The sequence below is a fragment of the Sinohyriopsis cumingii genome, unplaced genomic scaffold, assembly GCF_028554795.1.
Source record: "Sinohyriopsis cumingii isolate HCF-2022 unplaced genomic scaffold, ASM2855479v2 utg002626l, whole genome shotgun sequence".
Classification (NCBI taxonomy): Eukaryota; Metazoa; Mollusca; class Bivalvia; order Unionida; family Unionidae; genus Sinohyriopsis; species Sinohyriopsis cumingii.
The window spans coordinates 177,340-244,769 of NW_028316261.1; the positions used below are offsets into that span (position 1 = coordinate 177,340).

General features: G+C 35.6%; 2 protein-coding genes across 3 annotated transcripts; one reads left to right on the forward strand and one right to left on the reverse strand.

Annotated features, from left to right (window-relative positions):
- Positions 1-11,665: 11,665 nt before the first annotated feature.
- On the reverse strand, positions 11,666-38,746 carry LOC149770140 (uncharacterized). Of its 2 annotated transcripts, none has more exons than XM_089949332.1 (14): positions 38,636-38,742; positions 36,106-36,129; positions 35,414-35,486; positions 34,689-34,810; positions 32,194-32,266; positions 25,867-25,991; positions 22,125-22,318; positions 21,078-21,239; positions 20,554-20,713; positions 16,298-16,417; positions 15,619-15,700; positions 14,577-14,698; positions 13,129-13,173; positions 11,666-12,111 (listed from the first exon to the last, which is right to left on the reverse strand). In XM_089949332.1, the coding sequence occupies exons 1-14, from the start codon at positions 38,676-38,678 to the stop codon at positions 11,900-11,902; spliced, it is 1,557 nt and encodes a 518-aa protein (XP_089805458.1). In that variant the 5' UTR covers positions 38,679-38,742; the 3' UTR covers positions 11,666-11,899. The 2 variants fall into 2 exon arrangements, 1 of the variants encoding a protein (XP_089805458.1); XR_016418937.1 differs by having other exon boundaries at positions 12,032-12,111; positions 14,494-14,698; positions 38,636-38,746.
- A 2,359-nt stretch (positions 38,747-41,105) lies between these two features.
- On the forward strand, positions 41,106-60,370 carry LOC149770141 (uncharacterized). Its single transcript, XM_089949335.1, has 9 exons — positions 41,106-41,120; positions 44,457-45,035; positions 47,991-48,078; positions 48,899-49,113; positions 51,578-51,742; positions 56,868-57,024; positions 58,115-58,219; positions 58,913-58,975; positions 59,511-60,370. The coding sequence occupies exons 1-9, from the start codon at positions 41,106-41,108 to the stop codon at positions 59,693-59,695; spliced, it is 1,572 nt and encodes a 523-aa protein (XP_089805461.1). The 3' UTR covers positions 59,696-60,370.
- The last annotated feature ends 7,060 nt before the right edge of the window (positions 60,371-67,430 follow it).

Sequence of the window (67,430 nt, forward strand, 5' to 3'; positions counted from 1 at the left end):
TCAGTTTGTTTCCTATACGATATAATCGCTTCACTTACCGTCAACGATATTAACATCGACGAATCCAACATATATCTCAACAATACCGTAGGGACCCATCTTCGCTGAGATAAATGCCGACCAAACCAAATATAGCAAATCTTATGTAAATTCTCAGCAAGTTCGAATGAAGTAACATGAGCGAATCCGGTCATAACAAAATCGGGTAATGGTCCGTTGATTGCAACTCTCGTCATCTCGTTGGTAGGATGGCCGAATTTAGCAAAGTAATCTGCACAATCACCATACCCAAGAAAACTTCCAGGATAGCAAGCGCTCATATCAACAGAAATCATATCTTCGAAATAATATTTGGTATTCCACAATCCTCCATGGCCATATTCGATACAACTAAGTTGAATATCATTGAGAAATTCATTCCTTGTAGGTTTCCACGAATTTCTCTCTCTGGCAGCGTGAGCGGCAACAGACGGAACAGTAAAGCAATTTGTCAGTAATCGATCTGGATTTGACGAATACTTCTCCGCGATATTTTTCATCGATTCATGTAATATTTCATCTCGGTAAATATCTCCGCGTGGTAAGATAAATTGATCGTATCTTTCTTCGCTAGAAAATAACCAAATCGATATTGGATCGGACTTGGCTAATAGTTTGATAAACCTAAACATTGCATCGGAACTATCTTTGGATTCCACGGGATAAAATTTAACAACACGATCTCGTGGAAATATCATCACTGACTGAGTCCACGCATGTGAATTATGATCAACAATTTCGATTGGTGTTCCTCGAGAATTATACGGCGACGAATATAATATTTCACCCGATAACGTTTTTACTGTGATAGGAAATTTAAGTTTCTTGCTCAGCGCAGCAACATCGTCAATTGATGCGCCATCAGTAACCGTCCTTGCCCATAAATTAATTTTATCCAGTCTTAATTGAGTCAGACCAGATCCACGACGAGCGTTTTTCATATGCTCGATAACGCGTTCAGCCACGCAATTTATCATCGGAGATTCTTTCATCGCAGGTAAATTTTTCGCATCAGGATTATTATTCAGCCGATAAATTCCATACACTACAGCACTAGAAGGATAAGCTCTAACGTAATAAGGACCATCAATCCCCAGTAACAATCCCGGATTCGAATTTTTATCAAGAACAACATTTTTCTTACCGCCGCGTACTGGATCTCTTTTATCGCGAATAATCCAAGTGTCATCGGGCATTTGTGCGATAAATTTTATTCCAAAGATAAATCGCTCCTCTTTGTGTTCAGATTTTATATGTTCGATTATCTTCTTTGCTCGCTCCAGATTCATCGTAGCATCAACAAAATTAGTTTTCCATGTCGACCAGGTATGAATCGCTCCATCGTCGAAAAATTCCTTCTTTGCACGATCTACTTCAGGAATGATATATTCTGCCTCATCAAGATCAAATAAATCCATTATTATATTTTAGACAAATGTTTAAATTATAATATGCAATGCAAATGGATAATAGTCGGATCAACAAAGTCATGTGACAAATCCTGCAGAGGTGAATATTGTGGCGCTCATATATACGAAGTTCGACGAGGTAACAAAGGACCACAACGATGCTTAATTTGCCAAGTTGGCATTCGAGGAAAGACTCGATTGTGTTTTTCTTGTGGTGGAAAGAAATATCGTGAGTTACGAAGATATTATGAAAAGAAATCTTTATCAGTAATTTCTTGTGAAGAAGATTATATTAATCGTTTCAAAGCAAATTATGATTTAGACTTATAAAATATTATATATGGAAATGAAATCAACGATTCCCATGAGTGAATATAAATCACATCCCATCATTGATGGTTACGAAGCATCCAAGGATGGAAATGTCAGACACATCAGAACAAAGAATCTTGTTGGTTTTGTTGATATGAATGGATATCTCAGATTTACAATCAATAAAAATAATATACGAAGAAGCACACATTACTTCGTTCATCGATTTACATTCGAATGTTTTCATGGACTCATCAATGATAATTTGGTTATAGATCATATCGATGGAAATAAACTCAACAACAAACTTTCCAATCTTCGAGCTGTGACTCAAAGTGAAAATTGTTCCTCAGGTAATTCTGGAAGGCATCCGAAATATGCCAAATCAGTTGAGTCGATAAATCTAGAAACAAATGAAAAAATTATATTTGAGTCGATAAATACTGCTGCAAAGTATTATGAAATTAATGTAATATCGGTGTGGCGAGCAGCGGAGGGAATAATTCACAGAACATTTTCCTACAATCTCGGCGAGTGGATCAGATTCTCTTATGTACCAATAATATTCAATGATGACGAAGATCATGATGATGACGACGACGAAGAATAATTAAATACTACAAAATTAATATAATGGACGAAGAAATAATAAACGACATCATTGCAGCGATTGATGATCTGAAGAAAAAGATAAATCTTCCATCGGAGTTAGACACAAATAAAATTCGATCTGAATTTGAAATGATTGTTCAAGGAAAACTTGAATATAAATATACGCTGCCGTCGGAATATAAATTAATAAAGAAAATCCAAATCGCGATATATCAATCACTTGCGACAGTCAGCGATGATCGTATCGAGGATTTTGTTAAATTATCGATGCTAGTAGAAAATGCTAGATTGATTTTATCAGACGCTTATGAATCACGAAAAATTACAAGTTCGCGTGTCAGGCAACTGAAAAAACTTGTCGATGAAAGTAAAATTAGGGAATCATCTATATCCTGAATAATTTCTGCAAAACAAAAAAAAAGATTAATTTTGAAAATTTCCCTGGATTTTATTTATTTTTTTCGCCCATTTTTCCCACGGAGACAGATTTGGAAAATCTCACTTGCGATTTAAAAATCAAGAATCAGAGATTCTCACGATTTCACCAAAAGATTGATACTTACAGTTTCTCCTCGTATATCAAGTAAATTTCCTTTCTGATCCGTTAGTTTGAAATTTATTCTTGTCAACAATCGATTATGACATCGCAGGTAAAACGGATTCATTGGTTCCTTAATTATCAAATAACCGGGGGATGCACTAGGTGAAAATGAATACAATACAAATCCCTGATTCGCTTGATTCGACACTGACGAATCAACATTATAGCTACCCTCGACAACATCCGCGTGAAGATAAATCGCGATAACTTCCGTTATATTAACGATACCCGGCGATATATGTCGTCCACCTTTGTCAGGATCGTTATTGTGTTTAAGAATCAATTCTGAATGTATTTTTTTGGTCCATGCGGCATGTAATTTCGGAAATAAATCATCAATGGTATCAGTGACGGATTTTCTCATCGCATCAAAATCAGAATTGGGAAATTTGAAATTTGGCAGTGTTTCCTCGGTTAATTCAAATACTCTCATGAATTTTTGTTTCTCACCCGAGTTCTTGATCAACTCGAATTTGCTGATAGGAAGAACATACTCGGCAATTGATATATCGTCGACTATCGCCCGAATAAACATATCATGATAATATTCAATATCATTCGCGAGTTGATTTAAAATTTTCACGTGTTTTATAATTTCGCTACATGAACCAGATTTATTTAGGATGCATTCATGAAATGATCCGCGCAATAAATTTAATTGTAATTCGTGTTCTTGAATAAACTCGTCGAGGGTTCTTCTTACCAAGATACCGTCTATGGGGGCTATTATCCTGTTAATGTGGGTAGCGTCGAAGATTTTCACATCTGGGGGGATTTTAGGAAGAGGTAACCACGAGAGAATTCTTTCGTTAATAAAAGTGAAAGCGAATATTACTAGGTTAATTTTGTGGTTATTCATGAGATTGATGGCGCTGTGGATCAAAGGTTTGTGTTTGATATCTCCATACCATCCTTCGTTGGTTGTAAAATCTTCCTTTTTTGGTTCCGGTAGTTCTGGAAGGGTTTCATCATACCAACCTGGAATAATAACATCCGATTTCTTTGGTTTTATCAGAGGTGCGACCTCGGGCCAACCTAATATATTCCTGATCGATGATTGGTAAATATCTACCACGTACGGTGATTTCACTTCTATCATTGACGATAGTGTTGGATCATGTGAAGATATCTTTATTCCCGGAGTAGCATCGCCGGTTAAATTTGATATTCTGGTAGTAAACTCATTATTCAGCTGATCAATTTCGTAACTACCGGTTGGTATACCAACGACGATCCAATCGGGTGTTCCATCGGGTTTATTTTTATTTGCAAAAACAAGTGAATTATTTGGCATCAAATTACCGAATGATTTCGATCTAACATTAGGCCAGCTATTGTAGACGCGCAATTGTGTTAATGCAATTTCGTTAACGTTAATTGGTGTTGAGAAATTAATACTAAACTCGGGTTTCGTTGAACTTAGCGATATTAACGTTGTTGTTGGCGGTGTCGTGTTTGTCACGATCTTGGCTAACTCGGACATTATTAATATTCATTTGTTCAATCTCCGAGTAAATACTAATCATTGAAGAAAATTCTAGATCGGATATAATACCGTCATTAAGACTTTCAGAAAGTAACAATGATAACTTCGAGTACGCGTCACTAACTTTAGTTAGTTTATTTTTATATGATGATAATTTTTCACTTGTGCACGAGGATATTTTTTTCGCGATGATATTAAGAACACCCGCGATTGCTGTTGTTGACGAGATTATTATTGTTGCTACAATTGGCGCTATCATTGTTACCGCGGATAGAATTATTCCTGCACCAGCGACCACAGCAGATACCGCGTACACTGCAACATCAATGATAACTAATTTGCGCTGGTATTTATTTATTTTTATCTGATAATCGTCAAGTTGTTTTCGCAACGAATCCTGCCATGATCGCGCCTGATTGTAACGGTAATCAGATGCTGTCATTTATTAGTATCCTACGATAACAATTGCATAATCATTATTTATCCAAATACTTCCAATCCCGACAAAAATTCGAAAATTACAAAATAATCCACCGGTCCTGTGGTAGTTCTATCTGGTGGTTCCAGATTGCATACTGTATCCTCATCTTTTTTTAGTGAAATAATAAAAGATGAGGGATAAAATTCGTGGATTTTATGCCACGATCGGATTCTAAATTTCGTATCAGAGATAATATGTATTCGATATATACCGGTAATTGGCACGGTGAGACTAAAATCGGTTGTGGCATTTTTAATACTCCAAATATAGGATTTTGTCCTTAACACGAATGGCACACTGCAGGTAAGATTTTTTGTTTCTACTTCCTCTGGTATCGAAATTCGCGATAATCTTCCAAATTTCATTGATGATAATTTTGTGCTGATTTCGTTGATGTTTGTTGTTAAAGTAAGAAATTTCTCATTGATAGCTTTTATTTCTCCGTGATACACTGATGGATCGAGTTTCTTATGTGTTAGTTCAAACATTTTATTGATATTGTCGTTAACTTCCTTAATGGTTTTTTTTGTTTCTTCATGTGATTTTATATCGACTTTATGTTGCAATAACATATGAATTACTTCGAGATTATCTTTTATTATTCTAATCGCTTCGGAATTTGCATCATTTCCTTGAGATGCGTTTATTTTCTCGATATCTTCGTTGATTTTTTTTATTTTCTCGCTAAGATCGTCATGTGATGCTTGATCGGCTTTCTTATTTGATGCGGAGGAAGAATCGCTGGATGTTTTTATATCCTCGTCAAATTTTTTGCTAAATTTAGCTAAAGCATCCTCAAGTTTTTTAAGGTCGTTATTTAGCCTATTAAGTCTTTTTGTCATTCTATCCTGAAGATCGTCGTGTAATGCTTTATCGGCCTTCAGGGGTAACTTTGCTATAATATCGGCGATATCAGCAATAGATTTTAATACCATCTCCGATTGGCGAGTAAATTGACTAATGTGATCGCGGTATTCGTCTCGCTTGATTATATCAGTTATTTTGACGTTGCTAGTTTGTAATCGCCCTTCGGTATTTTGAAAAACAGCAACTTCACCAGGATCAACTTCTGACAGCGATAAAAGATTGTTAATATCGCTCTTGGTTGCGAATTTTGATGTATCGATGTCGACTACGTCTTTTTTTTCTTTCCTAAAGAGAGATCTACCGTAAATGTCAACCATGATATTTATCTACGGTATATTCAAATAAAATTTTGCGATAAGGTTTGGATGATTTTGAAATTTCATCAAGGACATTAATTGTCTCCCGGCCGCATATTGGTGGATCTACTAGTGTTTGTGTTGGAAGTGTTGAATACCAAACTGGAAGTTTTAATTTTGACACATATTTGATAAATTCATTCGGCGGTGCTAATCCGTATGAATCGAAATAGATGATTTCGCGAGGATTAATCGCATACGCAACCCAGTGAGTGCCAGGACCGGAATTTTTATCGAGATTTATTATTCCTGTCTCGGTTGAATTTGGTTTGTCCGGTAGTTGATCTCGCATAAATACGCCTCTAAAAAATTTTATTTTCTTTTTTTTTACTTCACTGATTAAATCTAAATTTGAGGTTGGTAGGCTCGATTTAACCCGGATCCGTACGGGGGTCGTCTTAGGTAAAGGCCGGATCCTTGTCGTTGTTGCTGCATCATCATTTTTGTGAGAATAAGAGGGAGGAGAAGTCCGCCCTTTTTTTTACGATATCCCTTTCCCATAATTTTTCCAACAACTTTTCCTGCTATTGCAGAACCTGCCCCACCAAGTGCACCTAATCCTACTGCCTTCGCACCTGCTATTAACGCTGGTATAAGCGCGGCCAATGGAAAAAAACCGCCTACTTTGATCATATCTCTGATTGCACCTATTGAGATATTCAGACGAATACCAGTATTTGCCGATCTGGCTCTGGTGAAATGTCCGTGTTGATTTTTAGTTAACGATAGTTTGTTAGGTCCACCGTGAAGTTGATTACTTTTCAAAGTTAAACTTAAACCTCGTCGCGCTGCTGTTGCTGATTGAAGTTTTTTCACCTGACCGGGGGTCAGAGTTACGCTGACGTGATCGTATGGCATATTAATAATCACTTAATCTAAATTTAGAATTTGTTACATGTTCTCTACGGGTGCATCGATGACTCTCATTCTACCACTGATGCCTTCCAGGATCATTGTTCTATCGCTGAGAATAACTGCAATTGCTCTTGCGTTTCCTCCTGTGTTAATTCTGGCTTTGAAATGAATATCGACAACCGACTGCTTTACCAAATCAAGATGTTCCAGGGAAAAATAATAGATAGGATAAAGATTATTAAAATCTAATTGTGATATTTGCAATCCGGTATCAATATTTTGATCACGGCCCATAAAACTCAGTAATCGATGATACGCGCGTGCCGTGGAATTGGTGGCATAATCGATGGCTATTTCCTCGGTTGGCTCCTGTTGGCCATTTATTCTTAATGATATGTTTGTTGCCCCAAATCGATCAAATATCATGTGACTATGTAATTGATCGTATCTATTTATGTTTTGGAGAGCAACAAAGATATGTCTAGGTGCGGAAGAGCCCTGCTGTGAAGCAATTCGCCAGGTAAATATTCCGTTAATATCAACATCGTAGGAGTCGGTCATAGTTGTCAACCAGGACATGATGGACTTTCCACCTTGATTCATAAACGACAATAATTTTTCTTCTATAATCATCGACGGTGTTATTGCTGGCATCCATAAGGTAATTCTTTCAAGGACAACTTTGCCGATATCAAGGGGATCTACACTTGCATCTCGCCAGATGGCTCTATCATCATTGGAATCTCGAACAAAAACTATCGTATGCTTCGCTCCGTAAATAACTTTTCTGAAATGTCTGCAAAATCCAAAAATATGAGATAACGGAATTGCACAGGAAAATCTTCGTTCGGCGTCTTTTAACATTTTATTTCGTGTGGCAAATCCAAGGTTGTAATTGGGATCAAGGTCAATTATCATATCTTCAACATCATTATTGAGAACAGCTGGATTTTGGCGATCAGTTGGTTGTCTCTTGATAAATTGTTTATTACCAGGATGATCATAGTTATCCTTCGCAAACATCATGCTAGGACCGGCCGATCTGGTAAAATCATCAGAGTATCTTGCTAATCCTATAATCGTCGTTGCTATATCAACGTTATTTGTGATTGATTCGATCTCCTTTCCGTCGATCATGTAAGTGAAGCTCTTGAATAGTGCCATAATTCCATTATTAACAAACCCAACTTCAAAATCTGCTCCAAAATTGGTATCGTTTGTCCTAACAAGCCTTCCAACAAATTCGATATACGCCTCAGATGGAAGAAAATATCTTGTTGTATCGTGGACTTGAATTTCCTTTCGATTTCTTGAATCTGGCTCAACTACCTCGTACGAGAAATACTGGAAATCTCGCACTGATGTATCCCTACCTACTGGCTCGTCCATGTCAAATACTTCATCTGACACTTGTGCGAACATTTATTATTAATAATATCGTCTAAAACGAAGACCATCACCTGAAACAAAACTTGTATTTGCTAGATTTGTCCTAGCAACATTCTGCGCTAGATTTGTATTAGCAACTTCCTGCGCTAGATTTGTTATAGCAGCTTCCTGTGCTAGATCATTTATTTTTTTATTTGCCGCATCATTTATGGCCTTACTGACTTCAGGTGGCATTTCGCTGGTAATGGGTAATTTGACGGGTTGTTTTTTACGTACTAAACTTAATATTTTATCTTTGATAGCGTTGAAGCCTTTACTGGCCAAATTACCGATACCAGAAATGGCAGTCTCGCCGATCTTTCCTATCGCTTTCAACCCAAATTGCTTAATCACGGGTCCAATTTTAGGTATTACTCGCGTGACAAGACTTCCAACGATATCGCCGAATCCATTACCGTGAATATATTTGTATACTGGCAATCGAGAGTTTACTATGCGAACCTGATTAGGTCTGCGTTGATGTTTATGAATAATCATATTATTTCAATTGTGTTGATTTAATCGATGAGTTCATCGACAAACTCCTTGTAAATGTTAGAATCGATGATACCACCACGGAATAATCGCTGACAAATATCTGATGCTTCGTTGACTATCTCACGGGAGTTATTTCCGGCTCGCTTTCCTCCGATTAATACTTCGAGGCGAGATACATCGTTGACAACACTATCGGGACAAACTGAATATCCGCTTCCTGTTGGTGATTTTTTTGTTTCTGGAGATTCCAATGGCGTTACGTAGAATAAATCGTCTGACGGCGATGAAGATTTCTTCTCCTCTGTTGATCCTGGTGATGTCCCTGACGACGTCGGTGGTGAATATTGTTCTAGTGGAGATGGGGGAGTCCCAGCCGGGTGTCTTTCTAGTTTTTTACCCTCAGGATCGTATAATAAATATTTCTCAGTGGGACCCCTGTAGTTTGACGCTGTTGGTTCCACAGGTGGGGGTCTCCAAGAGGGGAATGCAGAAGGTTCCCTTGGATATAATGTAGGAGAGAAAAGAGGAGAGTGGTGAGGATCAAAAGAAAATGATTCAGGACTATCACTTTTAGGTGGTGAACCTTTATCTTTAGGTGACGAACTTTTACTTTTAGGTGATGAACTTTTACTTTTGGGTGGCGAAATTGTCTTTTTTGCACCCGCAAGTCTGTATTTAATAACATCTGATGAAAATTTTCTAAAATTTTCATCATCATATTTTACTGGTTTTTCTATACTACCAAAATACATCATTGCTAGCCAATCAATTTCCTCAATTTTATCAGCATCAATATCTTTTCGCAAAAGTAATCTTTTATTTTCCGGAGAATTATCCGCAGCCATTTGAACTGTTGAATCATAGTTGCGAGTTAAATGCAACATGTTTTCATCCAAATAATTTTCAGCAGATATTCTAGGACTAAGAACAAACGAACTACTAACCGGTGATGGTACATATTCGGGAACAATTATTGGTTTATCACTCTGATCTTTTTTCTTTCTTGATTTTCTTTCTTTTTTCTGTGGTGGAATATCTTCCTTTGGTCTAGCTCCTAATTCCTCTGGTTGAAATATTGGCTCCTGTAGTTGAATATCTTCCTGTGGTGTTTCTTTTCTTCCTCGTTTTTTAGTTTTTTCCTTCTTCTCCAGTTGTTTTCTTTCTTTCTCCAGTTGTTTTCTTTCTTCTTTTTCCTGTTGTTTTCTTTCTTTCTCTAGTTGTTTTCTTTCTTCCGCCATTTGCTTATTATATCTTTGTGTATCTCTTGCCGTTTCTAAAAACCTTCTGTAACGCGGATCTGCTGTCTTACTTATTGATGTTGTTTGTGTGTAAATTTTATATACCATATCATACCAACTATCGCGAGTTGCATATCTTTTTTTTCCCACTGCAGTCAAAAATTCAGTTCGACTACTAAAATATTCCTCCGCAAATTGGCCAATCTCATCTATATTATACAATGTAGAGAGGGGCTGCGATATTATTTCCCATCCCTCATCGGTGAAATTTTCTCTTAAATTATCGATATTAAACTTCCCTTTTATCATTGAGATTTTTCTTCCTCCCGGTTTTCCATCTCCAGGTTTTCCTCCATCAGTAATTGCAAGTTGTTGCGCCGCTGCTGCTATTGCTAATCGCTCGGGTAATGTTCGTGATTGATCCTCAATACCTTTCAACATAGGAAAGATTCCACGTTTTCTGGTATCTGGATCTTTTTCGTCACCATATACAACCTGCTCAATTGTTCCGGTTACTGGCTTCAACCATTTTGCCGAAGTTTCTGAAATTCCATGTTGCATATCTTCGTAACCACGAACATTTCTCTTAAATAATCGTTTTGTCGGAATGAACTTCTTTAATGCCGCTAATTGCTCTCGCGCTAATCTGGCCGAATGAGGCTCTCCAACTGTGCTAACTTTTCGACTCATCTTATTTTCAACTATATTGTTTTATTGTGAAATAAAATTAGTATCCGCAGTCCGAATTTGCAATAACAAACAAATTTTACAATACCCCCCCCAAAAAAAGCTGCCTTTTTTTTATGCCTAAAAATGCACTTTGGGTTGAAATTTTGCGAATTAATTTGCGCAGGAGGCTTTATTTCTGCTTTCTGAGGCTTCTACGGAGAAATGTTTGGTGGGAGGGTTAAATTTATCTGAGCCACCTGGTCTGTACGACTTCCCTGCTGCTTATATATTATAATTTTAGTAACAGACTTTCTAATTATAATAAATTTTACCTAATCACTCACAAAGTAAATGAAGTTCTTGTATGTATCGATGTGTAAATTTTACCTAATCACTCACAAAGTTTACATAAAGTCCTTCGAACTTTATTTAATTTGTGAGTGATTAGTTAAAATTTACACATCGATAAATACAAGGACTTTATGGTGCATCCATGTTTAGTCGTGTAATTCAAAGCAGTACCAGATGACAATAGCTCAGTTAATTTAGAGTTTGTTTGCATGGGGTTAGAGGTTGCTAGAAAGAACTTGGACATAGGGGTCGACTCAAAACAGTTGGTAATGGAGTCTCGAAATACCAATTTTTCGCTGCTGCGCGTGCGAGTGTTTTATGTGTGTGCGTGCATGCGTGTGTGTATGGAGAAAAAGAAGAAAAATATAGTTAGGACTAACTCTTGTACAAGAAGCTTCAGTATAGTTTGAAACGTTGCAGCGACACTCAAAACTGACGTAAATGCAACATGTAAACAGAGAAGCAGGGGCGTCTGAAGATTTATTTTCGAAATCAGAAGTACAAGTATAATGCGATTTTTTAGAAACATACATCTGCATTTTATCTGGTTTGTCTGACAGGTGATGTGTTCAAATCGTTCTCGTACTGATGGTCCATTATCCGAAATGTTGTCCTCCCAATTATTGGCACAATATCATTGCTATGTGTGACTTCTGCATCTGGTGTTAATCTTGTACTCAAGTTCATTGTATTAAACCTAGCGATTTCCCGCGTGTACATTATACTTGCTGCACGTTGAAGACGTGTATAGACACTGACCCCTTGCGACATCAAAAATGAGATTCTCTGGACATGCACGGATATATAAGTAGCCTTCGGAACATGTGGCATAGAAATGGCAACTAGCGCATGCGTGGTAGTCCCCGTTGCCCACCCCACTGCATGCAATATCAGTATTAAGGCATTCAACTGTGGAAACAAAATCAACATAATTTATACAATGTAGAACCCTTCAATGCAACGCCGTGAATAAATCCGGTATGTATGTATGTATGTATGTATGTATGTATGTATGTATGTATGTGTGTGTGTGTGTGTGTGTTTGTATGCGTGCGTATGTATGTATGTATCCATGCAATCATGTAAGTATAAATGTGTTCATGTATGTATGTATGAATCTATGTGTGTGTATTTGTGTGTATTTGTTGCAGGAATGGACGGAAGAGTAGATGGATAGATCTATCAATGGAAGTATGTGTGATTATTCTGATTACAGATCAAGGCATCAAGTAGCCATTTTGACGTTCTACCGCGCTGAAGAGCCTTAGTGCAATGGATATTTCAGACATAAGTCGCTTAATATTCGACAAAAGGACGTTTTCAGTCCTATGGTAAAGCCTCATATTTGCTGTGATTTCGAAAATTGGAAAACCAAAATAATGTTAAGACCAGCAGTTTTTCGAATTATCGAAGTTCTAGAATAGTTTCCATCGAAAGCGGCCAGACTTCATCAATAGCGAATGTAGACATATTATGGTTTCAGAAATCACATAAAATTGAATATATATATATATATATATATATATATATATATATATATATATATATATATATATATATATATATATATATATATATATATATATATAGTGTGTGTGTGTGTGTGTGTGTGTGTGTGTGTGTGTGTGTGTGTGTGTTTGTGTGAGTTATTGATTTATTTATGAGAGAGTGAGAGAGAGGGGGAGAGAAAAGCAAACAGCTATATCCATCACCCATTGATTAATGAATCGTTAAGTGAGGAAAATTAAATGTTTCTATATTTATATAAACATAAATGTAACTAACGTGAAAAGGGGCAAATTTGGTATTGGTCTCCCCTTTAAAAACCCAAATTTTACCGCATTTCATAAATACCAGAATACATTTTTTGTCGTATTCATGCATACAAGAATATAATTATTTCGTGTTTTCAACGAAGCATATTACCTGTATAATTATGAGTAGACGGCGTTGAAGTTGGGTTTGTTCTCGCTGATATGAAATAAAACAAAATATAACAAATATGAAAATAGATCTGGCACATCAGTACAATTTAAGTGACAAAATATATATCTAAACATATCGTCTGAAAATTGTTATTTGGATTTTACGTGAAAAATGAGTCATGATACGGCTCTTTTGTCTGAAACTAAATAACAGAAAGAGCTAATTCCAAGAAGTGGTGCAAAATTCAACAAATAATTCACTTCTCCAGAATAAAACGTGAATATTCAGAAAGAACTTACAGTATTGAGAAATAAATCCCAAATTGTTCTCAAAGTGCAATCAAAAGTCTAAAGGTATGAAGTGTCAATTGAATTCCCTTGATGGTCCAAATAAATTCCAATATTTAACGTGTTAATAAGCTTGCAGTCTTGAATGTGCTAATGTGCCGATGGCATTAAAAGTATCGATGAGCTAAAAGTCTTTTGATGTATCACAATAACATAATCCAAAATGTTCTTGACTCAATTCATTATAATTCCAAATTAATGTTTTAGTCCAAGAATAAAATTGAGCATTTTGTAATTACAGTGAATTATAATTTTAATGAATAAATCCACCCAAATTAAGAACCGAAAACAACATTAAGACTGGTTCCGCTCTGCAGATTAAGGCAGGAATGGGTAAGTATTCAAGTAAACAACGTTGACACAAGCTAACACACAATAACAGAGCCACAGTGTATGCCAGTTTCCTCTCTGAAACATTCAAAGTTGTCAACAAGCTTAGAAAATTCTAAGTTAAAACTAATATCCTAAATTCAGATTGAAGAAAAAATGTTTACCTCCATTAATAACGCTCTGAATACTTAAACGTTAATAAAAGAGAAATATGAGCTATGTATGATGTTGTTTATAAAATAACACTGGTCATGTAACTTGATTAACTTGATTCTGGACCAAGGTCAGTTACATAACATTTACATATACGAAGATATAATCATCAAGAAAAGCCAACAGACTGTACAAATTAAATATAGAAAACAAAATCCATGCTTTTCTATCTTAATTTTAATTTTTCTAAGTTGCTGTAAAAAATATAATCGATACTGAAGCTACACGCATTTATTTTACAGCACGTTGCCATGACAACTAAAGTATCAACATCAATTGAAATTGTTATTTTAGACTCCTTCGACTCTTTTTAAACAATGTTATGCTATATTTGAATTTATAACAAACATATAGGGTATTGTTTCTATGTCAATTCATATTACGGAGGCCGTGCTGCTTCCCTAAATTCAATTCGAAGAATGGGAACGACTCGATTCAAAGTCAAAGCTGGCTCGACCGGACGATTTGGACAAACCTGCTTTGCTTAAGAGCTTTATAGCAGTTTTGGAACGTCCATTGCAGAAATCGATATTATCCAAAAATCACGTAGTAGATTACCTGTGCAGTTTGGAAATACTCCTCCTTCTGTCCACCGCCCGCTGGTTCCTGAGCAATCTCTCTTCAGGAGAACCTCGCCAGTCTCAAAAATATATCCCGGTTTACAGTGACTTAAACATACACTGTGATACAAAAGAGAATTGTATAATAACATTACGTCCGCGTAGTGTGGTGTAGGGCAGTGCAGTTTGGTGCATTGTAACTTGTTGTAATGTAGTGTGCTCTTGTTTAATGTGTTGAATCGTAATGTAGTATTGTGCAACGGGAAGTGGTGTAGTGCCGTGTTATCGTGTAGCGTGGCGTTGAGCAGTGTAGTATAATGTTTTGTTTTGAATGTGGTGCGATCTACAATCCGTTGTGATCTTGTGAAGTAAAGTACAGTGAAACATAGTGAACATTAGCACAATCAAGTTCAGTATAGTGAACTGAGATGATGTAAAGAATGATGTCACAAAAAGCAGAATAGATTAGCTTGGTATGATTTGGTCTTTAATGTAATAATACAATTGTAAGTAATGAAGTACCCCATTAAATAAAAACATAAAAATTAGTCAATTAGCCAACCACTTCTGAAGCAGTATCAAATTGTTTATTGTTGGTTTTTCAGTTATATAAACTCAAGGCATCTCAGATGCATTATACATTTGCTTAAATTTTGGAATTTATATTGCATTGTTCTCTTACGCTTTATAAATTAAACACATTTGCATACAGGGGTTTACATTATGCATGCAATGTGAATGTCACTACGCACACATTTGTGCTCAAAAATTTTGCACGGAAGCCTAAGCGAAGCCAGTAAAAGTATCGCTGACAGAAATGGAGGAAAAAGAAGATAAAGAAACAAAGAAAATAATATTCTCGATCCCATCTCCTCCGTCCTCCATCCTCAAGATTAGTACGGAAACCGAGACTAAAATCGAATTTGATTCTGGTGGTGACGGTCATAGTGATGGTTCCACTGCGGAGGTTTCAAGCGCTACGATCATGACGCCGATTATAATCGTTTTAGGTATAAAGAACAAAACAATTTAATACTCACAGACGACCTCCCTGTTCTTCACAGCTTACAATGCCATTCTTTGGAGGGGGTAGGGGGTAACATCTATGAGAGGGTGGATTCGCTGAAATTTATTTGTTTTGTTTTTTTATAAAGGAGAAACATTGAATCATAAAAAGATGGACTCCTACAAACATACAAACCGCTGCTCTGTCGTATAGTATCGTCCCACATTTCAGATTACAAATAGAACAACCCATAATTGAGCATTCACTTGTTTTGATCATTTGTAGTTGTGAGGAAATTAATAAACACTGATATGAATATCTAGTTGTTATGTTACAATAAAGGACTGCTGTTTGACAAGTGCGGGAAACTTTTGTCATACCTATAGCATATTATTATTATTATTATTATTATTATTATTATTATTGTTATAGATATTATTATTACTATTATTATTATTATTATTATTATTATTATTGATGCAAGTACATCAGTCTTTTACTAACAAGCTTATATCACTTTAATAAACATCTCAACTTTTATTTAATTCCATAAAATGGTTATCAAGTTACCCCCCCACACACACACACACCACCCAACCCACATATGCACATCACGAAGAAAAGAGGGACAAATCGAGAAACGAGCACACAATACTGTAAACTTTAGCTCTGTCACTTCCAGATCTTGCAGCAAAAATATGACCTTGACCTACTTGTGGTGGACGGATATGTTGGCCTGGTTGTGGGAGATTCGGTGCTGGTTGTCACCTCTGGTAAGCTCGCCTTCGTCCTTGTTGTGATCGTTGTAGTGGCTGTAGTATTCGGTTCTTTACCTGCACAGACATAATAATTTTTCAACCACGATATGTTGTAAGACTTTATTGTGTACGTCAAGGGGATGGAGTTAAAGGTATTGTAATCACAGCGTTCAGTAAAACCGGGCATCAGTTTCACAAACATGACCTAAGATTTAAGTCTGGACTTAAGAGATTTAGCTGGTGAATTTTAAGTCAAACTGAAATTTCCGACCATCAGATTACTGGATTCAAATCTTAATTTTAAACTCAGTCATAATGTTTGCTGTTAAATTCAGACAAAGTCTTATATTTTCCAACAAACAAAATAATAATAATAACTGAAACTTAAATCAATTAAACTTAATCTTACGTATGACTTATCTAATCGGATAATACTTTTGTGACTTTAAATGGACCAATAAAATGATTTAAGCCAAGATTGAAGTGTCAAACTTATGTTGGTGAAATTAGTTAATTCGTATTGACTTATTTTGTAAGACCTCGAGCTGGTGTTATTGTTAAAATAACACTACAGAAAGGCACAAACAGCATCACTTTCCAACTTGTAAATACTGTATTATCTGTTTATTTTTAATATTTGTTTTAAAAATTGCATCTTTACATTGTCTATACGTCATATTATGGCGAGATATTTCCACTGATCCTGTTTCTTTCCCAAGGCACAAGTCTTGTGAATTTATCTATTTTATGTAAAGTCAATACTAAATGTTTTCGCGGTCTCAGATTTAGCGCCTACACTATTTTGGACAGTGCATGCACATCTATGCACCTCGATGTTTGTGTCAACATCATAAGGAAAATAATGATAGTAATAATGCGATGCCATACGTAAAATGCATTTTTGTGGTGGGTGGGTGAGAGGGTGTTAAGTCAGGAACTGCGGCCAATAAGTATTAAATGTATTTCAGAGAATGCACAAATTAGATCTACGATGATACTCGCAAAAGTAAAGAAATTTTTCTTCTAAATTAACCAATAAATTATAGTGTAAAAGATCAATGCTGACATTTAAAGCACATAACAATTTTCCATCCTTTTTAACTATTTCTGTGCGGGCGAGTTTATAATAAGAACCTTTATCACCAGAATGCAAGCTTAAACAGTGGAAGGCGTCATTGCTGTATTTTTAGAACGAATTCCAAACGGATTACATGAAGCAGGAACCAGCAGCACAGTTTAAATTGCTAATCATGAGAAATGTAAAAAAAGCATGCACATAAATCAGTAAATGACAACCATTTATCTTTGCATATGCCATAAACAGGGTTTTATCTTTAGTACACTGAGGTTCAAAACTCTATAATGATGTTAATATCCAGGCCCCTTAAGTAAAGACACTAAACTCATTGCTGTTGTTAATATTCAGGCCTTTTAAGTAAGGAAACTAAACTGCAGTTGTTACCGTCAATGCCCATTATGGACAACAAACAATGCAGTTGTTAATATCCACGCTCCTTAAGTAAGGAAACATAACTCTTTCATTGCAGAACGAGATCTAAAAACACACTAGTTCTTTTGAATAAAAAAATTAGCAGTATAATTTCACAGTATTGAAAATGCTTTGATAAAAAGACAAAACCAGCACACAAAATTATCCTTAATAAAGACAAAAGTGGCGCGATGTTTACGAGTGAGCTCATCTTGTATTTTTGTTTTTGTATTTTTTGGCTGAGTACGTAACTATGTTTGCCAGATATACACTTCTGTGTTTTTTTCTTCTTCAAAGCATTCTGTGTTCCAGTGTAATCTTCTATTGAGGAGCCCGCATCATGCTGTATCCTTGCTCATTTTATTCTATTCTCTGATCCAATTCGATCCCATCCCATTCCGGTGTGCCATGATAACGCGCTTAGTAAAGCGTCGGATTCGTAATCTAAGGGTCGCGGCTATGATACCCAAAAGGACCAGGCTGGGTCGGCTGTTTCGGTGTGTCCTTTTGAAAGTTACTTTGCTCCCGTTTCATATGCATTAAATAACCTTAAAAGAATTTTAGCGTTGCTAAAACTCAGGCAACCATCTCATCCTATTCTATTACAATCCACTACGGCGATGAAGCTCTATTTTTTGGTGCCTTTCAGCTCTGTAACATTCCATGGCATTCTGATATTCCCCTTTTTTTCTTAACATTCTCGAGTCAAGCGAATACATGTATAAAGAAGAAAGGAATCTTTGCGCCATGGATTTACCAGCTTGTCAAAAATTTGAAATCAAGACCAAATACATGTAACTGGTCAAATCATTTTAAGTCGGGCTTTGGTATTATCCAGTTAGACAGCTGGATTAAAATCTTAAATTTCAGTCAAGACTTAATTTATATTAATTGAATCCTTGTCAGGTTTGTTTAGGCTTCCCAAAAGCTGCATGCCCCTTAAAAATCAGGTTTGTTTATGCTTTCATAAAGCTGCATGCCCCTTAACATCCAGTACTGGTACGATGGCAGTGTTCAACGTCGTTTGTAAGCAAATATGTTGGCAGTTTATATCTAAAATCTACTCAGATTGCTCAGTATCGTCCATTGTTTCGTCAACGTAAACTCCAGACACTGTTGATCGATAGACTTTCGAATTAGTACTATTTCCCACTAATATGGCACATTCATTCGTATAAAATAATTTTGGATTAACCGTACCACTCGTATCTACCGCGCCAAGTCAAACTTCAGCTTTCAATAGGAGCTACAGTTCGCTCATATTCTGTTGTTTTTTTTTTCTTCTTCCGAAACTAGCTAAAACAAATACACTTGATATGTAGATATAATAGAGTCATTACGTATAATTATGCATTATTAATAGTACCACCAGTCTTGAAAGTTATTCAATTAGAGGAATTCATGTATTTAATTTAAATCATTCATAGGAATTACAGTGCCCGAAATATTCCAGATTAATTGAATTTATAGCTGTCACGGAAATACTGTGAATTCATTTAATGGCATTTGAATTTATAGTTATATCGAAAATAGTGTGAATTCATTTAGAGACATTTTATGATTATATCATAGTGATTTTTCTGTACTGTTGATGCACGAATGACATCATTCGGAATACGTTTGGAACTTACTCGGATTACTCGAAACTCTTTAGAACTATCAGAACATATATGAGCGTTGAATTTCATTCATTATACTGTAAGATATTTTGAATTCGTTCAGGCAATAAATATTACAAAATATTTTGGTTTTCGCTCTTTCTTGTTACTTATTTTAAGACCACACAGTCGCAATAAACTGCATCTGGAAATTACTGCAAGCGAAACCAGTGTACTGTTCCTGTCTAAATCGCATATTTAGGCGGAGAATATCTGTAGTGTTTGTAAAGCACGACGTCTGACAGATGCATGCACCAACCTCGGTTATTATTAACATAAGCACGTTTCACTAGTTGTGATGGCATTAAGAATCAAGCTCTTTCTGAAACGCCCCAAGCTCAACAGATGCGAGGTAAGGATCGCCCGGTTATGTCAAATGAAGGTAGGACATACACAGCCGCTGCTGCCCCTTTTCAAATTGAATGTACGAGTCTTAGTGTCTTTGATATGTCACTGTCTATATTTAGCATATTCTCATATCTGTATCTCAGAAAAACTTTCACAAAGAATACATTGATACAGCATAATCAATTATGAAGGACGTACGCCTGAAGCGATTGTCAGAAACGTAAGGTGCTACCCTTTGTTTATAAGTGTCATCCTTTCAAATGGAATAGCCTCTGTGGATGATATCTGGTGCAGGATGGCATTAGCATTAGCATTTAAAAATGTTCAATCAGATCACAATGAATACCTTGATACAGTATATTAATATTGCATAACGACATCGATACCAAAAATAACCTGCACGACATTTCACTCAAGTTTTCGTCAATTTGTTTTCGAGGAATTTAATTTTAGGTAAATATTTACCGCAATAGTGCCGGTTTCAATTTTTATTCATAAAAGACACTAAAAACAACAAGCTCCACCCATCCTCGTAATAACTTCACAAACTTGCGAAAACTAATTGATAAATCGTAAATCGACGAACCTACTAAGTTCTTTATTTATATAAGCACACGTCGCCATCTCGAAAACGCCACAAACAAACCCACGTGTCAATACTCAACGATCTATAGTTGTGTGCAGAATTGACATTGTTCATGAATCTCAAGACTTACAAGGTCCTGCATGACTAGTGTATTGACATCCTAACAGATCAAAACGCAAACCGATGTTGTCTTTCCATGCCACTGGGTTAATCTGGACGTAACGGGCAGCAAACGGGCAGGTGAACCTGTTGACGACGGGTGTATCGTTGTCCGTGTTTCCGTGCAAAAACTGAAAAAAAGATACGACCCATTAGGCCATTAATTTTCACATGTTTAGAGTTGTAGTTGTTGTTGATTTTAATTCACTCAGCTGGGACAATGTGCTTAGTATTTTTAACACAGAAAGAATGCTAATGGTATTTTTACAATTATTGTTTTCATTTGATGTAAGACCTTAGAATAAAACAGCATTTTTGCTCTTGGCTCTTGACAAGCTATTTGTGTACAACTTATCGTTTATTTCTCTTATCGCTCCAACCCCAAACCATAATTAAGATTACTGAATAAAAGCTGCGGGCACTTTTTTGTACAAAACATAAAACATTAAAACTATGTTTAATGTGCTTACCACTTGTCTAAGACCACAACGTTACCTTATCTCCGATGGTCTGATCGCCATACGATTGCCAGGTTTTGCCGTCTAAGCTGTAGAGCACACGGAAGAACAAGACGTAATCTTTAGCGCTGTCACCATTGACGACATTGCGCCCCTTGGTTACAATGGCGTCTACACGACTGACGTTATTCAGTTCGACCTGAATCGTAGGCAATTAAAAAGTATTCAGATGATCGATTACCATTTCAAAAATTATATAAGTTTCAACAAATGTATATGTATATAGACAAATATTGTATCGTACCACATGACCCAGTCGATTCTGCGTGATATGGTCTTTCATTTTGTAATACAGCAATGTGATATTAGGTCTGATAAATAGTTCAAGAATGTTTTGCAACAAACACAGGATTTACATCCCTTCAACATTCTAGTAGAAATAAGATTTTCACATGTGCTGGAATATATAGTATTTTTAAAAGTTCGTAACAGTTTCTAGTACAGTTATGTTTTTGATAGGGACTATAAATGCAAATACCACTTTCTGTAAAGGTGACTGGTGCAAGGAACTAAATGAGGAAACAACTTTTTAAACAAATATCTGACGGGTACATATTGTAGGCTTGGTGCGCGTGTGTGTATGTCTTCATATCGATAGAATACAAATTATATGGCGAAAAACAGCAATTACAAGTGCTCTCTCTCTCTCTCTCTCTCTCTCTCTCTCTCTATATATATATATATATATATGGCTTGGTGCACATGTGTGTATGTCTTCATATCGATAGAATACAAATTATATGGCGAAAAACAGCAATTACAAGTGCTCTCTCTCTCTCTCTCTCTCTCTCTCTCTCTATATATATACATATATATATATATATATATATATATATATATATATATATATATATATATATATATATATATATATATATATATATATATATATATATATATATTGATGGAAATATAAGCAGACGAACAGATGACCAGATAGAAATAAAAAACACAGCATAGATATACCAATAAAAAAGAATAAAAAAGAAACTCTGAGGGCAGACAAAAAACATGAGGCACATACTTGTATGAGCTGATCTACTGAACTGCTCATAGGTCTCCATCCTCCGCTGAGGAACGTTCCATCACCTTGAATCGCCGTTGAGTTTATTCGTGCCCTTTCAGGTCCAAAATAGTAGCCCCGAACTCCAGTCCACACAGAAGTAGCATTGATCTGTGTGTCTGGTATGTCTATCATTAGAGACTCCTCACATTTCTCTGAAATAGAATATATGGATATATGGCTAGAGAAATTTCAGAGATAGGAAAAGGTACTATTAATATAAATATCTTAGTTTATACAACACTGTATACGTGCAAAAAAAGTTGATTGTTTTAAATGCGCCCAAATCTTATCAAGCTCTTAAAATTTATTACATATTTATGGTATGTAGATTGAGTCTAAATAATAAATGTTTAGCTGCTATTCCTGTCCTTAAATTGACAAGAAAATAATAGACCGTGGGTCAGGCACCTACTTTGTACCTTTGCATTGTCGATTTAATTCATCGATCTGATATGTGCAGTAATTCGCCCAAATAAATTCGAAGGTTTATTTCAGTTTTCTCTGACTCGAAAGACGATCAAGACCATACCATCGGAAGCTTCAAGAGTACCTGACATCGGTTGCTAGAACATATACAAGCAATGTAAAATATATTAACTTTGATTGCACTTTAGGAACTGATATCGATGGACAGAAAGGTTCCGACGGACTAATTATTCTGCCATAATGGATCATAAAATATACCAGAATGACTGCAAGCCAATAAGTATCAGGAAGAGAGATTACTTGCCTTTTGGCGATCTGACCCAGCGTATCTGGTCTGACAAATATTTGTGAAAAGATGCGTCCGCAATTCGAGGAGCAAGACCTTTCATTTCATTAATGACGGTCACTTGATAGCGTGAAAACCTTTGTCCTTTGTATCATCATCTTGTGTATATGAAATTGTTATTAAATTATTATCAGTGTTTGTAACACTTACTGTCTTTTTACCAGCATCTTTCCCATATGCCCTACTCTCAGAAATATTGATATGCATCAAAAGGGGGCAATACTACTTGAATATGCTTTGTTGCTGTTTTCAAGCGCGATCGTAATGGTGTGTGTGTGTGTGTGTGTGTATGTGTGTGTGTGTGTGTGTGTGTGTGTGTGTGTGTGTGTTAACGGCACACTAATACACGGAAAGGCTGTAATGTCCCGATATATGTAGCGCTGAGTATCACGAAAGATTTTGTACTGAGGTATACAAGAATGCTTCTGTACTTACCGCAATACGTTCCACTATCTACCGTGGTTATATTAGGGACCAATAATTTAAATTTCTGGGGTAACCGTTAGTTTTGTTTAAATATTTTTTCCCGCTCTCAAATACCTTCTTCTGATTTATAGCAACAACAAAAAACCCACCGTAATATATCTATTATATTGTTTGAAAAAATATTTATCTTGAGATAAAAGAAATCAGAATACCTCGGGTCTCAAGAAAAGCATAGCCTCTCCACCCCACCCCCAAACTTTATAGTAGATGAATTTATTATGTGTTTGATATTTGTTGCACAGGTTGTCATCTGTAAACTGACGTTGGATGATTAGACTTACACTACAGATGACATCCAGTAAAAGTCAATGTTTGAGAAAGTTTCTTGATACAAATAGAAAGTGATAATACTGATGACTACAATTTACTAGCTACACTACAGCCAGTGGCGTACTAAGAGGGGTGCGGGGGGGGGGGGGCTCCGCCCCAGTGACAGCCAGAAGGGGAACGGTACCATTGGGAGAGTTGAAATACCAGTAAGTTTTCAAACCAAAAGAAAAATTCGCCAAAGTAAAAGTTAATTCCAATTTGCTTATGACAGCCCTGTACTGTTTAAAGATCTATCTGCAAACATACAATAGTTTTCTCTGTGTTTACATCTTGAAATTATTTGTGGCGGTGCCAAAGGAAGGATTTGCCCCGGGTGTCAAACACTTTAGCTACGCCCCTGACTATAGCTATAATATGCAAGGAAATTTGGGGGGGGGGGGGTAGCACCTCTTTTTTTACTTTCAAGCTAAGGTCGTTTGTGCTACATAATTTATATAGGTTAATAAATTGTACATTATTAAAGTACTTTCAATTGTAATCGTAAATAAAGCGACTTAAACAGTGTCGTATTTTGCAAGGGTTAGAATTTTAAAGAAAAGGAATTTCTCCGGGTATCGTCACTGGCTATACTGGCTATTTAAAAAATGGCCTTGGCTGTATTAGGTATTGTTCAAAGAACCTTTAAAATCCTTTTTATTTTGGTGTATGATTTTATGGGTGTAATATGGATTATAGAGAACGCAACTTGGCCTTACTCCAAAAGTGCACTTTTGAAAAAACTGCTAGCTCCTCTTGGTCATTTTCACTTCCTGGAATTCAGAGGTAAATTATAAAAAGAGCCGATAGCTTGTTTTTACATTTTATGTATTTGGTAATTCATTCATTGCACTTTCCAAAGCTGGTATTGTCTGATTGGGCAAAATTCATTTCCCTATTTTCATAGCTCTTAAAGATAGCGTACTTTATACAAATTCAGGCTGATTTTTTAGCACAAGGGAGCAGTCATTTTAGTTAGGAATGTGCTAGGATCATGTACAACTTCCGTAAGTACAATATACAATGAAATGTCAGCCACATAACATCAAAGTAGCATAGAGAGCCAACATTCTCTCCACTGTGCATATTTTAAATGCAGCACCTTCATCTTACATACGTCACGCTCTCAAAAGCACATAATAACTGGTGAGCGTACCCAATGAGAGAACAAATCAAGATTTATTTAACCATTTATGTCAACATTTTACAGAGTTATGGTCCTTTCATCATGAGTTGTGTTTCCGCTGAACAACTTCTGAAGGAAGTCGTGAATTGAAACTAACATTTAGTAAAACAGTTTATAGTTTTGAAAAAAAAATATTAAAATTTTTTTTAAATTAAAAAATATCTTAGTAAGTTTTGATCTTCATTCGTTTATGTTTCAATTTTAAATAATGCCCGAATTATAACCTCGGATTGATTTAGAAATTTGTATTTGCATCATAAATTACACCTATAAGCTACATGAACTTAAAAGATCGAAGCCAGATATAGCGTGCATCAATGTATATGGTAAATTCATGGCAAAGTTTGGTTTTCCCATAATGTAGGAAGCAATTGACAGATTTGTCTCTCTGTAGTCTTAAAATATATACTTTTACACCATGACCTGGGATGTGTTGATAAAAACATTCTGGCATGGGACATACATACTTTTCCTCAAAACATATTTCTTGTTTTTTCTATTACATTTCATAATGCCATAGTTTTCACTTTACATCGTACATTTTGTTAAAATTTCTCAATCAAGATGAAAAGTTGATTAAGTTCAAAAACATGGTTATTAAATATATAATTGACAATGTTTTGCTTTAATTTCATGCAGTTCTCTATATGTGATTTGAATATACAATTAAACAAGTCTCTATTTCATTTTATGCAATACCGCATATGTGATTACAATATATAATTAATCACGTATCTATTTAATTTCAGGCAATACCGTACTTGTGATTAAAAGCTGAGAATCTTGGGTTGAGACACATGAGTGATTTAACTGAGTGATATTATTTTCCACCTAGACACTAGAAGAAAAAAATATTGGCCACTTATGTGCCTAGCAATTTCGACAGAGAATCGGAAATCATGAATGTATGGGTCTAACCGGTTAGTTTAAAAACTCTGTCCTTAGCATACCTGGAATGCAGGCTGGGATAAGTGACCCTCTTTGCCACGTATCAGTGGCTCTATCGCATTGTAACTGGACAACTCGTTCTCCATTTTCAAATATGTAACCCTCATTGCATGTGGCTGAACATGCTCTGGAATAGAGACCAAAGTATCATATTTACATGATTTTGTAAACTGCTAAAACAATTTCGTTCTTTATTTCATTCTTTTTCTTCCATTCTGCGAGAGACAGTGTTAAGTTCTCCGATAACTTTTCTCAGCTAGTATAAATTAATAACACTGAAAATAAATTCACCATGGCGTTACTACAAGAATCTTCACATATTTTTGGTTCGTTGGGGGGTCGGGGTTGTGTGGGTGTTAAAGTAGGCTTCTTAATACACAAAACAAGTTTCGAAACAGAGAACATGTTTGATAGAAAATTTCAAAAGCCTGTACGGCAAGATGGTACCTGGTCTTCGTCAAAAGTCAGTATAGCAAAAGATTGCCTTGTCTCGGTCAATAACCTGTACCGCTTGACAAAACCGTGCATCGGTCAACAGCTTCCAACGCTTGACAGCACCTTGCAGAGTCAACATCATGAACTACACGGCAGTACCTTGCCTAGGTTAATAGACCGTATAACAGGGTGCACAACCCGTGGCCCGCGGGTCGGATCCAGCACGTGAACGTGTTCTGTCCTGCTCTCAGGGCAAATTAAAACAACACAGAAATCTGGCCCGTGAACAGTAATCATATTAAAGAAATTAGAAATCAATTGGGCTACTATTAAATTTCCGACCTATACCAACCTGACAGAGCTTAAGTCTAACTCAAGGAAGGCGGTAATGTCGTCCTCACCTAATAAGTTGAAAAAAGCTGCATCTGTTTGAATGCCAGCCCAAAACGGCTGCATAAACTTGGCTAAGCTCAGGCGGCAATTTTTGGAGCGTCGGCCCGGTCAACTCTATTATTAAGATTTTTCATTGGCAGCTCTTTGCGCAATCTTAATCAAGTTCTCTGTGTGTGTGAGTCTAGAATATTTTTTCTTAATTGCCTCAACAGCGTCAGCTATAATAAAGACAAAACATGATTTTCTAAAATATAAATTTACAGTGCCGTAAGCGAAGATGTCTAAACCTGAAGCTTTTGATGGGGAAAAACTCAGTTCAGTGATGAATGGACATGTCAGTATTTTATGGTTACATTTAACGGCAAATCATCGTGTTTGATTTGCCCCGAATCACTTAGCGTTATGAAAGAGTATAACTGCAGACGACACTACGAAACGAAACATGCCGTTGCTTATAACAAATTGCAAGGTGACTTGAGAAGGCAGAAAATCGAACAGTTAAAGAAGACTGTTGGCTGAGTAAAGATTTTTTTCAGAAGAAGTCGCAAGAAACAAGATGTTTGACACGTGTCAGCTGCAAAGTGGCACGGGTAATTGCAAAGTCATCACGACCTTTCACAGATGGCGATTGTATTAGAGAATGTCTCCAAAATATCGGCACAGAAATATGTCAAAACAACGCCAGTATTTTAAGCAAAGTCCCGTTATCCCGTTATTCCGCGCCCAGTCGAGGACCTTGCAAAAGAGGTTACTGAGCAGTTGCATGACAGATTAGCTAGCTGCACATATTTTTCAGTAGCTTTGGATGAGGGCACTGATAATACTGATACCGCACATCTCTTAGTATATGTTCGAACATTGAATGGTAAGTATTAGGTAACTCAGGCATTGGCAGCGCTAGTTTCGTTGCATGGACCTACAACAGGTCCAGATATATTCAAGGGAATGAAGTCAGTTCTTGATGGATGTAATGTACAGTGGTCGAAGATGTGTAGTGCGACAACAGATGGAGCTCCAGCAATGGTAGGAAAAGAAACAGGATTTGCTGCTCAAGTGAAATTACATATTGAACGAAATTGGTCTTCGAGGTGATGCTGTCAATATATATCACTGTACTTTTCACCAGGAAGCACTTTGTAGTCGCGTAATGAAATTTGACAACGTAATGAAGTATGTTTTCACTGCTATAAACTTCATCCGTTCCAGAGGCTTTAGTCATCGGCAATTTAAATCCTTTCTAGAAGAGATTCAATCTGTTTGCTAAGATGTTCCTTATCATAGAGATGTCCGATGGTTGAGCAGGCAAAACGTTTTGAAAAGATTTGTTGAACTTCCTTCAGAAATTTGGAAGTTTTTAACTGCGATGGGCAAAGAAACAGCTGTGTTTGAGAATAAGACATGGCTGTTTGACTTGGTCTTTCTTACACAGATCACATGTCATATAACTACTGTGAATCAATGCCTTCAAGGTAAATATCACTTTCTCTTTGACATGTTTCGAGAATTGCAAGCTTTTCAATTAAACTACAACTCTTTTAGTCACATCTACAGTCTGAGAATCTTATTCATTTTGAGGCGTGCTTACTTTTCCAAGTGGAGTATCCGTGTGATTTTTCGGGATTTTTCCAAGTGGAGTACCAGTGTGATTTTTCGGGATTTTTCCAAGTGGAGTACTAGTGTGATTTTTCGGGGATATCATGAATCTTGTGAAACCTCAAATAAGGAGTTTAATTATCGGTTTCAAGACTTCAAAGAAAAGAAAGATTCGTTTCATTTCACGCCTGGTCCATTTTCTTATACAATGAAAGCTATTTATGCTGAAGATCAGATGCAGGTCATCGACCTTCAATGTTCAGCTGAACTAAAAGTGGCCTTTAAGGAAAATAACATTTTAATATTTTTCAGGAATCTTTGTCCAGACAAATTTGGCAAAATTAAGGACTTGACTTTAAAGTTGTTTTCACTTTTTCGAAGTACATATTTATGTGAACAAACATTCTCAATCATAACCTCAATAACAATTAACTGATATCAAACGTGACTGATGACAGACTCAGTTCCATTTTGAAGATTGCAACAACTCAAACTTAATAATTAAAAACAGGTGTTCAGTTCATCTTGACTCTTGAGTCTTCACTTTTACATGCAAAAATAAAATTATATAAAACCTTCATGTCAAGCAGAAGTTTATTACAACATTTATTACCGTTAATTTCGTTTACCAAGTCGCTGTATAGAGCATATAGCATCGTGTTTGTGACCTTCGAGTGCTCTTAGACAATGCAATCTGGCCCTTGGCCGAGAAAGGTTGTGCACCACTGATGTATAGCATGACAATACATTTTCTCTTTATGACATGACATATGTAGAAAGTGAGGAAATACTAAGAAAATCTTGGATAACTGAAGTAGAATTAATATTAGTTATACTAATGCTATACTAGCATTAGGTTCGTACAATTTTAGGCACTTTCTTTATTATGCTGCTATGTATCACGGCAAAGAATATGTTTGATCCAAAAATAGAAGGCACGTTTGATAATACCTGGAAACGGACTTGAACACAGAAAGTAACGAAGGATGTTATAGACGGACGGGCGGAAGGTAAAGCCCTATGTCTAACTATTGTTGTAGTGTGGTATAAAAACATATTCATTTTTTTTATGGACAACATGTGTAGAAACCTTAATGAGGAATCTTTCTCCAGATTCGTATGTTGATCGTTAGATCAAGCTGATTGGATGTCTATGATAGATAATTGTTATAAAAGAAGTTGATTGGATGTCTATGATAGAAAATTGTTATGAAAGAAATTGATTGGATGTCTTTGATAGATAATTGTTATGAAAGAAATTGATTGGATGTCCATGATAGATAATTGTTAGAGGAAGTTGATTGGATGTCTATAACAATATAAGTGTTAGAGGAATTTGGTTGGATGTCTATGATAGATAATTGCTAGAGGAAGTTGATTGGATGTCTATGATAGATAATTGCTAAGAAAGAAGTTCGAGCTACCCTTTCAAGATTCCCTTTATCAACTCATCAGCCAGTAAAATAGCTTTTCCATGGATTATGGGTTTAGTATGCGTTAGTGGGGTATGGACTTATGATACGACTTTTTCATTATTTTCATTTTGTTATGAAGACCCATGCTACAAGGATCTGTTCTTAACAAACGAGTCAGGTGGATTCGTTGAGTACATTATAAGTGAACCAGCACTACTCTGGTTCGACCATGTGGCCTAAGAACATTGCGTTTTGTCGGATTTCCTTATTTTCTCGATATGAGTATGTACTCAAATGTATATTTCGAAAATCAATGAACGGTCAAGGCAAGACTGGATCGATTTATATTTGTCCATTTCAGATACACAACATTATATGCAACAAAAAGCTTAACTTAAATATTGCAGTTCAAAGTACCTGGTTCGACTTCAGGTCAATAACGTATTTGTCACGTAGCATAGTCAGTACATTTTACATATAGTGTGTACAGTTTAATATTTTGGACATGACAACATGTTAACATATCACTTTATTTGATGCTGTTTAGTTCAAATAAACCCATGCCATTCTTGCGCAGTATTCTTTTAGGTGATTTACTACAATCGTTGGAATTTTCCTAACGCAGCCTTCTGTTACGTTTTGTTTTTACTAGTACAATCAACAGTTTGGCGGCAGTTTTTATTTATACCGCTTGCCCAACGGGAATGGGACAAAAATGGCCACTGTCTGAAAATGGCCAATATACCAGAGAGAGTCTCATTATGTCATGTATAGCATATCATGCTTTGAAAAATGGCGTATACCTCTTCAACAACAAATTCAACAAAATAATTGTGGCACTCTACAGTTTCGTATTTTGCAAAGGGTTAGAATTTTAAAGAAAACGAATTTACTTGAGTTTCTTCACCGGTTATACTGGCTATTTAATAAAGACCTTTAATCCCCTTTATTTTGGCGAATGATTAATAGGTGTAAAATGAGTTATATAGTATACTGCTTGGCCTTACTCCATATGTGTACCTTTCAAAAACCTGCAAGCTCCACTTGGTCAGTTTCACTTCCTGAACTTTAGAAACAAATTGTAAAACATCCGATAACTTTTTTTCACATTTTATATATTTGGTAATTCATTTATTGTCCTTTCAGAAACTGATTTTGTCTAGTCTTGCACAATCCATTTTCCCTATGTTAATAGCTGCTAAAGATAGTGTACTTTAGGCTAGTTCAGGCTGATTATTTGAGCACAAGGGAGCAGTCGTTTTAGTTAGCAGTGTGCTTAGATAATGTCTAATTCCACAAGTACAATATCCAAAAGACATGTCATCAATATCATCAATATTATATCAAAGCAGCATAGAGGTATAACAACATTCTCCCCATTGTGCATGTTTGCAAACAACTTCATCTTACATACGCCACTCTCTCAAAAGTTCAAAAGTAACTGCTGAGCGACCCCCCCCACCCCCCAGCTAATGTTTCTTATTATGTGACGCCACTTCAACTCTCAATAAAATTTGTCTATGTCTACTGCATTCTACTATAAAAATCATATCATGTAAATATCCGGTAACAAATAAATTACAGTGCATCTGAAATTTCCGTATCCAGTAATGGTCACTTCACATGAATACAAACAAATGGAATGCTAATATTGAAACTGACGCAATTTCAGGTGTCAACATTAATAATTTATACCCTAACCGTAGTCAAACTATATGACACCACACGTAATTTCCAATGGACATTCTGTACTGAAATATGATGTTGGCTATGGCCAATGTTCAATTTAAATTCTGAGTGAGAGTTGAGCCTTCATTTATAATTCGTTAACAAATCTGTTTTTTAATGTTAATGGTTATAGAAATGTGTCTGTATCTATTTTGTTTCGCGCAAGAAAAGAAAAGTACAACATATGACTCAGAATGAACGAAATTATTTATACTTCTTTCTCTCAAGACTATTTCCATTAAAATATGAACTATGTGATAAACATAATCTCAAATGGGTGATGATCTGATATAAAAGTTATTACAATAGTTGAATAAGGTCGCGCAAAAGCTGGACATTATTCAACGAGTTTAAATATTAAATAATTACTTTTTTCAGAGCATCTATACATTAAGTAAAAAAAACAGAAAGTCAGAAATGTTGCTATTGTTTCGAAATTTGAGAAGGTCGATAGCGATTCCGAAACAATTTGCCTTTTAAAATTGTAATATTCTGAAAATTGTATAACAGCAGAGGGCTTCAAGGGAGATTACTTTGAACTCATCTAATTGAGTTACCTTCCACATATGAATACATGCTCGTCATGATGACAATGATAATGATAATGCTGCTGCTTGTGATGATGATGGTTAATTTATTATTATTATTATTATTATTATTATTATTATTATTAGTAGTAGTAGTAGTAGTAGTAGTAATAGTAGTAGTATTGTTGTTGTTGTTGTTGTTGTTGACTGAAAAGCTTAATAAAATTTAACAGCTTACAACTTGGTGTCTTCTGATACACAGTTGACCATTCCATGTTCCTGATTATACAGCGGCCTGCACGGCGTCCGAGCTACATAGAAGACAAGACATGAAAAGTTAAATGATCAAGGTCTCACTGGATAGTTTCGTAATTTGACACCTTAATTTTGTAGCATTTATAAATCCATACAGAAGCTAAATCTGTAATGTGGTTTAGATTTACTTTGAGTTAGGCTTGAAAATGGGTTGGCTTGCTTGTGACTGCCCGTCACAATTAGGCTAGCATTGGAGATCAAATGCGCAACTAGGGCTGCAAATGAACAGCCGACATGGCTTACGTATTTACGTATGTCTGCTACAGAGGTAAATAGCTAAAAATCTAGATGGTTGAGGGGTGATGAAAAGTATGCTAATTTGTTATAGTACTAGTGAACTTAAGTCATGCATAAGGCACATACTGATTCTTTTATCTGCCTTGTCACAGGATGATATTCAAAATAGCTCTTTGCTGTAAAAAAAAATGAATGTAAAAAAAGAGGGGATGGTGGCAGTGTTGGTTGAATATAAAAGCCACCAGTTGTATAAGGAATTAACCTGATTGCCGCAGTGAAAATTGCACATACATGCTTTCTACAAAAATCATTAGTTTGTTTGTATTTGCATCTTCAGTGTAAAATTATTATTATTTTTCTCAACAGGTCATTGTCGGATGAAAATTCACCAGATAAACCGTGTAGTGAAACCCATGCGTTGTTACAAACAAGGGAAATAATCCAGAATACTTATATACGTATCATTCTCTACTGAGTTATTTCCCATAAAATAAACTTTAAGGAGTTGCGGTACTAGGACTCACGGTACTAGTTCAATTCCAATAGTAAGTATATGGAAACACTATCATATTCAAAATTCAATAACTTAAAATGTCTGGGTGCTGATGATTAGACCTAGAATTCTTCATGCACATCTAACCTTTGTGCAAGCTTATGTGTGGAGAACATCATATGAGCCACGGCATTTTGTTTATTTACATGTGCATGAAACACGTGCTATTGATTCTGCACCAAATGAATCAGGTGCTACTTTCCTTATTGAGTACTCCTGAGTCAAGCCTGTAAAAATACTAAAATTGCATCAGTAAAAATTTGTCTATATTTTTTTTTTTAAATTACATATAGGACAAGCTCTCAAAAGATATTTTTACTAAAATTTTAGTTTTCATTATTAACCAATTATGGACCACCAAACCCGTAAATACTCTAGTATGTTTTCACCCATTTCTAGACTGGTTCACAGTTCTTCTGTATAATTAGTACCAGGTGTCCTACAACTGTTATGGACAACGTGGAACCAGTCTAAATAAAATGGAGTATCTAAGATGTGGGTATGGCTGGCCAGGATTGGTTGATAATGAAAGTCAAATTTTAGCAAATCTTGGTGGTAAATCTTGTGAGAGCTTATCCTATTTGTAACTGAAGAAAAAAGATGTAATGTTTAACTGAAGGAATTTCAGTCTTTAAATTTACTTCATTTTGGAATATTCATGTATTGGAATTAGCACCTCTTTTTTTGGTGCGAAATTGAAAGCACATGTTGCAGGCACACGGGGATCCATGGCGGGATAGGTGGCTGCTTACTACAAGATCATTGTCTTTGAATTAGTTGAATTATTTTATGGGAATATTGCGGTTGTGGTCATGCGGGAGAGGCGAGTGAATAACCGAAGTCACCTTTCATGTAGGTTTGGTTATTTATTTTTAGTATTACTCAGTCTCTTCTATTTCTTATACTTTTCACCATTACATAAATCGTCGGAAGATTTTCATGTAAGTTCTGTGAAACCATTTTCACGCAAATTCGATATCAATCCATCCATCGAGAGAGAGAGAGAGAGAGAGAGAGAGAGAGAGAGAGAGAGAGAGAGACTAGTGGCAAAGTAGTTAACTGATTTACTGGCCAGTTAACACTTTAGTACTAGTAGCTAGCTGGCAAGAAAATTAATTTAATGTACTGTACTTACTGTATGTATAGATGTCTGGATGAAGTTACATTAGACGTATGACGTAAGACGTATGAATGCGATAGGTAGCTAGGTACCTATCAATGTAATAACATCTCACCACCTATAATTCCCCCCCCCCCCCTGCATGTTTTTCCTGTTCCTTTCATTTTCTGATGTTAAGATATAATTATCTGTTGTATTAGTTTGCTTTTATTCCTTTAACATTTATAAGGTGTATTTATGAAATATCGAGGCAGAATAATTCTTAGTTGGTAGAACTTGTTCCAAGGCCTTTTGCTTTATATGTACGAGCTGGCTATAAAATATGTTTAAAACAATTTACCTGCCGACGATAACAATAGCGGAAAATGAGAATGACGGGGTGTGTGTGTGTGTGTGTGTGTGAATATTCAAACGTGCAAAGAGACAGTATGCTGAATAAACGGAGGAAGGAAAGCCTTAAAATACGAGGAAGAAAAATATTTAATTAAAATACAGCATTCACACTTACCCACACAACGAGGCAAAATGGTACCATCTGGGTAGGATCCATTGTTTAAATAGCAGTTCCTGTGTACAACCTTTTCTCCAGAGACAAACTCGTGATCACGATTACACACTGCTGTACATACCCTAATAATAATAATAATAATAATAATAATAATAATAATAATATTGATAATAATAATAATAATAATAATAATAATAATAATATTGATCATAATGATGATAATAATAATCGAAGAGAAGATTACGTAGAAGAAACTTTATTATTCTCTGGAATTACAAAGTGATCTATAATATTCTTGAACAGAGACATTAACTTGGTATTATAGTGATTTCAAATAAGGACTTCTTTGATTGTATTATTGTGATTCATCAAAGGCTGTTGGCACATCATTACACTTCAGACCATTCGCAAATTATGGCCTTCAAGACTTCAGGCAACTACGGATATTTCAACACCTTCAGCTTTTGATATTATTTGAAATACCACTAAACTTTATTCAGAACTTTATTCATTAGGACTTGTTTTAGAAATTCTAGGACTATCTGGGATTTAATTCAAAATACCGTAAGTTCTTTTCACATTTTCACTTATTGTTCCAGGGAAAATACATTATTTGCTGAATTTTACAAAACTTGATGGTTTTCACTCTTTTCTTTTACTTATGTTAAGACCATAGAGTCGTAACATCTGATCACTGGTAATTAATGTGTTATATCAATGCTTACATTTCTCCCCCAATGGTTTCACATTGTACGATACCGTAGAGGGGGGAGACAAGTGGCTTGCAGTTCTGTTCACCTGTGTGATAATAATAATAATAATAATAATAATAATAATAATAGCCTGAAAATAAACGAACCAAGTATAATGAAATACGCCGTGTTTTATTTGAATATTAAACCTTTCGCCTTGCATAAAATAATGCCGAGGGAAATCTAAATATTGGTTAAAGTTTTATTTTGTTCATTTGCAATTAGGCAAGGCATTCATCTAAAATTCATTCTTCATTAGTGTTTTAGATGAATTAACAGAACCATACATATCACATCTAATTTCGAAAAGCTTACTGGGTTGATAAAGACGCATGCACTCGCGCTTGTTATATAAACAACAAAATACAAATATAGACAACATGTATGCGTATCTGAAAGAATAAAAACAAATAAAACGAATAAAGAAATAAGGGAAAGAAAAGGCGATTATTTTTATTTATTTAACACATATCGATGACAATTTCAGCGGACCACAAATTTTCCGTTTTTTGCGAGTTACTCCCCTTTCTCAACCTGGATATATATATATATATATATATATATATATATATATATATATATATATATATATATATATATATATATATATATATATATATATAGAGAGAGAGAGAGAGAGAGAGAGAGAGAGAGAGAGAGGATACCTAGTGCGCCTCGAATCACTATTACTGAAAAAGATAACATATGTGCGATTAGTTCATGCGGAACATTTCTTCTTTTCTGTTAAAATTGCGATATTAAATTATATGGTCCTTACCTAAGGTTTAGAGTCGTTTATGTAATCCTTACGTAAGGTTTGGAGTTGTTATTGTGATCCTTATGTAAGGACTGGAGATGTTCTTTAAATCCTTGCGTAAAGTCGGATTCGTTATTGGAATCCTTGCGTAAGGTTTGGAGTTGTTATTGTAATCCTTACGTAAGGATTGATTGAAGTTGCCATTGGGATCCTTACATAAGACTCGGAGTTGTTATTGTGATTCCTACCTTAGGTTTGGAGTTGTTATTGTGATCCGTACGTAAGGTCCGGAGTTGTTATTGTGATCCTTACGTAAGGTTTGGAGTTGTTATTGTGATTCCTACCTAAGGTTTGGAGTTGATATAGTGATTCCTACCTAAGGTTTGGAGTTGTTATTGTGATCCTTACGTAAAGATTGGAGTTGTTATTGGGATCCTTACATAAGGATTGGAGTTGTTATTGGGATTCCTACTTAAGGTTTGGAGTTGTTATTGTGATCCTCACCTAAGGCTTGGAGTTGTTATTGTGATCCTTATGTAAGGTCTGGAATTGTTATTGTGATCCTTACCTAAGGTTTGGAGTTGTTACTGTGATTCCTACCTAAGGTTTGGAGTTATATAGTGATTCCTACCTAAGATTTGGAGTTGTTATTGTGATCCTTACGTAAGGATTGGAGTTGTTATTGGGATCCTTACATAAGGATTGGAGTTGTTATTGGGATTCCTACCTAAGGTTTGGAGTTGTTATTGTGATCCTCACCTAAGGATTGGAGTTGTTATTGTGATTCCTACCTAAGGTTTGGAGTTGTTATTGTGATCCTCACCTAAGGCTTGGAGTTGTTATTGTGATCCTTATGTAAGGTCTGGAATTGTTATTGTGATCCTTACCTAAAGTTTGGAGTTGTTATTGTGATTCCTATCTAAGGTTTGGATTTGTTACTGGGATCCTTACCTAAGTTTTGGAGTTCTTATTGTGATCCTTACGTCATGTTTAGAGTTGTTACGGCAATCCTTACGTAAGGTTTGGAGTTGATATAGTGATTCCTACCTAAGGTTTGGAGTTGTTATTGTGATCCTTACGTAAGGATTGGAGTTGTTATTGGGATCCTTACATAAGGATTGGAGTTGTTATTGTGATTCTTACATAAAGTCTAGAGTTGCTATTGTGATTCTTGCGTAAGGTCTGGAGTTGTTATTGTGATCCTTACGAAAGTTTTGAAGTTGTTTATGTGATCCTTACGTATGGTTTGAAGTTGTTATTGTAATCCTTACATAAGGTTTGAATTTATTATTGTGAACATTAGGTACGTTTTGGAGTTGTTGTTTATTTTATCCTCTTGTAAATATTCTTGGAATGTTATGTAAATGATTAACCGAATTTGTACTAGGTCTTGATCAATTCAGACGTTAAGACAATTAGAGAGTTAATTTTCTCTGTGTCTAATTAACGGTGAAATTTAAATTTGGTTATATAAGAGTTCTACTTCGTACTTCTCTCTGACCCCAGTAGTTCAGCGGAAGAGCGCTGGACTCATAACCCAAGGATGTAATCGGAAAAGGCATTATCTTCCCACTCTTATGTGGTCAGATTGTATACTGACACGGCCGATAAATCTGTCTGTCTATCTGTCTGTCTGTCTCTGTCTCTGTCTCTCTCTCTCTCTCTCTCATTTTATTTTTAAAAGATTTCATCTCCATAACCAGATGGCGATTTAGAATAGCGCTGATGGAAAATTCATGCCTACTTCAGATTACTGAGATAAAACACAGAAGTAAATAAGTTACCTAAATTAAATAAAATAAGTAAATTAGCAAATTTGATAGGACATATCACAATAGGATTATTCACACAGATTGTCTAATAGATGATCCTTTTAGGATAATACGGAAGGCATATTGAATATTGGATCGTCTTTAAAAATCATTAAGGACCCACGCTGTATATTAGAATGTCATGATAAGACATCAAAGACCGCATAAGGACAATTTTATATTGTAATCGTAATTTTAGAATCATGCAACATTTTGCAAATGCAGTCAAGTTGAGTACGGTTCGCGACATAAAATTCCGCCATTACTGCTCAGAAATATGTCACTTCTAGTCAGTTTTTGAAGAGGATTATTTTTCAGTGAAAAATCTTCTTTTGATTCACTCTTGAAAAGTCCATACTTTTGGCATTTAATAAACCCGATTTGACAGGGTCATTTAATGAACCTGATTTGACAGGGGCATTTAATAAACCCGATTAGACATGGGCGTTTAATAAACCCGATTAGACAGGAGCGTTTCGGGTAAATAGGGCAGATGATACATCTATAATCAAGGTTAACATATATATCAGCAATCAAGAGGCAAGGTTACATACTTCGGCTGAGGATGCTATCTTATCCACCTGCTAATGCCCATCAAGGGGATAATAAATATGTAATGCGCCTTACCTTGTACCAGAGAAACAACCAGTATCTCGACCGTGCCAGCCATCTTAGGATGAGACAAACTATCCAAAAATAATTCTGTCAAACAGGACACCGGCACAGTTCAGGAATTTAGCAACCCTTATCAGGTTGTTTCACTTACTTCTCATTCTTCCTTTGATTCCTTTCAGTGCCACAAAACCAACTAAACAGTGGCTGCCAGGGATGGTTTGAAAAATAGCATCTATACCAGGATTAGGAATGAAATCAGGAGGAACTGGGTCATAGTTCTGCAGGTGTAATCGGCCATTGAATGTGTCTGTTTTGGGGGATTTAAAAAGTATCCTGAATATTCAGTTTATAACATTATAAGTAACACGTATCAAATTAGAAACTTAGTTACTCCAAATTCTTGTCACATGCGAAGAAAATTTATGTCGTACCCATTTACAGATACCCACCCACCCACTTACTTTGCTTCGACTTTGATGATTATTTCGAACATATGCTTTGGTTCCACTGGGTAATTGGTTCCAATGGGCAATTGGTTCCAGTGAGTAATTGATTAGCTTGCAGGGCTTACAGTCAGCGAACTGAGGTCTGAATCATGCCAATCAGACCCCGGATCGGCTACATAATGTGTTTCTGGGGAAGACACATTGTTTCCTTGGGTTCGGCGCTATTACGTTTTTTTATGTGCTAATGTACCCCTGAAGAAAAATCAATAAATTATTTTAAGGAATTATATAGACGTTAAATTTTAATACAGTGATATGCATTCTAGGCCGGCAACCGTTGTAACCAAGATATTTAGCCCGTTTTGGCCAGTGATTGGGGTTTCATTGATATTCTATTTGCTAACTTATGACTAAAATGTGTGGCAAGTCAAGCAAACGACCATTTAAAGCAGAGACAAAAATGACGAACTTTTCACTCTGTGAAAAAAACCTATATATTTTTTTCTTCATTTCTTTTCTTTATAAATATATCCCATTCATATACTTAAGTTTGCTTTAGGAAATATTTGATTCTGTGTCATTCAACTGGTTGTTGGTTCACTATCATTTGTTTATTTCCCAAAGTTTGGACAATAACTACTTCTCTACGGTGGACCGTTAAGTGAGAATTAGGCGTAACATTACTAAAGGCACGTTCCTTTATCAAAGAACATGGGAAAGAAAAGATAACGGTGTTCTTTATCATCGTATCATCAAAACAAACTGGCATATGTAGGTTGTTGGGCCTAGCCTGGGTAACGATGCTTCTAAAAGCAATTTGTTGATTCAATGTTAATATTTAGACAAATGTAAACTAATATAGTTAGCATACTAGGAATGGAAAACGTTATATGTTCTACCACTTGTTAAAGATTTAACTTCGAAATATGTTATATATTTTTATCAATGTGATTTATCAAGACTTTGCCAGAATATTATACATCCAAATTTCAATGAGCATTATTCTGGTACTTTGATGGTTGAAAGTGTTTTGACTCAAGCTTTATTTGCTTCAGTAGGGGGTACATTTATTTCGGTATTATAGTCAGTGGGAGCTTCTCTAGGGGTTACATTAGTCTTGGTATTATAGTCACTGGGAGCTTCTCTAGGGGTTACATTAGTCATGGTATTATAGTCACTGGGAGCTTCTCTGGGGGTTACATTAGTCTTGGTATTATAGTCACGGGGAGCTTCTCTAGGGGTTACATTAGTCTTGGTATTATAGTCACTGGGAGCTTCTCCAGGGATTACATTAGTCTTGGTATTATAGTCACGGGGAGCTTCTCTAGGGGTTACATTAGTCTTGGTATTATAGTCACTGGGAGCTTCTCTAGGGGTTACATTAGTCTTGTTGTTATAGTCAGTGGGAGCTTCTCTGGGGGTTACATTAGTCTTGGTATTATAGTCACGGGGAGCTTCTCCAGGGATTACATTAGTCTTGGTATTATAGTCACGGGGAGCTTCTCTAGGGGTTACATTAGTCTTGGTATTATAGTCACGGGGAGCTTCTCCAGGGATTACATTAGTCTTGGTATTATAGTCACCGGGATATTCTCTACGGGTTACACTAGTCTTGGTATTATAGTCAATGGGAGCTTCTCTCGTGGTTACATTAGTCTTGGTATTACAGTCACTCACTGCTTTTCTATGTAGTACTTTTGTTTTGGTATTACATTCACTGACTGCTTCTCTGTGTGGTACATTTGTTTTGGTATGACAGTCACTGACTGCTTTTCTATGTGGTACATTTGTTTTCGATTCACAGTCAACAAGTAAATCCTGAAGATAAAGGTCCCGGTAACTGAACTTAAAAAATGTCATCGTCAGCCACATTGAGGAGCCATTGAAAAACTTTATTATTGATAGATAATCGAATTAAATTATTTCAGTCTCCATAAAATAGCTAAGGTGTACAGCAAGGCGGATGTTCTTTCTTTGTCTAAATATACAATGAAACTATGCAATTTTGATTGACTTGTACAGGATTAGCGGACAGTATGACATCCATAGAGGTAAATGTATGACCACTGAACTTTAAAATCTTCTGATAGCGACAGTAAAAGAAAAATTGGTGTGTACTTCAAGTCACTAGGTACTATTCTTTTTATGGTACTCCCCCGATAGGAAATTTGAAATGACAGAATAATTTAATTTAGCTCCATTAAAATATTTAATATGCAACACATTCATAATGTCTTTCAACATGATTTGACTTAAACGTCTAGGCAATATCTGAACACAGACCTATAATCATTTCCCGATGGTTGGCATCCAAAGTGTCGTACTATTGAAAGTATTCATAATTTAATATTTGCCGTGCAATATTGTGGAGCATTTCTTTTTACATATCGTGTTGTTTCTATTGTTGTATATTGTGGAAGATGCCGATTTACAATGAGGCGAGTTTGCGAGCTCATTGTCTGGATTAAAACTCAAGAGAAATCAAGAGCTTTTCCTGAAAAAATATGATTGGTCAACGATACGCGCCAATAACAATAAATTGTCGTTTGAAGCTGTTGTATAAAAGTATGAAGATAGCATATTAAACATTTCATTTAAATTGTTCTTGATAGACAATATTGGTACACGCAAAGGGTCTAACTACCTACAGAATGAAACAACTCCTGCGTCAGTCCGGCTTTGATGGGTATTGTTTCTTATTTCCAGGGACTTCAGGACAACCGTTTTTGCAAACTGAAGGGTTCATAATCGTGCGAATCCAACAAATAATTTTTTTTAGTCACCTAATGACCATACATATAAGGAAACTTGATATTTACATTTTCATGGTCTATCTTGCTTTACATTTGTATGATTCATCATCAAGTTCTTCCAAGCAGAATATTAGTACTTCACCCCATGCAATACAAAACACAACCGAAGCACCCAGATTACTATACCAGCACTATCAGATGACAGATCTACTGAGTACTTTGAACCAATGCGGTCTTTTCATCTTTTACTAGATTTTTTTTAACTTCAGATGTAAAGTGTTGCCATTTTGAACGGCTCTCAAAATCCCATCAGTATAACTTCACGTGCCTGACACTGACTTCATCATGTGCCATCACTAATAACAACGTAAGCAAATAGCTTGAGACTATTGATACATACTGATTTTGTTCAATATTTTCACTACAAAATGCAGGAATAAATTATAAAACACATGCATTTCACTGATGGCTGAAATGTCTCGAAATAAATATCAGTTCTCCTCACACAGAAACGGGTGCTCGTTAGCCAAAACTTACAGGTTTGGCAAGTATCACTACGATTTCTTCCGGGTCTCTGTATGAGTGTCGAGGTTATTCTGCTTGTATCGGAAAGAGACGATGATATTCTGATTAGGCCCCATAACCCGTCCCTCCCAATTTATATTCCTCTCTTTGGGAAGGAGAAGACCACTGGCACAAAATGATACAAATTCGATGGTGAAATGCCACCTTGAGAAATCGGCGTGCTTTGATAATTGCATCACACTCAGTTTATATAGTGTGTTCTGTATTCTCTTGTCTTTTGGCTTAAGTGCAGAATGTGAAGAGTTTGCCTCCGAAGAAAGGTAAACAAGTCTTTTCTAACGTAAGACTGACTACGTTACAAAGTAGTACGCAGCAGACGTAAAAATATGCCGATAACATCACAGTGAAGCGCATCTTAGCCGCCTTAAATAGTTCTGGTTCTTTATTCCTCGTTTTAGATTGGATTTCAATAGAGAGCTAAAGAAGGTAAGTAGCATCTAGACAGTGAGCTGGTGTAAGAGTGTGCGGAGACGATGGACTAAGGTTTTGAAGCAGCCATATATCACCGATATATTCTGAAAGAGTATGAGCTGTGAAGATCAAGGTCCCAGTTTTAGTGAGGCCATGTTTTCACAACAGTATTGGCAAAAATAAAGTTGGAACAGGATAGCGATCTTGCGCCCCTTATGTAATTTGAGCGAGACCACAATATCCGACAGCACAAACAGTATAGTTTAAATGTTATTTTACATTTAATTTTTATGTGAGCAAAACGACTATATATGTTTTATATATCTGGTATGAACGCATCTGGTGTGTTGACCTAATGAATTCTTGATCATGCCTGTCTCAGATACATCAAATTCAGATAGTACACTCTCAGAATGAGATATCTATCCGAACAAGAACATGAAATGGTAATAACACACACACAGGCATATCAATACAGTTGATTCATTCGTGGCTTTTCCATATGTAATTATTATAACTAATAGAACACATGGTTCAGTCTTCGTTCCATAGTTTGAAACCTATCGAGCGAACGGAGAGAGAGAGAGAGAGAGAGAGAGAGAGCATATTTTCATTATCGGCACTCATCGTCATGGCGACAATGGGGGTGTGGGTGGGGTGGGGGTGCGGGCAACCGAGGATATATCCCCGGGGCCAGGGCCCGTAAGGGGCATGAGTCGAACAACAATACTTTTTAATCTGATAACAATATTTTTGTTTAAAAAAGAATTAGGAGAGGCCCGGATGTTTCTAACCCCAGTGCATGTGATCGCTCTCTACGGCCCTGCTCATCGTCTTACCTGACGCTCCAACCCCCATGCCAACACAACTAAGCGAGCAATCCTAAAAGGGATTGCAACACAGTCATAATATAGGCATTTGTTCGTAGCGGAGAAACTCGTCAGGCACCCCGTAATTAATATATTGCTACTACAGATTCCTTTGATAAATTCCTGGCATACAGGTTATTATAACAATTTACAAATATGCACCAAACAGACTGAAATGTGACCTAGACTGGATTTGGATACATAAAATATGCTTTGACGGTTGCACCGTTTGCATTTGTAATCGTTGCTTCGATACACGTACACTGATGTAATAAAAAGGAGCGTTTGGATCAGAATCTGATTTTGTCATAATATAAATCATTTTTGGAGACTTTTAGTAGGAATTATAAAATTACAAAATTATTTTCTTCATGTTCATAAATTATGTTGTATTTTCTTTACCACGATTTAACTTTGAGAACTTTCGTACCAAGGGTGTATTGGCAATTTTCTTTGAGGTTATGTCTTAAAACCAGCCATTGCCTCTATGTACTGGCGTCCACATTTCTTTCTCGTTAAACAAAATAGGTACTCAGAATTGTGAATTATTCAACACATTTGGATATCCTCCATTCTATCAGATTTTCGTTTTGCAAGTCTTTTAAATTCTTCGAACTTTCAAAGCATGGAACTTTTCTCCAGGCGCCTTCCTCTCATCCCATTGACTTCCGATAAGCAAACCTTTACTCTGTATGTCTTTTTCTCAGAAGCATTTTTATTATAAGATCTCAACAAATATGAACCGTAAACATGCTTTTACTTATTTCAGAAATATTCACTAATCTATTTCCTTTATGAATTCTATCTAAAGGTGCAAGATAGGATAAACCACAAACAAGTTGTGGATGTTAATGCGGGTCACATGATAAACCACAAACATGTGGATGTCAATGTGGGTCACATGATAAACCACAAACATATTGTGGATTTCATTGTGGGTCACATGATAAACCATGAACATATTGTGGATGTCAATTTGGGTCACATGATAAACCATAAACATACTGTGGATTTCAGTGTGGGTCACATGATAAACCATGAACATATTGTGGATGTCAATGTGGGTCACATGATAAACCATGAACATATTGTGGATGTCAATGTGGGTCACATGATAAACCACAAACATATTGTGGATTTCAGTGTGGGTCACATGATAAACCCTGAACATATTGTGGATGTCAGTGTGGGTCACATGATAAACCATGAACATATTGTGGATGTCAATGTGGGTCACATGATAAACCACAAACATATTGTGGATTTCAGTGTGGGTCACATGATAAACCATGAATATATTGTGGATGTCAATGTGGGTCACATGATAAACCATGAACATATTGTGGATGTCAGTGCAGTTCACATGATAAACAACAAACATAGTGTGGATGTCAATGCGGGTCACATCATAAACCACAAACATATTGGTGGCGCTCTGCAGTTTCGTATTTTGCACAGAGGTAGAATTTTAAAGAAAAAGAATTTCCCGGGGTTACCTCACCGGTTATACTGGCTATTTTATAAAGACCTTGTATATCTTAGGTATTGTTCAAAGAAACTTTAATTTCCTTTATTTTGGTGTATGATCGATGGGTTTAATTTGGGTTATAGAGTATAAAAGGAATGCTAGCTCCACTTGGCTATTTTCACTTCCTCAGCTTCACAGGTAAATTGTAAACAAAAGAAGCTGGTATTGACTAGTCTGGCAAAATTCATTTTCCCTATTTTAATACTGCTAAGGATAGTGTTCTTTAGACAAATTCAGGCTGATTTTTTGTTAGCACAAGGGAGCAGTCATTTTAGTTAGCAGTGCGCTTTGATCATTTACAATTTCCAAAAGTGCAATTTGCAAAGAAATGTCAGCCACATTACATCAAAGTAGCATAGAGGCATGTGAACATTCTCTTCACTGTGCATGTTTGAAACGCAAACAACTTCACCTTACATACATCACTCACTTAGAAGTACATAAGAACTGCTGTGGATGTCAATGCGGATCACATGATAGTAAACGTGTTGACCAGTGTAAATATTTCATACCAGTGGTGTTAAATTGAACATGCTCAGGTCAATATATGAAAAGATGAAAGAAAGAATTTCCTCACTATCCTAGGAAGATAAATAATCCTCCAAGTTCACATCTGAGACTAAATACCTAAACAACCATGGTCAACTTTTATCAGTATCACGTCATTCTCATTTGTCAAACGTAACATTGCCAATTTTAAGAAGGACATACCATGGATTGGGTCTTTTGGTCATTTACATGTAAGTTATAATTTCTTCATTTTCGTTACTTTTGTAAGTTATAGAACATTTAAGGAAGCAATGAGGCATTTGTTTCAATGTGACGTGGGGACATAATTAGAAGGATCTTCAGAACTGGACTTCTGGTTATTCATTCAGAGTTTCCATTTCAAAATCAACAAAACGTCATCTGTTGACTGCATGTGTCTTTGTAAGTTTGTGTGTGTGTGTGTGTGTGAGAGAGAGAGAGAGAGAGAGAGAGAGAGAGAGAGAGAGAGCACTAGCTGTCAAGATAAGTATTTTGACGTCCTGTATGTATACATGTGTGTACGAATTTACATCAGACGTGTGACATGTAAGTAAATAATTACCTATAAATGTAATTACATCTCACCGCCTATAATTCCCCCCCCCCCCAGCGCTTTTCCTGTTCCTTTCATTTTCTGATGTTACGACATCATGAGATTTTATATTAATTTGTTTTAATGCCTTTTACATTTATAGTGTATATTTTTTAAATACCGAGGCAGAACCATTCTAAATTGGTAGAACCAGTTCGCAAATCTTTTGCTATATTTGTACGAGCTGGGAGTAAAATAAGTTTAAACCAATTTACCTGCTGACGATAACAATAGATGAAAATGAGAATGACTGGGTGGTAGTGAATATGCCAACGTGCAAAGAAACAATATGCTGAATAAAAAGAGGAAGGGAAGAATTAAGATAGGAGGAAGAAACAGATTAAAAAAATTACATCATTTACACTTACCCACACACCGGGGTTAAATGATACCATCTGTGTAGAATCCATTGTTTCGAAAGCAGTTCTTGTGTGCAACATTTGCTCCAGAAACAAACTCGTGATCACGATTATACACTGCAGTGCAGTCCCTATTAAATAATAGTAGTAGTAGTAGTAGTAGTAGTTGTAGTAGTAGTAGTAGTAGTAGTAGTAGTAATAGTAGTAGCAGTAGTAGTAGTAGTAGTAGTAGTAAGAGTAATAATAATAATAATAATAATAAAGCTAATAAGAGAAGACGGCGACGAAGAAGAAACTTTAATTACTTGAAACAGTTGTACAAGAGGCTAGCTAAATATTAATGTATCCACAGCATCATTTTTATACTTGTATTTAGAGGTTACTTAATTTATATGGGAAAATTTGAACCAGTTTTTCGGATGATAATACTGCACGAACTTGGTAGTGTAATATATCCATCCGACAAAACGAGTTCATATTTTCCCATGCAAATGCAGTAGCCCTTTTATTATGCGCTCATTTACTTATTCTACCTAAGGCTTAATCATATAAACACAATACACAGCAAGAAACAAAGTTCATAAACGGTCACGCGGAATATAGCAAAGCAGCTTGTATGTGGCAGTCAACAAAACATCTGACTTAGTTCATTTAGAAACAAATTTGATCAACCAAAACGTAAACCGCCTACTATGTGAGTGTACATGATTCGTTTACAAATCAAAAGTGCTGGCGTCTGCGTCCATTGTTTGTTTACAATTGAAAGTAGTTCCTTTATGAATACATTATGAAGTTGCGCGCGAGTTCAGTATCGCAAAATACAGAACGATTCTGACAATGAAAGGTTAACGGAGAACAAAATGAGCATATAATAATACGTGTAATACACATCATGACGTAGCAAATGATGTCATATCATAATGCATTGGAAAGTATTAACGACCAAAATAATCACAACGCAGTTAAAAGTAATTTAAATACTCTATTGTGCGGTTTCATCAGGTAAAATCATTATTTTTCGTCTTGAGATAAACACTCATATTTCTGTTTATTTCAATTGAAATTTGTGAAAGCCGTAAAAAAAAAATTCAATCCTGCTCTCGCCAATGCTTCCAAAAGAAAAAAACTTGCTTCTTAAATTTCGTTAAAATGACCACTCGTGTGTTTGTGAGTGTGTGTGTGTGGGAGAGAGAGAGAGAGAGAGTGTGTGTGTGTGTGTGTGTGTGTGTGTGTGTGTGCGCTTGCGTGTGTGTATATATTTGCGTGCGTGCGTGAGAGAGATTCCCTGACGTGAAGTGCCCATTTAACAAGTGCGCAAAACATTATTTATTTGTATGTTCTTATTCATGTGTTTCAGATATATTGACGTCTTCACTTGCTGTTGGTAAGTATTTAAAAACGTCATATTAAATCATATTTTAGCTCTTAATGAAAGCAAAGGAAAAACGCATCCCTTTTTGTTTTATTAGATATTACGTTAGGAACAACGAATGTCAAATACATGTAGAGAGAGAGAGAGAGAGAGAGAGAGAGAGAGAGAGCGCAATTTATTGTTAGTTTTTTTTTTTTTTGTATACTTAGTTTGCTTTGTGGATATTGTCCGTCCGTCAAACTCTCCGTATTTGTTAGTCAACGTTTTAACTTCTCGTTAAAGTTTACCAAACTCAGAGGCTAGCTTGTCTGCAAGGTGCCTATGCAAACGGGGTATAATTATGGCAATACCTCACTTCATGGGTTGGGTGGAGGTGTAAAAAAGCAAAATATGCTAACATCATTGAACATAAATATTGCTATCTGTCCACAAAACTTAATATAAATAGTGACAGCAGGAACACGTACAATATATATTATGAATTGCAGGTTGCGCTCTTAGGGTTGGGGTGAGGGTAGCGGAGGAAGGATAATGGTAGAGGGATTTAGTGTGTGGAAATCCGATAGCTAGCCTTCGAACTGGCTTTACTTTTCACTTCTCGAAGTGACTAGAATTATAATTTAAATTTTAAAAATTGCTTTATGTGTGACGTCACCTCTAAAGTTTGTTGATTCAATGTCAATTTTATACAAAATTTAGCAAAACTAAATAAATGTTTTGTGACATGTGGGTCTAGACAAACAGCTTTATGATCTATTGTAAGTCTTCCTTATTTTAGTTGAAAGTATAGAAAGAAGTCTGAGCGTTTGCTTGGTTTATATTTTTCTTTCAGCTAATGTATGCAGTGATTATTTAATAAACGGCCCCCCAGTCGTTCTACCTGATGGTCATCTGAGTGCCTCGAGCGTCTTGACTCCTCAGGGCCAACACACCATAACAGGTTCCGAAAGGGCTAGGCTTTACCAGAAAGCTGAAACACTACCGAATGGCACATTTCTCTTTGGTGCATGGTCCCCAGCACAAGATAAAGTTGGGGAGTACGTGCAAGTAAGGATAACGATTATCTTCAGCAAACCTCAGACTCGAACCCCATGCATCGAACTCCTCCCGTAACATTAATATTTGATGATGTGGTACTTAAGTTAGCTAATTTTGTTTAACGAGCAATGTTTGCAATGGTTGTTCCTTGGGACCTGAACAAAGGAGTACGCTAAAGAAACTAAACGGTGTTTCCTTCATTTTAAAATTCGCCCTGTGTTAATAAATAGTTGGGTCTTAAAACGGGTCTTTAATTGTTTTGTTACTTCAATGCGAATTTCGAAGACAAAGTGATGTAATGAAATATGGATGTAAATTCTTCGCTATTATTATTTTCTATTGCTCGTAGTTTATATATGGATCAGAACGTGGCCTCTTTGGTTGTGGTGTGAATGAAACTTCATTCTAAGACCGTTTTCTTAAAATAATAAGTCTTTGCTATTTCTAGTTTCCCCCTTTATAATTGACCATACAGCAATCTGCGTCTTTGCTATAACATTTTGTAACTCGCTCCTATTTCTGCAAGTTTACTTCATGCCTTATAAGGTGATTAATTCCATATTAGTCCTTATATACTGTACGATCAGGAGTAAAAATGCCTAATACCGGATGTAATGACCCGTGTGAGCAATGACGCTAGATCGAATGTAAACATCCTTAGTATTTGACGCGAGACACACATTGTCATGGGGGAAAAGATAGATCAGTAGGTGAATAAACAGCCGATTTTCTGAAAGAAAGAAAAATACCTTATTGTAGCTGTATCATTATCATAATTAAGTTTGTTTGCCGTCCTAAACTGATATGTAATAGTTTTGTCACTCGCCCCTCCAAAGAGAGGGATAAGTCTTACAAACTACGTGCCATCAAAACTGCTGCCATAAGCGAACTATTTCCGACTTCAATCTCTGCAAATCACCAACTCTCTTAAAATGTTAGCACGAAATGCTATAAAATACCACAAGACGAATTTTGAAAGTGAAAGTAGGTCAGGAGGAAACAAAAGAACATGAGTTGTGACCACTATCTCTTACATATGAAATGAGGACAACAACAAAAATCTGTCGATCTAGTCCTTTGAAATGGTAATAAAAGATCACATGCATTCACAGTGCTCATTTATATTCCAATAACGAAGAACAGTTTTCATGCCGAAATGTATAACATACAAGTAAAGGAAATTATTTACAGGGACTGACGTCGGGTGGGGGCGGGGGATGCGTCATAGCCTTCCCAGCCCCCATAAACACGAGCGAGAAACAACTGGTATGTTTCCTAGACTAAGGTTTCTTTGTAATTACATGGTCAAAACCATCACATGGATACGCTTGAAATGCAGGTGCTTCCGTGAGCTTAACGTTCTGTTCCCCCACCTAGGTTCCCGTTCCCCGCATCCATCGCTTAATAGTATTGCTCTACCTGCACCCTCCAATCCACCCCCAAACAACATTTCTGCCTCTCGCTGATTTACTTTTGTGAATGCAATGATCCAGTATTGAATATCTTACAAAATGTGTCCATAAAAGTCCGAACTGACCAAGGATCATTTAAATCCAGGAAGTCAAGGTAGAATGTACATAAACTGTTCTGATTTTCATGCAACTAAAACGATCAATGAAATAACCTTCTACGGAATCTCGAAAGTGATTGGGTAAAGAAGTTGTCTAGAAAAAATAATTCCAACATTCAAATTGACACAGGTCATAGGAATCTTTGCCATGTTTATACAACCATCCGCCGATAGTACATCCATTCGAGAAACTATGTTCACTTTAAGACTCACGGTACTATTTCAGTTCCCATAGTCAACCTATGCAAACACCATAATATTAAAAATTCAATAATTTAAAATTTTTGAGTGCTTATGATCAGTGTAGACGAAACATGTATGTCAGTTTCTGTGTAGAGGAAAGGATATGAGCAGCGACATTTTCTGGATCTGCATGTGTTTGAAACATGTGCTTTCAATTCTGTATTAAAGAGTCAGGTGCTAATTTTGGTAATGAACGTTCCTTACTCAAGACTGTTAAAGGACTGAAATTCCATCAATTAAACAATTGTGATTGTTGTTTTTTTTTCACTTACAACTAGGATAAGCTCTCAAAAGATTCTTTTTCCTAAAACATAGCTTACATTATTAACCAACCCTGGTCAGCCAAACCCACATATACTCTATTTTATATTCACCCATTTCCAGGCTGGTTCCCATTTTCCCATACCATTAGTACCGTGAGTCCTATAATGTCTTCACAACAATAAAAATTATACTGTAACGGAAATGGTGTTTATCCGAGTCATACTATTCAACTTCTGCGCTTACCAGTACACATGACGAATTAATCTTTTTTGTCTGAAGTGCATGTAACGACTTTTTATATTTTGGCTTGAGAATGACGGCTGAGACAACCCATTTGGTCGCCTGTTTAAAGGAACGCTGTAACTCACTATCGTCTTTTCATCTTACAACTCCAAGGTTGAATTCGGTGACCTTGCCTTGGTAAATGGCGTTGTGACCCAGGGTCGTAACCTTGAACAGGGAAACACATGCTGTCAGGAATACGTCACTAAGTATCAAGTATATTATACGGAAGACGGCGTGAACTGGAACATCGTTCCAGATCCGAGCGGGAATGCAAAGGTAATGCAAAACTATAACGCAATTATTTCAGGAAAATGGTGTTATAAGGATCTGGGAAAACGAAAGGTTGATCCTTAGATCGCCTACTGAAAGGATAAAAACCTGCAATTAGTAGTTCAAGAAAATATATTTTATAAAGAAGTAAAGATTAATTTCATTACCTAACTACTGTTTATAAATTGAAATTATGCATACCGGTTTCTGTTTATTGAGATATTATTCCAGATAAAATTTGCATAATATAGATTTATAGTATTGTTTTAAGATTGAAAAGAATCCTGTCCCGACGTCTATTTATAGCTTATGCTTGGTTGAAATGTTTTAGTCGTTTTGTCATGTTACATTGACTGAAAATCCCTTCTCTTTCTCAACAGATTGCATTTTGTCTGGATTTTGTCTGCATAATAACATTTCTGTAAGATAAACAGTGCTGAACCATGGTAGTTATTTCGTTGCTGAGGAAATATACATATATTCGACAGTTTATTTGTATTAACCGTAGCGTTTTGTTTTCCGTGTGAAGAAATAACACCACCTTCCTACAGCAGCAATAATACGTTAATATCCTGCTTTATGTTTTCGTATCTAACTAAAGTAATGAACTGCATTTAGGGTTTCTCGCATTGCAAGATCGTCCTTTTAGTGATTCCTACGTAGTCCGGTATAAATCTCGATAATTGGTTGTTGAGAAGCAATGACCAATTTACACATGCAGGCTTCTCTGTTGCTCTAATATAGATAAGTGCCCTCTGCTCCGGCCAGTATTAATATTTTAAATTTCTGCCTTAAGAGAGATATCTTCATCAGGTACGAGTCTAGGTTCGCACGAGGTTGTAGAGTTCAAGTTCCTGCTGCTACACTCAGTATGAATCAATATTTTATTGTGAACACCTATCATATGAAGATCTTTATTTTCTACCCAACTTTAACTGGGTGGGCAATCAAATTTATTTCATAGGTTATTTTCCTAGTAGGAGTTCTCTTTAAAATGTGCTCCTTTAAAAATCTATAGACAAAATTGCATGTAGACACCAGTTAACCTGAAATATATATATATATATATATATATATATATATATATATATATATATATATATATATATATATATATATATATATATATATATATATATATATATATATATATATATATATATATATATACATACATACGAGTATGGAGAAACGTTATAAATATAAATAATCCGAATTTTCAATTTTGTATTTTGTAAGAAGAGGCTTTAGAAATATACTGTTACATAAAAACATCAAGTAATTTAATAATTTCGAAATGGAAATAAAACTAGTACTATGCTTTACAAATTTAATACTTTCCTGCTGAAAGCAGCAACTTAGTAAAAAAAATTATTTAATTAATTGAATACAATCATAATTATATCCAGATAACCTCAAGCTTGAACATGTCGGGCAGAAACAAATGTATGTTCATACAAGATGGCCGCTATCGCTTAACCGGCTTGAAGCAGCTGTTCCGATTTTCAGTGCCGTTTTCATGATATTTGTGCTTGTTGCATGTCTTTATCTACTCTATTGTGCTCATTATGTATTGGCTGTTAAATTCGTATGTGTTTCTTCATCTCTTTGGTTTGTAAATGAGAACAATTAGACATTTTCTCAGCTGTCTTGCTCCACTGATTTTGAACAAACGGCCATCATGTGATACTCGCCTGTCAACCAATTTATGCTATGATGGACTCTCATTAATTGCTTTAAATAATTACTTCATGGCTCTCCACAATACGTTGTGCTCTAGATTAAACGAACTGGGACTACATTCATCATCACCTAAATGTAAACAGAAGCGAGAAAAGAAACGTTGTTTCAAAGCTGGTCGGCGTAGAACATGAAGAAGAATTCCACTTATCTCCCTTATTTCGGCTCAACATTTTTAAAAAAAAACTCGACCCTTAATTTAGATAACTTAATCCAAATTCCTATCAATTTGTCAACCTTTCTGTCAACTATCCAAGAGATACCTCTGCGTATTGCATTATGTTATGCCCAGTCAGTAGGACCACTGGAAACGCGCACAGAAATAGTAAGTTTTATCAACGATCAGAATATTGACGTATTTTTCCTGACAAAAAAATTGCTTAAACATCAGGCGATGATCCCAAGTGTGCGGATTTAACACCCACTAGTTCCTCCATCAAGTCATTCCCCAGTAACTCTCGCTGTGGTGGAATTGCTGTCATCACAAAGAATTCCATGATCATACGTCTTAATCACACCACAACTTTCAATGTCGACAACAGATCGTTTGAACTAGTCCAAACCACACTCACACTGGAGCAAAGGTCAGTCCATTTCTTCTGCCTATACCACCCTCCTCCTAGTAGAAAAACAAGTTGGATGAATCTCTCTTTTTGGAGCAGTTTCCGAATCTCCTGGAGTATGGAAGTTCGATAGGTGGCAACCTGATTATTCTTGATTTCAACTTTCACTTTGACTGTCCTGGAAACCCAAACACATAAAAACTCTTAGATTATATTAATGTTTTCAACCTCAAACAGTCAGTTAACCAACCCACCCATAAACATGGTCACATTTTAAACTGGATTCTTCATAGACCTGATGATAACATTCTACGGTCCTCCCTGGTATCCCTTGACCTTGCATCAGATCACCTCTGCATTATATGCCATCATGACGTATCAGTCCATAACCCCTCCGCCTTTATCTGCTACTAAGAGAAACCTCTGTATGATAAATATAACCAAACTAATGCATGACACCCAAGCAAACCTAACAGCTTGCTACCTCCTACAGCAGAACAACTCGATAACTGCCTGCGTTCATTGCTCCACATACATGCCCCAGCTACCAAGTGCAGAGTATCAATTCAAAAGTGGTATAGCAGTGTTTTGGACCAGCTTCGCACTGCTAAAAGAGACAGTCGTAAAACTGTAAGGCTTTGGTTTTCCACCAGACTCACTATTCATAAGCAAATATATGAAGCCGCTAAGAAGAATTTCACAGATATAGTCCATGCAGCGAAATCAGCCCAATACACTAATAAGATCATGGAAAGTTCCAGCTGCAAAGAGCTGTTCGAGATTACTAACAAGCTAATGTCAAAGAACAAATCTACACCACTTCCAACTACCTTCTCTCCAGTCGACCTTCCGGACATGTTTGCACATTTCTTCCCTGACAAGGTACAAATCACTAGAGATAAGCTTGACACCACGATTTCAATTGACTCGTCGTCACCATGCAGTTGGGATACAGAATTTGAGCGGCAATCATTAGTAACATTTGAACCTGTCTCTATGGATATCGTACGTACAATCCTAATGAAGAGTGCACCAAAGTCATGTGAATTTGATCCAATTGCAACATCACTGCTGCTTGAGTGCTTAGATACAGTATTGCCTTTACTAACTGATGTTATTAATAACTGTCTCTCATCAGGAGAATTCCCATCATTTTTCAAAACTGCCATTGTAAAACATCTGCTGATGAAACCAACACTAGCCCATAACGATTTAAAGAACTACCGCCCAGTTACTTATCTCCCATTCATATAAAAATTTTTTTTAGGAAAGGTTGTTCTATCCCAGCTTGTATCTCATCTAAATTCAAGCAGTCTTTTTAGCGATGTACAATCTGCATATCGCCCTTGCCAAAGTACTGAAACTACTCTTCCAAAAGTAGTTAATGACATTCTCTCTTCGTTGGATAGCGGACACATTACAGTCCTCACCCTCCTTGATTTGTCTACCAGCATTTGACACAATAGACCATGATATATTACTTCACCGTCTCCAGCATGTATTTGGCATTCATGATACAGCCTTACTGTGTGTGGTTCAAGTCATACTTGGTCAACAGGACACAAATTGTATCTGCAAATGGAATACACTCCAGCCCAGTTGATCTATGTAGTGGTGTTCCACAGGGGTCTGTTCTTAGACCTGTTATCTTCATTATATACACTCAGTCGCTCTCAAGTGTCATAGATCATCATCCAGCGTCTCACCAATTGTACGCTGATGACACCCAAATATACAAATCTAGTCACCCAACTGAAGTTGATGCTACCATCCAAGCTGTAGAGAGATGCATTTGTGATGTGAAATCGTGGATGACATGTAACAAGCTGCAGATTAATGATGATAAAACTGAGCCCATTCTGATCACAACACAAAGACTTTCTCATTCACATCCTTTACCTCAAACAATAAATATCAGCAACGCCAACATTAAATTCACACAATCAGTACGAAACCTAGGTATTGCTTTGGACAGTACTCTCACATTGCACCAACATGTCATTAACAAACGCAAGGCTGCATATCTTCAGCTCAGACGAGTCAGCTCAATTCGAAAATATCTTTCAGTTAATGCCACTAAAGCACTTGTGTGTTCATTAGTACTTTCAAGACTGGAGTATTGTAACTTAATTCTGTCTGGTTCATCTCACTATCTGCTCCAGAAACTTCAGAATGTTCAAAACACATCTGCTCGGATCATACTTAGAGTACCACGATCAGAGGACACCTGCCCGCTGCTCTGTACCCTACAATGGCTATCCATTCGATCCAGAATCAAACACAAAAGTTGTTTTCTGTGCTACGTTTCACTGTCGGACTCTAGTCCAACATACTTATCCGACCTCACCCATGTGTAGACACCAAAAAGATACTTAACACTTTTCTTCTGACATTCCCACTATGAAAACAAAGTCATATGGACAGCGTTCTTTTGCATACCAGGGCCCGGGAACGTGGAATGAATTGCCCACAAAGACAAAGAGTGCTCTCAAAACTCACTTATTTCGACTGCAAGAACAAACTCAAAGATCTAATAATGTTTCCTGCCTTAAATATTCTCAGCATGTTTTTTGTTTTCTAATTCCATGGTGTTTTTTTTTTTTGTAATCATATCATTATATGTTTTTTTTATTTTATAGGTGTTGTCTGATGTTGTAAAGCGCTTAGAGCTTCTAAAGATTAAGCGCTATACAAAGTCATTATTGTTATTATTATTTATTATTATTATTATTATTATTATTATTATTATTATTATTATTATTATTATTAATCCATAATATTTGTTAAAATGCAAATCTCCCAGTATCTTTTCTATTGATATCTTAAAGAATTTTCAAGGCAACCAAGACACTGATACACCTCTGACGAACACGTTTGACTGTCCAATATTTGCGAGAGCAGTCCGTATTGCTCCCATGGAATGGAACCAACACATGGCCCTCCGGTTTGACCTAATTGGATGTCACCTGGAGCCAAACAATGGAAGTAAGGACACAAATCTCATCAAATTGTTTAGCTTTCTCATCAGTAAATTATTATTGAATTTCAGATGAATTCTTCTTTTGCCAGATTTTGGCATTTTTTGGCATGTTTGGATTAATGCAAGCACCCTTCTACGGGAATTAAACCTTTAAATGTATTATGTTTCAACTTAATTATTTCAAAGATAATTTTATTTGTACATGACTGTCTTTTTCTAGTCTTCTTGAGGAGAAGAACACCTCTCCCCGGGCCACATTTTCAGTGATATAACACGTATTGCTTATGCTCTACAACCCCAACTGGAGTTCCGAAACCAGGAAAGAAAAGGAATCATACTGGTTTCGCCGCCTTAGAACATTGAAACCAAGCGGTATAAAACAAGAAGACTAGAAAAAAACAGCCATGCACAAATAAAATCATCTTTTGCAGCCGACACATTTTATTTTAAATAATTCTCTAACTTTGCTAAGTAGCCAATGACTACTAAAACAATGAAATATCAGGAATATAATTTGTGCTTACATAAATTTACATAAAATAACAGGTGTCGTTATGGCTCATCAATTTCTATGTCAATAATAATATTATCCAGCATCCTCAAAAAGTTGAAATAAGCTAGCTGAAACATAATACATTTAAAGGTTTCATTCCTGTAGAAACAGCCACGTAAAGTTTTGCAAACACAACGGTTTTTCTCTTTTATTTGTTTGTCTTGTCTTTGTTTTGTATTTGCCTTTGAAAAAGATTCATTAAGAGTCGAAAGCTCACTGGCTAGTTAGATACTAGTTTTGCACTGTTCTTTGTCAGCGTTTTGCATATATATATATATATATATATATATATATATATATATATATATATATATATATATATATATATATATATATAACTTGTTACCCGCACTAAAGACAATTAAATACATAATCTTTGAGGAAGAAATACATGTTTCTTTACCACTGGGAGATATTTCCTTTTTGAAGATTAAGATTCGAACACGGGATCGATTGATACAATGCGAGCTTTAGGATGCTCTACACAGGTCAAAATAATTTCTATAATTATATTAGGTGTTTCCCTTTCAATTTTTATTTAGATCCAATCATGATGAATAAAGCTCCCACAGCACCAGCCATTTCATTAAACCCAGTCAACAGCGTTACAGCTACAGCGTCTTCGACTCCGTCAACACCAATCACAGGTATACCCAACAAATGTCCATGAAAGTTGATTGAAAGGTAAACGACTTGAAAACTCAATTGTGTTACTCAAAGTTCACACGGACATAGATGATATTATCAGACCTATAGTACAAAGAGAATTCCCGAAACAGTTTTGATTGAAAGGTACAATTAGACCCGCATTTCGGGAAAGAATACTTCAGTATTACAATTACATGCGCGCATCTTCGTCAACATCCGGCAATCATGAAATACATTCATCATTATATGCAATGTTGAACAGTAAAGTCGAAGTAAACAGTACAGCAATGTTTAATGTTTGCAATATAATGGTTTCAGGGTGCATATAATTCTGGATTTAGGGTGCATGTAATTTTTCTGGACTATGAAACAATGGTGTGATCATTCCACAATCCTGTCTAATTGTGCATGTGAAAAAATCTTTCTCAAAGTTTGTTATTTCTAATATATAAATTGAGTCAAACATTTATATGCCTTCATAAGTGTTCTTTATGCAATTTGCAGTGACTGCAATGAAAACGCGTATTACAAAAGCACCGTTGAATCGAGTCGATACTATGTGGTTGTTGATTTTATTTTAATAGGAACACATATTCAAATATCTGTCTCTTCATGATTGTAAGTAAACAAAGAAATTCTTCTGCAGGGTGGAAAATACAAGAATTATCGATGTTAAAATACATACATTTCAGTGATACATTCTACGTTACAGTCTACGTTACAACCGACAACAAATTCTCAACACCATACCGTTCGTAAGTATATAGCAATATGATTTATAAATAAAATAAAATAAAAACTATTCACTGAAGTAACCTGCATCATGTAGGATCATGATTCAGAACAATCAAAGTCAAATAATTGAACAATTTAAATAAATATGAAAATTTATAAATGTAAGAGTTTCTGCACAATATGTCTCAAGTCCATTATCCTACATAACATGATTAGGCAAGTTGTCAAAGAGGAAATGCATACTAACAAAGATATGATATTGGTGTTGATACGTTTTACCACATATTATATGACTTTGAATGTGTTTTATATGGTAAATTACGAAGAATATTATTTCACTTAAACCTAATAATAATAATAATAATAATGATAATAACATTAGTAGTAGTTGCAGTAAGAGTAGTAGTAGTGGGATGATGATGAAGAAGAAGTAGTTTTAGTAGCGGTAATAGTGGCATTGCTATCATAATCACACTTATGCTTATGTTGTTGCTATTATTATTATTATTATTATTATTATCATTATTATTATTATTATTATTTTATTATTAACAGAATGTGTACCAGTCCCGGGTGGATGTCAGAACTTGCCAAATGGCGATTATCAATCGTGCACCAGTTGCAATCACTATATTACTTGCAACTTTGGCATAGCCATAGAACGGCCATGTCAGCTGCCTTCTCTCTTTTGGGACGATATGCTTAAAGAATGCCTATATAAATCACCAACCTGTCCATAGCAAATTTAAATGCACATTATCAAATGGAATATAAATTAGCTAAATATACTCTGCAAATTCAGATCTACCTAGGTTTTGTTGACGTCTAATACGTCCTCATGACAACGTGTGAAGTAAAAATATGTTGTCATGACGACTGTAGTTTTATACTTTCATATAAAAATTGTTTATCTATGAGTTTGCTTTAACATATTTCATTGAAATTCATCTTGGCAACATGAGAGCATGTACTATTGTATCTTATCCGATTTCGAAAAATTTAATTTGTATCCACCTTGAAGACGACAGACCAAAGTAAAAAACGCTATGGCGGATAGTTTAGTTTTTAACGGTGTCCTGAAGACGACTTCTGATATTCAAAGCATAGGTTTCAAGAACAAATAATACAATTTGTCAAATTATGTGTGCTTTTTTTAAGTTTGTTTTAAAAAGTGAAACTATGTTCAGGTAAAATTAGTTACGATCATTTTTACCAAAGACTTTTAAGACTTGCAAGAAAACCGTGTTCTGTACGAAAACTTTGAGGAAATTTCGTCATGGATTGATTAAACATTAGAGTGTTTAGAACATTATAAAAATCTAGTAGTGAAGAAGCTTGTGCTGTTTTAGGTTCCAATTACTAAGCGATGAAGAAGTTTCACTGTTTAAAAATTAACGCGAACGAATAAAATTCACATCGTTTTTGACGTCATTTGATTTGGATAGTATCACTGTTTGGCCTGCATATCATACGACCAGCGAAATAGAGTTTAATACATGTAAATATGCGTATTTCACACTTGTCATCGTTTTTTTATTATTGAGGATATAACAAATGTTAGGGAAACACTCGTCATCAGACAAGAAAAAATATCATACTTTTAAGATTTGCAAAGCGAGCTCTCCACCGAGTTAGCTATTACACCAATGTTATAGAATTATGGCGTTTTCTATTTTCGCAATAGCTAATAAGGCTTCCATAAATTTAGGTCATCAGTAAAGATGGAAACATGTGGTCATCAGTCAAATGGAAAGACATGTGGTCATTGAAAATATAGCATTACGCAGTCATTTAGACTTGATGAAACTAGTCAACAAGTTTAACATTATGGGTCAATATGGAGTCAGTGGAAACTTAATATTATGCATCCATTTTGACCTCATATCTAGTCCATATGATTACGATTAAGAGACGGTATGTGGTCAAGACGAAAATTAATGCACACAACGTGCATATATTTAACATTATGAGACGGTATAGATTCGAGAGAAAAACTAATCTAAAAACAGTTTATATGATTCATATACATTGACTAACTAACACTCCGTCAGCCTGACCAACACACACCTCTACTGACCTACACATAGCCTGACTGACCAAGAGTCAAATATACTGACCTGCATTTCGAACTACTGACCAACACGTAGACCAGCTCACAACCAGCGGTATAACACTAGGATGTCATCAAGGCGGTGAAAAAGAAAACAAAATCCTTTATAAACAAAACTAAAATTCTTCCTGCCCCTAGCAGGCTATGGCTCCTATATAAATGAAACTAGTACAAATCCCTAGACCTATCCCTACCACCATTATACACCTATGCGAAACATGAAAGGGGATAAAAGTGTAGTTGTGCTCAAATCTTCACACATACATACCATCATTCACTCATTCATAAGTGTTTAAATATGGAGTGAAACGGAAAGGGGTTGGAGTACCCACATACAAACATACAAATCATACAAATCATACAGATATACTATCACACAAGACAAATAGGTTCAAGATGGGGGGGGGTTAAGATTTAGTTGTGAGAATAAAAAACTGGACCAAAGACACACACACACACACACAAGAGTATAGTGTTGACAATATGGTGTGAAGCATATTTGTTTTTGAGAGTCCTGGAGGATATTGAAAAGGGAGTGATGGATATCAGAAGATTGTTCAAGCTGGTAAAATCGATTACACCTCTTCGTGGTTCTTTTTCTCAACCATCTCCGTACTACATTGCTTAAATTAATATTCTTTTCAGGCATCTCCGTACTACATTGATTAGATTAACATTCCTCACAAGCATCTCCGTACTACATTGCTTAGATTAATATTCTTTTCAATCATCTCCATACTACATTGCTTAAATTAACATTCTTCTCAACCATCTCTGTACTAAATTGCTTAGAATAATATTCTTCTCAACCATCTCTGTACTACATTGCTTAGATTAATATTCTTTTGAAGCATCTCCGTACTACATTGATTAGATTAACAAACCTCACAAGCATCTCCGTACTACATTGCTTAGATTAATATTCTTTTGAAGCATCTCCGTACTACATTGTTTAGATTAATGCTCTTTTCAGGCATCTCCGTACTACATTGCTTAGATTAATAATCTTCTCAAGCATCTCTGTACTACATTGCTTAAGTTAACATTCTTTTCAGGCATCTCTGTACTACATTGCTTAGATTAATATTCTCTTCAAGCATCTCCGTACTACATTGCTTAGATTAATATTCTTTTCAATCATCTCCGTACTACATTGCTTAAATTAACATTCTTTTCAAGCATCTCTGTACTGCATTGCTTAGATTAATATTCTTTTCAATCATCTCCGTACTACATTGCTTAGATTAATAATCATCTCAAGCATCTCTGTACTACATTGCTTAAATTAACATTCTTTTCAAGCATCTCTGTACTACATTGCTTAGATTAATATTCTTTTCAAGCATCTCCGTACTACATTGCTTAGATTAATATTCTTCTCAAGCATCTCTGTACTACATTGCTTAAATTAACATTCTTTTCAAGCATCTCTGTACTACATTGTTTAGATTAATATTCTTTTCAAGCATCTCTGTACTACATTGGTTAGATTAGCATTCTTTTCAAGCATCTCTGTACTACAATGCTTAGATTAATAATCTTCTCAACCATCTCCGCACTACATTGCTTAGATTAATATTCTTTTCAAGCATCTCCGTACTACATTGCTTAGATTAATAATCTTCTCAAGCATCTCTGTACTACATTGCTTAAATTAACATTCTTTTCAAGCATCTCTGTACTGCATTGCTTAGATTAATATTCTTTTCAATCATCTCCGTACTACATTGCTTAAATTAACATTCTTTTCAAGCATCTCCGTACTACATTGCTTAGATTAATATTCTTTTCAAGCATTTCTGTACTACATTGCTTAGATTAATATTCTTTTCAAGCATCTCTGTACTACATTGCTTAGATTAATATTCTTTTCAAGCATCTCTGTACTACATTGCTTAGATTAGCATTCTTTTCAACCATCTCCGTACTACATTGCTTAGATTAATATTCTTTTCAAGCATCCCTGTACTACATTGCTTAGATTAATATTCTTCTCAAGCATCTCCGTACTAAATTGCTTAGATTAACATTCTTCTCAAGCATCTCCGTCCTAAATGGCTTAGATTAGCATTCTTTTCAAGCATCTCCATACTATATTGCTTACATTAATAATCTTCTCAGCCATCACCGTACTACATTGCTTAGATTGATATTCTTTTCAAGCATCTCTGTACTACATTGCTTAGATTAACATTCTTCTCAAGCATCACTGTACTACATTGCTTAGATTAACATTCTTTTAAAGCATCTCGGTATTGCATTGCTTAGAGTAATATTCTTTTCAAGCATCTCCGTACTAAATTGCTTAGATTAATATTCTTTTCAAGCATCACCGTACTACATTGCTTAGATTAATAATCTTCTCAACCATTTCCGTACTAAATTGCTTAGATTGACATTCTTCTCAAGCATCTCTGTACTACATTGCTTAGATTAATATTCTTTTCAAGCATCTCTGTACTACATTGCTTAGATTAATATTCTTCTCAAGCATCTCCGTACTAAATTGCTTAGATTAACATTCTTCTCAAGGATCTCCGTCCTAAATTGCTTAGATTAGCATTCTTTTCAAGCATCTCCGTACTACATTGCATAGATTAACATTCTTTTCAAGCATCTCTGTACTACATTGCGTAGATTAATATTCTTCTCAACCATCTTCGTCCTAAATTGCTTTGATTAGCATTCTTTTCAAGCATCTCCGTACTACATTGCTTAGATTAATATTCTTCTCAAGCATCTGCGTACTAAATTGCTTGGATTAACATTCTTCTCAAGCATCTCCGTCCTAAATGGCTTAGATTAGCATTCTTTTCAAGCATCTCCGTATTATATTGCTTAGATTAATAATCTTCTCAGCCATCTCCGTACTAAATTGATTAGATTAATATTCTTTTCAAGCATCTCCGTACTACATTGCTTAGATTAATAATCTTCTCAGCCATCTACGTACTACATTGCTTAATTAATATTCTTCTCAAGCATCTCCGTACTAAATTGCTTAGATTAACATTCTTCTCAAGCATCTCCGTCCTAAATTGCTTAGATTAGCATTCTTTTCAAGCATCTCCGTACTATATTGCTTAGATTAATAATCTTCTCAACCATCTCCGTACTACATTGCTTAGATCAATATTCTTTTCAAGCATCTCTTTACTACATTGCTTCGACTAATAATTTTCTCAACCATCTCCATACTACATTGCTTAGATTAGCATTCTATTCAAGCATCTCCGTACTATATTGCTTAGATTAATATTCTTCTCAGGCATCTCCGTACTACATTGCTTAGATTAATATTCTTTTCAATCATCTCCGTACTACATTCCTTAGATTAATATTCTTCTCGAGCATCTCCGTACTACATTGCTTAAACATTCTTTTCAAGCATCTCCGTACTACATTGATTAGATTAACATTCCTCACAAGCATCTCCGTACTACATTGCTTAGATTAATATTCTTTTCAATCATCTCCATACTACATTGCTTAAATTAACATTCTTCTCAACCATCTCTGTACTAAATTGCTTAGAATAATATTCTTCTCAACCATCTCTGTACTACATTGCTTACATTAATAATCTTTTGAAGCATCTCCGTACTACATTGATTAGATTAACAAACCTCACAAGCATCTCCGTACTACATTGCTTAGATTAATATTCTTTTGAAGCATCTCCGTACTACATTGTTTAGATTAATGCTCTTTTCAGGCATCTCCGTACTACATTGCTTAGATTAATAATCTTCTCAAGCATCTCTGTACTACATTGCTTAAGTTAACATTCTTTTCAGGCATCTCTGTACTACATTGCTTAGATTAATATTCTTTTCAAGCATCTCCGTACTACATTGCTTAGATTAATATTCTTTTCAATCATCTCCGTACTACATTGCTTAAATTAACATTCTTTTCAAGCATCTCTGTACTACATTGCTTAGATTAATATTCTTTTCAAGCATCTCCGTACTACATTGCTTAGATTAATATTCTTCTCAAGCATCTCTGTACTACATTGCTTAAATTAACATTCTTTTCAAGCATCTCTGTACTACATTGCTTAGATTAATATTCTTTTCAATCATCTCCGTACTACATTCCTTAGATTAATATTCTTCTCGAGCATCTCCGTACTACATTGCTTAAACATTCTTTTCAAGCATCTCCGTACTACATTGATTAGATTAACATTCCTCACAAGCATCTCCGTACTACATTGCTTAGATTAATATTCTTTTCAATCATCTCCATACTACATTGCTTAAATTAACATTCTTCTCAACCATCTCTGTACTAAATTGCTTAGAATAATATTCTTCTCAACCATCTCTGTACTACATTGCTTACATTAATAATCTTTTGAAGCATCTCCGTACTACATTGATTAGATTAACAAACCTCACAAGCATCTCCGTACTACATTGCTTAGATTAATATTCTTTTGAAGCATCTCCGTACTACATTGTTTAGATTAATGCTCTTTTCAGGCATCTCCGTACTACATTGCTTAGATTAATAATCTTCTCAAGCATCTCTGTACTACATTGCTTAAGTTAACATTCTTTTCAGGCATCTCTGTACTACATTGCTTAGATTAATATTCTTTTCAAGCATCTCCGTACTACATTGCTTAGATTAATATTCTTTTCAATCATCTCCGTACTACATTGCTTAAATTAACATTCTTTTCAAGCATCTCTGTACTACATTGCTTAGATTAATATTCTTTTCAAGCATCTCCGTACTACATTGCTTAGATTAATATTCTTCTCAAGCATCTCTGTACTACATTGCTTAAATTAACATTCTTTTCAAGCATCTCTGTACTACATTGCTTAGATTAATATTCTTTTCAAGCATCTCCGTACTACATTGCTTAGATTAATATTCTTCTCAAGCATCTCTGTACTACATTGCTTAAATTAACATTCTTTTCAAGCATCTCTGTACTACATTGTTTAGATTAATATTCTTTTCAAGCATCTCTGTACTACATTGGTTAGATTAGCATTCTTTTCAAGCATCTCTGTACTACAATGCTTAGATTAATAATCTTCTCAACCATCTCCGCACTACATTGCTTAGATTAATATTCTTTTCAAGCATCTCCGTACTACATTGCTTAGAATAATAATCTTCTCAAGCATCTCTGTACTACATTGCTTAAATTAACATTCTTTTCAAGCATCTCTGTACTGCATTGCTTAGATTAATATTCTGTTCAATCATCTCCGTACTACATTGCTTAAATTAACATTCTTTTCAAGCATCTCCGTACTACATTGCTTAGATTAATATTCTTTTCAAGCATTTCTGTACTACATTGCTTAGATTAATATTCTTTTCAAGCATCTCTGTACTACATTGCTTAGATTAATATTCTTTTCAAGCATCTCTGTACTACATTGCTTAGATTAGCATTCTTTTCAACCATCTCCGTACTACATTGCTTAGATTAATATTCTTTTCAAGCATCCCTGTACTACATTGCTTAGATTAATATTCTTCTCAAGCATCTCCGTACTAAATTGCTTAGATTAACATTCTTCTCAAGCATCTCCGTCCTAAATGGCTTAGATTAGCATTCTTTTCAAGCATCTCCATACTATATTGCTTACATTAATAATCTTCTCAGCCATCACCGTACTACATTGCTTAGATTGATATTCTTTTCAAGCATCTCTGTACTACATTGCTTAGATTAACATTCTTCTCAAGCATCACTGTACTACATTGCTTAGATTAACATTCTTTTAAAGCATCTCGGTATTGCATTGCTTAGAGTAATATTCTTTTCAAGCATCTCCGTACTAAATTGCTTAGATTAATATTCTTTTCAAGCATCACCGTACTACATTGCTTAGATTAATAATCTTCTCAACCATTTCCGTACTAAATTGCTTAGATTGACATTCTTCTCAAGCATCTCTGTACTACATTGCTTAGATTAATATTCTTTTCAAGCATCTCTGTACTACATTGCTTAGATTAATATTCTTCTCAAGCATCTCCGTACTAAATTGCTTAGATTAACATTCTTCTCAAGGATCTCCGTCCTAAATTGCTTAGATTAGCATTCTTTTCAAGCATCTCCGTACTATATTGCTTAGATTAATAATCTTCTCAACTATCTCCGTACTATATTCCTTAGATTAATATTCTTTTCAAGCATCTCCGTACTACATTGCATAGATTAACATTCTTTTCAAGCATCTCTGAACTACATTGCGTAGATTAATAATCTTCTCAACCATCTTCGTCCTAAATTGCTTTGATTAGCATTCTTTTCAAGCATCTCCGTACTACATTGCTTAGATTAATATTCTTCTCAAGCATCTGCGTACTAAATTGCTTGGATTAAC

Excerpts from the sequence above, each read along its gene's own strand:
- LOC149770140 (XM_089949332.1), bottom strand. The coding sequence starts at position 38,678 with ATGGCTGGCACGGTCGAGATACTGGTTGTTTCTCTGGTACAAG. Across the intron at positions 34,811-35,413 it reads GAAACCATTGGGGGAGAAAT|GGTATGTACAGCAGTGTGTA; the intron begins GTAAGCATTGAT and ends TATTATTATTAG. Across the intron at positions 20,714-21,077 it reads ATCAGACCATCGGAGATAAG|TTTTTGCACGGAAACACGGA; the intron begins GTAACGTTGTGG and ends TCTTTTTTTCAG.
- LOC149770141 (XM_089949335.1), top strand. Across the intron at positions 51,743-56,867 it reads ATCCGAGCGGGAATGCAAAG|AATTTTCAAGGCAACCAAGA; the intron begins GTAATGCAAAAC and ends GATATCTTAAAG. Across the intron at positions 58,220-58,912 it reads TCCGTCAACACCAATCACAG|TGATACATTCTACGTTACAG; the intron begins GTATACCCAACA and ends CATACATTTCAG.